Genomic DNA, 71,042 nt, shown 5'->3' with positions numbered 1-71,042 from the left:
GACTTAGAAGTCTGACTTTAATGTAAAAATTCAGACTTTTTTCTCAGAATTTTGACTTAAAACTAGTACTCCATCCAAAATAAGCAGCCCCAGCTTTTGTGGCACCAGAATAAAATTCACACTTTAAAGATCTTAATCTGCATCATCCTGGCTCATCATGCCCTCACAAACACTTTGTTTGAAACCTTTCATGATTTTTTTTGTGTGTTTTTTTTTTATCTTTATCTTTAGGGAGTGCACATGACTCATCCAGTTCCAAGTTCCCTCAAAGTTAATGATAAATAATTAGACGGTGATATAATGAGTAATTATTAGGTCTGTGCAGCGACGGGACCAAAGTTCACTTCTACGTTTCAGGAGCGGAGGCAGCTGAGTCACACATGTCACACACACACACTGTGCTGTTCACAATGAGCTGTACAGCAAATATTGACCCAGCGATCCCTCCCTTATTTTGAAGATCAGAGCCCACGCCTTATTTAATAACATCCCTCCGTCCCTCTGTGTCTGTCTCTCAGAGAGACAAAGGAAAAGAGAGAAAGGGGAAAAGACAAGATGAAAACCAGGGTTACAGCCAGACATCATAGAATAAAAGTAAATGAATGTTGAATTTATGGGATTGTGTGCATTTACTCGCATGTATATCTTTGTGAGGACCAAATAAATGTTTGAATTTTTTTTTGGGGGGTTACGTTGTTAAGGGTTAGATCAGGACTGGATCACGTCTATTGTGTGTCCTTACTACGGCCGCTGTACAAGACTGTGTGTGTGTGCGCGTGTGTGTGTGATCTTATATTTGCTGTCTCTCAAGGACTCAGCATAAACACTGAGCTCGTCAGGACCGGTCGTCCTCATAGAGACCAAAACCTGCACCCTAATGAGGCAGAACCTCATTTCTCTCACAAACTATTGAAGTAAAGTTTAGGTTACGGTTAAGTGTTTGCTGGTTAAGGTCATATAAGGTTATATGTATCAGCTGTCAAATTGAATGGAGGTCAATGAGAGTTCTTATGAGAAGAATGGCTGTGTGAACCCCAATCTGTGTCCTCATGGAGACCAAAACCTGGTCCAAGTGAGGCAGAACCTTCATTTCTCTCAGGCACTGGTTAAAGTTTAAGGCTAAGAGTTGGTTTGTGGTTCGGCGTGAACTGGTTAAACCTGTGTGTGTGTGTGTGTGTGTGTTTGTGTGTGTGTAAGACCTACATGTCCACACAGTGTGTGTCTCTAGCAGCAGCAGCAGCAGCTCTACTTTCACTGTCATGACAACAAATCATACACACAGCAGCAGGTTCACTTGGACATCAGTTGTCACGGCGATAATCACAAACGTGCACAGATATTATTGGAGAAAAGTGTGGGTTACATTTAATTAAGTGGTTACGGTTTTGTTTGTATGGTTATGTTACTGAAAAACTGAACCGAAGAACTGAAAACTATATGCTCATGCTCCACTGCACCAAAGTCCATTCAGAAAATCAGCGTTTTTAGCTTGTGTGGGCCCAGGAGCTGCTGGTCGACTGCTGCCACATTCAGTGAGTTTGTGTCCTTTAAATAAATCTGGAGTCAGGATTTCAAGTCACACAATAACACAGGTGGACTTAGTTATGGAGGCAGCAGTGGATCAGCAACTCCTGAGTGCTATGAGGTACAACTCGTGATTTTCTCTATGGACTTTGGTGCATGGAATGAGCAGATTATAAAGTGATGCAAGCTTCAGGTTCCAGCAGCTAGAAACTCTGCCTACCAGCAAATTTGATTGAACTCTCCCTTTAACAGTAGAAATTACGCAGATGACGCTAATTATATAATTTAAACTTTCACTGTTTATCCTGGTGTGGAGGGTGGAGCGCTCACAGTGTCACCGTGTGTTTGTTTTTGATGACGGAAAAAAAAATTGGGCCCAGTGTCAATCCAGCTGCTGCTCGCTGCTATAACTGCACGCTATATAATACTTTTATATATGCACAAGAGAACCAATCCTACACACTATATACAGCAGGCGATTTGTGCGAAAAAAGTTCATAAACATAACAATATATAAAATGTGTTTATGTATTGTAATCAATTCAGTCTAAAAATAAAGAATAAAAAAACAATCAAGGAACAGAAATAAAAACACAGTATTATGAATTATGATATTAGAAAAGGATATATATATATATATATATAAGATATAAAATATTTTGTCCACAAAACCAATAATATTCACTTTTAACGCCATAGTGGAGCAGAGAGAGAGACTTTTATTTTGAAATTATGTGAACTATCCTCACCCCTATTATAAGTTGGGTTTTCCCCTCTAAGTTAGATTTTTTAATCACTTTGTTCTGCTTCTTAATGGCAGTGGTACAATAGTTGTTTGTGATAAATGACAGTTTATTCCATATTCACAATATAATGCATACATTTACCAGTGTATCTTGACTGGGAATTAAATCAATACAAAGAAAGTTACTTTTTTAGTTTAAAACAACAACAACTAAGGTTCACTCAAAGTCAAAAGAAGGACACTTTAAACTTAACGCTTGAGTTCAGTTGAAAACCTGTTGTTCTTTTGACTTTGAGCTTCTGTATTAGAGGAAAACATTACAGGAATGAACAGAATTCCTACTGAAAACAGAAAGTTGGCAGCAGCTCTGCGACAGAGGGGAAAACTTTCACTTTTATTTACATGGTTTCAGATCGCTAACGCTATGCTACACTGAAACTGTTCAGTGTTATGTGCAGATAAGACGCTCCCTGTGCACTCAGTGTGTCCGCCTGGTCCAGAGACGTCCACACCAGAGACAAAAGACTCACTCACAGCATTTGGATTTACGTGTTTTTCATTTAGTATAATCGCTTTCACTTTAGATGTGTGCGGGATAATGTGTGTTTCTAATATGTATATTTGTTTTAAGTATGGTCATTTTTTTGGCCAATTTGACAGATTTGTTCAACTAAAATGCAAACACATTGTTTTAACCGTCTACTTTTTTGAGATGTAAAATGTAGATTTAAAGGTTTTTTATAAGGAGATTTCACTTTTACAAGTGTCAGCACTTGTAAAATCTTGTATACTAGTTTTGTGAAATGTCATTTTTATGTCCTCCAGAATATAAACCTTTCTCAAGCTTTGTAAAAGTGCTTGCAGAAGACTTTTGGCACTTGGCAGCCACCGTAGATCTGATATGTAAATGCTCTAAACTGACAGCAGCTGCTGCTTCACTTACTCTATTTACTTATTTCACTTCCTGATGAAGTGACGGAGCCACAGTCCTTTTTTACCCTCTTTTGTTTTTGTTGGCTGTTGCTGCAAACGTCACATGAGGATGATCAGCTGTTTTTAAACATGTTGATGCTGACAGATATTAATATTATTATAAAAACACGTGTGATTATCAGCACAGCGTTATTTATTCTTATAATAACCTGTGGATAAGAATCAATACTTTTTTCCCCAGCGATTCTGCTGACTGCATCTTTAAAACATTAGTGAGTGAGTGAGATTACCTGTGTTCCCAGTGAGTGTGTGGGTGTTTCAGTGAAGGTGTGTCCCTCTTTTGTTATCACAATACAAGAAAAGCTTTTCTTTTTCTTTTTTTTTTAACCCTCTGGGGGTTCATTCAGACGTGCTTTGACCAAAACATGTCGAGCCTGCAGGCTGTGCACAAAACTCCGTTAACTTTCACTCAAAACATCAACAGTGAGCGGTTTGAACGCGCAGCTGTGACACAAACGTTAAAGGTGTAGTAGGCAACCGTTCTAAATGTAAAAAACGCCTGTTAAACTGTCATCACACAAGTTCACAAACGGTCTCTCTTGGTGTTTGAATCATGTTACATTCCCGCGCTGCACACAGGAAGTCGTTTATATACTGTCAAATAAAGAGTTGGAGGCAACGGCAACATTGAGAGAGTAAAGTGAGATGACTGCAAACAGGTTGGAGTTTAAATGAAAACGTGAGGAAGAAAAGTTGCAGAGGTGAACTCTCAGCAGTTTGAGATAAACCTTTCTTGTCCCCGCCTTCCCGTGCTCTGCTGCTGTATACACACACAACGCTCCCTCATGACCCTTTACAAATCAGTGTTCACTCCTGGGTCAAAAAAATTCACAGTTTTTTTGGCTTTGGCTTTAATTTCTTCTTCGTCGTCTTCATTTTTGTCATTCTTGCGTAATTTCTGCTGTAACGCTGTTAGCATAGCCTTTAGCCATGAATGTTTGTTTTTTTTAGCAAACTTTACTTTTACAACTCCGTTTGTACACTGTTTTAAATGTAAAACTTGCTTAATCTTAAACAATATTAACTTTATTTGCATGCTTTTAACTAAAGACACTGAATATAAACAGATATAATCACTCCGTACGTTTACATGCAGTTTAATCGTTAAGAATTTGCAAATGCATGCATGCAGGAGTAATCGGACTATGAATCGCATTATCAAGGTATGTTAGTCCGACTAAAACAGGCAATGTGACTCAGCTGCAAGTGTATACATGCAGGAGTAATCGGACTATGATTCACATTATCTAGGTATGTTAGTCCGACTAAGACTAGCTTGATTTAGTTGATTTTAAAAATCAGATAAACTCAAACCGATTCATTGATTATCAAATACTTGCCAATTAATTTAGTAATTGATTAATAATCGATAATCATTGCAGCCCTGACTGGAATTGCTAACGCTGGCTGGCCCGAAATACATTTGTGTTTTTGCAAGTTTTCAACTTGAACTCGGCGAACTTGGCGATGGCGTCGCGCCCAGCTCTGACTTCCGATGTAAATGGAACCAGTGTGAGACACAACAACGCAAAAAAAAAACCCGCAGCAAACTAATAATGTTTAATTTCTGTCAAAACAGAAGCAGAATAACAACAAATGATAAAAAGAAAATCACTAAAAACTCAACTAAACTGTATGATGTTAAAGCTGAAGGTTACTGGATGAGTGACCTGTGAGTCACTTCTGTAAAAAGGTCAAAGACTTGTTTCCCTGGTTGTTTGTTTTGTTTTTTTTATGCTTGGTAGCGACAGCCTTTCCTCCAAGTTTACGTACTTGTCATTCCACGTCAACAAAAGCAGCAGCAGCAGCAGCAGCAGCAGCTGCTGAGTCTGCAGAACCTGGCAGATTCTGAGACTGGTAGCAACAGTCAAGTCAAACATCCTGGAGCCTCACAACTAATCCCAGACTCAAACTTTTACATTGCGAGTGGGCAGAGGAAAACAAGCTCAGAACACTTTGGTGTTAATCTTCTGAGAACAGAGACGTTATTATTCCCAATTCAGATATTTATTTAAAAAAGAAAAAAAAACAGCCTAAGAGCAAAGTTTTTACAACCTCAGAACAAAGCGGCACAATAAGTGCAGGAAGACAGGAGGTGATTTTTTTTTACAAATGAAAAGCTTTAGGGAGTGAAATTAACTCTTAAGCAAGTGAAAACAAGCAGAGGGCTCATTAATCTCAGTCCAAGGTCACAGGAAAACGCTTCAGAGTCTTACCTTTTCACTGTGAGTGCAGCCAGGTAGAGCAGGTACATGCAGTTGTTCCAACAAGACTCACTTACAGCTGTGTGTGTGTGTGTGTGTGTGTGCGCGCGCTACGGAAAATGAAGGTGGATGGGAAAACCCTCTCTTCCACGACGATGACAGGCGAGACCAGCCAACCTCTCTTTGTTTGACATTCTTCACGGTCACACCCATTCCAGCCTCAATTACCTGGAAAAGGTTCATATTTTTTTTACCCTCCAGGAAGTAAATGGTTTGTCACAACACAAAACTACTTCTCTCTCTCTCTCCCTCTCCCTCTCTCTCTCCCTCTCTCCTCCCCTCAGGAGATCAAATAACCTTGTTTGTACTGTGTTCTTGATAAAGCACAAAGGAAAGCTCTCCCACAAAACAAACCATCCACACACACACACACACAGTTTTTCCAACTGAAAAACACTGTTGACTCGACAAATATACTAGCTTATAACACGTTGAAGCTGGTTACAGTGTTGCGATACAGTTACAAGCTGCATTATATGTATGTGTATTTACCCACTGACCTACCTACATACCTACCTACCTACCCATCTACCCATCCACCTACCTACCCATCTACCTACCTGCTACACAGTTACAAAAAACATCATATGAACATATATTTGATAAAAACGTCAAATACCCACCCATCTACCTACCTACTTGCCTACCTACCCATCTACCCACAGACCTACCAAACTACCCATCCACCTACCTACCTATAAATATCAAACATAATTTAATAAAAACATTTTAATCCCTCACACTACAGGATAATTTGGCCAGATAATCTGTTCAAATGAGCGAAAAATCAGAAGACACTAGGGATGTGATTTACAGGGAACCTCACGATACGATACATGGTCCACGATACCATAGGATCCTGTCATAATCAATATATCGCAAGTCAACAGCGATACATCGCGATATTGGTGTAACTGAAGAAAACGTTAACGTGAAAAGTTAAAAGTGCAGCAACGTAGCTTTTCTCCACCATTATCTATTGATGGGATCGGCAGTTCATTTGAGTGTACTGAATCCCTAGAATCTGTACATTAAAATGATTCGTTCAAAAGATTTGTTCACCGAATCGTTCAGTGCTTAGCAGGAGCCCAGTGCCCTGCTAGTGCAGTACGTTCGCGGGTCAGTGAGTGAACGAGATTCACGTCCTTAGCCACAGTTCTCCAGTTCTCTGTGTCAGTTCATTCGCAAACACAGTGAGTGACAGAGCGAACGAATCACATCCTCCAGGAGTGAGTGAGAGCGGCAAACAGATCTTCTTACTAGTCCTTACCCCGCTCGGCCGGGTTGGCTGGCGTCGTTTGCCAAAGATTCACGAGTGAGTGACGGCGTCGGCGAACGACTTCACGAGTGATTCACAGAACGCGGCAGTTCCACTCCCGGCCGCCACGATCGCTGCTGAGCTCAACTGAACTAAGAAAGGAACGAATCAGTTCATGAAGTGATCCCAGTCAGTTCGTTCACTCAAAAGATCAGTTCTTTCGAACGGATCGTTCGTGACCGACACAACACAACCATTATCCCGCTGTAAACTCTCTGTACCCTCTTCTTCAGCCAGGTCACTTCCACCCCAAGTTTCCCTCAGTCATTTGAGCAGCGCCACCACGTGGACGCATGAAGTAGTGACGCCTGGGTGAGTGAAACTAGCAATTAGCAGATTTCTATATGTATATAAATCATTTTTCATCACAAAACAAGCACATTATCTAGTTTGTGCCTGACAAAGGCTTCAGTGAGCGGTGGCAGCAGCTCTTTCACCGACTTAATTGCACTTCAGCTAAAGCTTAAGCTCTTACATCACCTTGTGTCATTTGAAACTTGATTGTGATTTCCAGAAAGTGAAGGTGCTGCTCCAACACTACCGTCACATTACTTCTTGTAAAATGACTCTCTTGGTTGTACAGGTTTCTGTTCTCACACAGTGTGTCTTACACACAAGCATGATTCAGGTCTTACATCCACAAGGAAACACAACTTTCCCAATACCATCTTTTTCTTTCTTAAAAAAAGTTTCCATCAACACGGCCAGGGCATGAAGTTAGTCAGTATTTTGTCATTTTCTCTTAATTTCCCAGACATCACGTCGTCATTTGCTCTCTCTTGTTTTAACGTTACTCGCTCGTAGGCCTAGTCTACGTACATTAAGCAATGCAGGGCATGTAAACAAACAAGGGAGCCCTTGCCTACTGTACCTAAATATCAACTTCACTTGTTTCTGGCACAACAACATTCGAGCACTCTCAATTTTGACTGTAGTCGTCAAGTAGTTAAAAAGAAAACAATAAGGCGGAGGTGGACTTACAGGAACACACGATTACAGAGAGAGTTCAGGGTTGTATTTGAACGTCGCTCCTGTTCTTGTACCCTGAGGGCAGCAGACTGAAAACATGACAGCTATTTGTCCTGCTGCTACAGGGGCAGGTTTCTGTTCTCGCACACAGAGTCTTATTTAGGACAATTTTCAAAAACTTTCAAGGGCCTGGAGTGTTTTTCAAATTCACAAACTTTAATGATCCATGTCCATTTAGGACACTTTTCAAAAACTTTCAAGGGCCTGGAAACTTTTTTTCCCCAAATGCACAAACTTTAATGACCCATGTCTATTTATGACAATTTTCAAGAACTTTCCAGGGCCTGGAATTTTTTTTTTTCAAATTCACAAATTTTCAACAATCCATGTCTATTTAGGGCTGTTTTCAAAAAACTCTCAAGGGCTTTAAAAAATGTTCAAGGGCCTCAAAACAAACTTTCAAATTCACAAACTTTCAATGACCCATGTCCATTAAGGACAATTTTCAAAAACGTTCAACCTTGAAACCTTTTTTTTTCTTCAAATTCACAAACTTTCAATGGTCCACGTCTATTTAGGGAGGTTTTCAAAAAACTTTCAAGGGCCTTAAAAAAAAACATTTTAAATTCAAAAACTTTCATTGACCCATGTATATTTAGGACAATTTAAAAAATCTTTCAAGGCCCTGGATTTTTTTTTTTTTTTTTTTTTCAAATTTTCAAACTTTCAATGACCCAAGTCTATTTAGGGACGATTTTCAAGGGCTTGCAATAATTTTTAGGAATGGATTCAAGGAGTAATGTAGTCGTCAAGTAAGTAAATAGAAAACAATAAGGCGGAGCGCCACCTACAGGAACAGGATTACAGAGAGAGGTCAGGCTCCTGTACTTGTGTACTTGTACCCTGAGGGCAGCAGACTGAAAACAGCACAGCTATTTTTCCTGCTGCGACTGAGGCAGTGAGTCATTGCTGCAGAGTCATTCACTCCTCTGAACCAGGAGTCGACGAGCCAAATATTTTTCTAAATAATTACATCCCGGAACAAATCATTATCTTTTCTTCGAAGTTAAACCACTGTTGTAACATTTTCTACTTAAAGGGACACCGTGTAGTATTTATGGGTTTATATAACCCAAAATCCACTTTTTTATACACATTATGTGCTCCTGCATTGTCTAGTCGCTGTATAATAGTTTTTGTTTCATTTTCGTAGTGTTTCAAAAAGTCATGTAATATAACATGGTCGTGGGCCGCGGTTGCATAGCCACTGTTAGCAGCGAGACGCCATGTTTCTACCGGAGCCTGTAAGGACAAACGCGAGAGAAGAAATCAAGCGTCGCTTTACTTGTAGCGGAAGTATCACCCATTCACACACTGCAACATGGGGTTAATTGTCTTTGCTCAAGGACAGAAATAGATGAGTAGGAATTGAACCCACAACCTTCCAATTGAAAGACAACTCACGCACTCACTCACACTCACTCACACTCACTCACACTCACTCATTCACAAACACTCACTCACTCACAGACGCACTCACTCATTCACATACTCGCTCACACTCACTCACTCACTCACACCCTTCAACATAGGATGAAGTGCCTTGCTCAAGGACACACAGTATAGACGAGCAGAGCCAGGAATTGAACCCACAACCTTACAATTGAAAGACAACTCACTCACTCACACTCACTCATTCACATACTCGCTCACAAACACTCACTCACTCACTCACACCCTTCAGCATAGGATGAAGTGCCTTGCTCAAGGACACACACAATATAGACGAGCAGAGCCAGGAATTGAACAGACAACTGTTGATACTTAGGCTCAATAAATGTCCTAAACGTTAAGGCTTTTACTTAAGTTATATCATAAAGAAAGTGATTGACAGTGTTGCGATGAATCAACACAGGCCTTTGATGACGCTGCTGCTGCTGATGATGATGATGATGATGATGAACACACACACACACACACACACAGATAAATCCTGGAAATGTTTGTTTTGTTTCACCACCTGCAGAGAGATCTGAGGATGATGATGATGATGCTAAATCTGTCTTCTCCATCTGTCTCCATCATCTATCGTTCTGCTCCATTTGCTTTCCCTGCTCTTTCTTTTTTTTCTTCCCTTCTGTGTCGATTTGTTCTTTGTTTTTTTTCCCGCATGTCTGTCGTCCACCTGTTTCCTGCCAATCTGAGTTCATCTCTAAAGTCTGTCTGTGACTTTCTTTAGATTCGGTCCGGTGTGTAAAAATGAGGTGAAATGGTTTTCACTTGGCAGAAATTTAAGATAAAATAATGCATACTGTACATACGTATACGTGTATACACGTATATTGAGTTTTTCTAAGGACAGAGGGTGTGAGGACAGAGGGTCTGAGGACAGAGGGTCTGAGGACAGAGGGTCTGAGGACAGAGGGTCCTTGGACCTCATAGTTTGACTGAACTATGGGGGAAAAAGAAAACAGTTCTTCAAACTTCTAAATTCTCTCTCTCACACACACCCAGTGCAACACTTCTTTTATTCTGCACCTGCACCACTGTTACTGAGGCTGTGACGCCCCCTGCAGGCTGCACTAAACACTTCATCATCATCAAATCATCCAACTGACTCAAACTGAAGAGAAGAAAGTTTCAGTAAAACAAATGTAAACTAAAAAACACAGGTGAAGAAGTGCTGAAAATCCTAAATGACTGCAGATTAAAGTGTGCTGAATAATTTACTTCAGATTACAGTGAAGTTTAAAGGACCAGTGTGTGACATTTAGGAGGCTTTATTATTATAATAATTTATGAATCCATAAATATGACTTTCATTACTATCATTAGTCAATTACTAAATTAACCGTCAACTATTTTGATAAACGATTCAAAGCTTTTTTTTATGATTAAAACAAGATTTCTGATCGTTTTAGCTTCTTAAATGTGAATATTTTCTTTTTTTTCTTTGCTCCACATAACAAAGAAATCATTAAAACTGAATCAGAAGAACATTGTTTGTCAAACATTCCAGGTTTGACAAACACTGATCAACGTTTTTTTACATTTTATGGATCAAACGATCAATGGAGAAAAGAATAGACAGATTATTAATGGTTAGTTGCCGCTCTACTCTTCAGTGTCACATTTGTGAAGGTTGTTTTATTGCCATGAATCTGTTGCTGCGCTCATTAATCACTGCTGCATGAGCTCAGATTACCGGCCACATTGTTCCAGTGCGATTCCTCACAGGTCACATTTCAGGTTTCACGTCCATAACGACAAGTGTTTTGTTGCATCTGAACACGCGTGACATCGCGTTTTTTGCATTTGTGAGACCACTTTGTATCCAAGGGAGACAGATATACGTCAGATTCAGTAACAAACTTATCATGTATTTCTTTATTATCTTTTATTGACATGTGACACAGGTGCATGCTGGGAACAGCTCTGAACCTGTGCTAAGAGTTTTAAGAGCGACGACGGGTTGTAAGGGAAGAGTTTCTTTGTCTGCAGCCTCGTCACCACGGCGCCGACCTCTGACAGACAAACCATGGCTCTGGTTAACGTCTCACAGGAAGAGTTCTGTCCCGACACAGCAGCGTCCGTCAGTAATGCACCAGGGTTTTCAGTTTCCTCACACACACATGCTGCTGGTTCAGCCTCAGGGACCTCCATGTTCTCCGAGTCAGACTCATCAGAGCTTTCGTACGTTACGAGGCGAAGCCCAGTGCCCACACCGCCACCTGTGGGCTGGACGCGGGAGCTGCAGTCGGCTTCGTGTCTGGTGACTTTGTCACACGCTGCGGCGAAACCCTGCCAGTCGGCCGTGACCAACTTGAGGTAGCGTACGAAATATTCCAGAAAGCAGGTTTCCGTGGAGATGAGGAAGTCGAGGAGGAGGCTGTGGTCGAAGGAGACGCTCTGGAGCAGAGACAGGAAGTGGCAGTGAGGGTTGCAGCCCGACGCACAGGCCGCGTCTAGCGCCGCCAAATTATCCGACCCAGACGTGAGTCTGCAGGGAGAGACCACGGTGAAAACCTGGCCAGTGGATTTCACTCCAGCTCTGAGAAAGCCATATTTCACTTCTGCCGTGTTTCCTTTGATAATTAAATCATGTTTTCAGAATTCTCAGCTTCTAAAATGTGAATATTTTCTATTTTTTCTTTGCTCCACATCATTTAAAATCATTAAAAGTCAATAATTTGGGTTTTATGGCCCAAAAAATACATTAGAAAACATCATTATTTGAAGGTTTGATCAACATTTTTGGACCAAACAACGAGTCGATTGATCATGAAACAATCAACACATTCATTTATTATGAAAATAATCATTAGCTGTGGCCCTAATCTCACCGACACCACGCTACGCTTTAATAATGTGTTTCTAATGATTTGTTTTGTGCAGTCACAGACAGTTGAATAATGTCTTTTAATGTTTTTTTGAATGCTCTCGGTCCTTTTTGGAACAACACACGTTTCATTAATTCATTCAGTCACTCAATATTCCCAGATCTAATTTTAGTCCAAACAGATTTCACATTTAGAGGATTGATTTCGAGGCTGGATCTGGCAGCCACAGGGGAAAACAAAGACAAATGGGAAAACAACAGATTTGATCCACTTAACAAAAGGCTCACTTCATAAAATCTACACCAGATTGAGTCTACAATATTATAAGAATAAGTTTGCCACTTTTTCTTCACTGTTTAACAATGTTTTCTGATTGGAAACTGAAGTGTGTAAACTCCCACACCAAAGTCCATGGAGAAAATCAGTGTTTTAGCTCATAAGGACATGAGAGCTGCTGGACATCGGGTGCCTTGTTTGGTAAAATTGTGTCACTGAAGTAAATTTGAACAAAATATTTCAAACACAGAATTGAAAAAAAGAATACATTTGAACTTCCTGATAGAGGCATCAGTGGATCAACAACCGCTGAGTGCTGTGCAAAAATCACTGATTTTCTCAATGGAGTTTGGTGTGGGAGCGTGAGTGGTTTACAAAATGACACAAACTTCCTATCTCCAGCTGGAAAAGGCCATCTAAGAGTAAGATAAAGGGGTGAGCATATTCTTAAGATATTATAGACATGAGTGGATGTAGATTTTATGAGGTGAGCCTCTTGCTTAGTGGCTAAAATTAATCCGACTATGTATCTATAACTCATACAACCACACTTCAAAATATCCAAACTAACCCATTAATGTATATTAATTTCATTATTTTTCATTAAGAGAGTATTTATCTACCTTTTAGAGGTTAGGACAGTATTACAGGGCTATTTAAATAAACAAATGTTTGATTAAAAATTACTTCAGTGTGTTTTTTTCCCCTTATTTTCATTCAGTCATCAAAAATGGCTGACACAAGTGTGTTTTTTTTTGTTTTACCTGTGATGGAGGAATATGCAGAGCGATGCTTTGGCTGCCTCCATCATGTCGTCGTCCTGCTCTCCAAACAGCAGAGTGACCCAGCAGCACAGGTGAGTGACGTCCCTCAGCGGGACACTGCAGCGCCTCAGGAAAGTCCACAGTCTCTGCAGATACTCGTACACATCTGTGGCTCCGTCTGCTGCTGCTGCTGCTGAGAGAACACAGATAATATATTATGTGACAGGACTGCCCCCTGCTGTGGAAATAATGGAGTACAGGACATCCAGAATGTCTAACCCTGCTATTTAAAGACTTATCAAACAAAAAGAGGACTACATTCTACACTTAATGCACCAGATTAGGAGAGTTTACGCATCTGTACACTGTAAGAATATATTGTTCCCGTAAGACTCTCCTTCATATACGATTAAAAACTGGCTCTGTAACTGAAATAGCACAAAATTATTAAGACAACAAACGAAAACAACAATATAACAAGAACCGGAAAAAAAGAAAGATGTGCAAGAATCATTTATTTTTGTTTTTATTTTGTGAATTTCTCTATGAATTTAAATGATCACAATATGCGGCAGGAATTTCTAATGCAAATTCTGTTGGTAATTGCTACATTAACCATTATTTATTTATTGTTTGTGTTGTATTCACAGGGCAATATCGTCATGGTTGTGTGACAAGAGGTTCAAGAATGTACACGAGTAAAAAGTTGAGAATAAATGTAGAATATATATACAGTATATATCACAGAATACTAATAAATGTAATAGAGCAATGTTAGCCTAACTTTTTATATCACAACTCACTTTTTAATAAGAAGACATACCCTCATGACTCAGGATTCACCATATCATGACATGACAAAATAGGTGTATGGATAAAGTTTCTGCCTATTTTTACTGCAATTTCTGTAACACACAGGCACGTTTGATAAACTGAGGCGTGAACAGCAACAGATGTTAAACATTTATTATATAAAGGCTTTGTGCATCATGACTTATACTTAAACCTTGCTAAAGTGAATTATGTGTTGTTGTTCTTTAATTTAACTTTTTGTTAACTTTAAGTTCACACTCGTGACTACAATATCTTTAAAAAATAGGTTGACATTTTTTTCTTTCCATTTCACAGCCTTTTTTTAGACTGGCATCTTAAAGTTTGTGAACCCGCTCACTCTCCTACACCAAAACCCATAGAGAAAACCATAATTTTTAGCTCGCAGGCACACAGGAGTTGTTAATCCACTGCTGCCACCTTCACATTTAAAAAAAATGTCATCTTGTGTTTCTGTTTGAAATTCTTTGTTCAGATTTACCTCGATGACACACACTTACCAGATGAGGCAGCAGTAGACCAGCAGCTCCTGTGTCTCTGCGAGCTAAAAATTATGGTTTTCTCTATGGACTTTGGTGTGGGAGAGAAAGTGGTTTTCAAACTTCAGTTTCTTGTCTACCAGGGAGATAAAGACTTTAGCCAATGTAGATTTTAATCAGGTGAGCCTTTTTCAAGTGACTAAAATCATTTTTTTTCTTGTGTTCCCACTGTTGCGAATGATTTATTTAAAGATCCTCACCTGCTCCTGCTCCTGCTCCAGCTGTTTGTACGTGAAGCTCCATGGACTTGAGGAGCAGCAGACTGACGGCTCTCAGCATCACACAGTCTGGTTTCTGACCTTCATCCGCTCGGATTCGTCTGGTTCCACCAAAGAACGACTCGGACTCCACTTGAACGCTCTGCAGCCACTCGCCGGCGACCGCCGTCAGCACGGCCTGAGCGAGCGTGTTCACTTCAGAGCCGAGGCGATCCTGCGTCTTCGCTTCCCCCGACGTCCAGTCTTCTCCCGCCTTCCGAAGAACGGCCCTCTTCAGGAGCAGCATCGCTCGCTTCTTCACGTAGTACTCCGGGGAGCAGGCGACAGCCATCAGGAGAGCTGGCGCGCGAGCGTAAACCGACCTCTGACTCTTCAGACCGACGTCGCACGTCAACCCTGAAGCGGTCAGAGCCTCCAGCAGGTCCAGCAGGAGACAGAACGTGGTCCCACCGCGTCTTCTGCTGCTGGCGAGGACCGTGCAACGCTGCTTCTCCTCAGAGAGGAACTCTGAACACAGAGCACTCAGGCTGGAGTCGAACGATGACAGAAGTGTCCCGATGGCCTCTGACGACACAAACACACGAGTACATGATGATTAGACAAATAAGACAGGAGTGGATCAACAACTCCTGTGTGCTGCGATGTTCAAATCACTGATTTTTACCTTGATGAGCTGATTTGAGAAGTTTCTTCAAGACTTCAGTGAGCGACCACAGACAGACGTCCAACTCGGCACCAGGAGCTGAACAGTGGAACACCTCCACACACGTCTGCTGCCACACCACACTGACTGCACCCTGAAAAAAAAAACAACGTTTATATAAATTATCACACATAACGTCTTTATGCGAGGTCATTATCGAAGCTCCGAGGAGGATAACCTTCGTTTTGTCTTAAGAGCAGATGAGGGTTTAGCTCTGTGAAATCACCACACAATAACAATTGTGTTTTTTTTTCAAAAACAGACAATAATGTAGGATTTAATTACTCACAGATTTGAGGAGGTGATAGACCACATACGTCGATGCACACTTGGCAGCCAGATGAGACACGATCTGGTCCTCGCTGTGGAAGTGACGGACCTGTGGACGAGTGGGATTTTCAAAATTAGAGTCAACACCAGCTGACACAGGGTGACAACAATTCACACACACACAGTCACAGCAAACGGCAGTAGTTAAAGTACCGTATGTTGTTTTAGTTGCTTCCACTTTACTGAAATAATTGTCAATTATATTGTTCCATAGCAAAATATCATCACGAATATTGTTTTTTAAGATAATTTCCCCCACATGAACAGACTGGGGGCCAATCATAAGTTCGAGACCCCTGCAATAGATTCAGCAAACTTTAAAATGGCCTCCACAGTCATGACATTTGGAAGGTTCTGGAACAGGAGTAAGATGTACCTAATAAAGTGGCTGCTGAGTGTAAAATCAATGATGTCTGAGGAGACAGTGAGACTCACCAGCTGCGTCATGAGGTTCATGTGCTGGAAGAGCATGGACACGGTGTCCACACAGAACTGTGTGACGTCAGCAGGCTGGTCCCGGTCCCGGTCCCGGTCCTGGTCCTGGTCCTGGTCCTGGTTGAGCAGAGACACCATGTTCTCCACCAGAGTCACACAAATGCAGCTCAGCTCTCCTCTGCTACTCTCCTGCTGCTCCTCCTCCTCCTCAGCAGCAGGAGAACAGCTCAGTCCACACACGCAGGAAAATATCACAGCAGCCACATCTGCGGAGCTTTGACGGGGACACGAACCCGCGTGGAGACACTTGAACACGTCCGTGAGAAGACTGAAGGAGTCAGCCATGCTGCTCACTTTACTCCGCAGCTCCACTTCTTGTATGTTTTGGAGATGTATCTTCTTTTTTGACGTTCTATGGAGGTTGACGCAAACTGTTGTTTGGCGCATTACCGCCACCACCTGGTATGGAGTGGATCAAAAATGTTTGAATACTGCTTAAAAACATGGAGGACGAGACCTCACATATCAATCAATAAATAAATAAATATATAAATACATACAGAAACAAATAAATAAATGCTTTACATTTATTTCTACATTTCTGTATTTAAATTTAAAAGTTTATTTATGCATTTATTTATTTATTCCTGTATTTATTTATTTATTGATATGTGAGGTCTTGTCCTCCATGAAAAAGCACAAAACTATATATAAAAAAATACAATAATATTCCAAGCTACCCTCTCAATCATTTCAGTTGTTTTAATAAAATGATATAATATTCTATAACATCTACTTAAGTTATTTTATAAAATGCCTTTGAGATCAAACTTTATTTTAACATCTTTCAACTTTCAGATCATAATTTGTCTCTTTATTGTTTTTGATATTGGAATAAAATTGAAACATGGAACTTCTATATCTTCTTTGAGTTTTTATGGCAGTTAATAAAGTGTGGAAATGTTTGGTATGTTAAACTTCCACAAACAACAACAACAATAATAACAATAAATCACTTATAACCCCTATATAATATAATATAAATTAGATATTAGAATATAATCTAATATATTAGATAGGGTTATAATAATATATAAGATAGGGTTATAAGCGTTTGATTATTATTATTATATTTATTATGCTCTCAATCATTTGAGCTTCTTCTTTCTACAGTACATGGACTGGGGGCCGTGAGTTCTATCCAAACACATCCTGATCCACACTCCTCTCCAGTTGGTGGCGACAACGCGTGATTTCCTTGTTTTCCAACCGCCGATGAAACGGAGTAGAAGAAGAAGAGAGTGTCTGCTCAGCTGTGTGTTTATGTGTGTGGTAAAAACAAGTGCGGATTTAAGTGACTTCTTTCCCTTCATTTCACTCCAAAAACCACACAGTCGCGATGCCTGCGGTCTCTAAAGGAGACGGGATGCGGGGCCTGGCCGTGTTCATCTCTGACATCAGGAACTGTGAGTTTGTTAGTTTAGCACTTACTTCGCTTTGAGCTTCGGTAGTGGGCCAGTTAACACGAAGTTAGCTTCCGGTTCGCGAAACTGGACTCAACTGTGACGTCAAAAACCACTCTGATCAGACAAATCTCGATTTATGTATTTACTACAGCCAGACTAAAGATCGTTTAAAACACGTTTTCAAACATTTACCTAAGTTGTTCAAGCTGGACATTTCTCTACTTTTAACTTACTGTAAATTAACAGGTAAATATTATGTAGAGTTTATGGACAGTATCTGGTCCAATATGGTCTAACTTGTTTGTACTTGGATGGACCTGGTCTTACATGGTTTAGCTGTGACATTGTAGTTACACGTCTCTTCATTTATAAAAACACGTTTTCAGTTAGTGTTGATGCTTCATCTCAACGTCTTGATGTCAGATTCCCCTTTAACTAGTCCCTTAATTCTCGAACCAGAAGCCAACTTCAGCTGGTTAGCTCGCTGCTCGGCACTGTTTGACTACGCTGAACCTTGACTTATGTTTAAAACATAAAACTATTTCGACAAACAACGTTTGTTCTTTCTGGTGTCACTTAAGAAGAGAAACGCGCTTTTTCATTATTCAATACGGAGCCGCTCAGTTCGTTTTCATACGCTGCTCTGTTAGTTAGCCGCTAGCTCCCAGAAGCTAACGTCATGTTGAAGGGCGTGGCACGCGTCGCTCAAAGTGGTCATAAAGGAGACAAACCGTGTTTTTTTAATGATTTATATTAGTCTGTGTGTAAACACGTGATCTCAGCGGTGAAGTCGTCACCTATAACAAATGCGCCCACGTCTCATTAACACTATTTACAACTTATCTGTCAAACGCTTGCGAGGAAAAGTTAAGCTAACGTCAAAAAGGACGCGCACAGGTGACGTCATGGCGTAATTTACTACTCTGGTTAAAGGGAGAGTTCAGGTTTTTTTTGTATGAGTTACGTTATCAACTAGGGCTGCAGCAATTATTCACGTTATCGAGTATTAATTGTTAATCAGTTCAATGATGTGTTGTAGAGTTTCACATGTTAGATAAACTTGTACAAGCTTTCATAAAATGTCCATAAATATGGACATTTGTATGTATTTTGGTCAAGATAAATATCACCCTGTGCCTACTATGCTGCAGAAATAGATATTTGCAGCATCTCCAACACTGTGTTGAATTAATGCTGTGAAAGGAAAGGAAGAAGCGTGCCCCTCACTCAGCACCACAAATGTGCAATAAACTGTTCGGTGATTGTGGAAAATGTGTTTACATATCATACTGCTTCACATTGAGGACTAAAAACACATAAGCGTTTGCCGTTTTGAGTTTGTATTACATGCATGAACATGCAAAATGTCCCATATCTGTTTGCAGGTAAAAGTAAAGAGGCAGAGATTAAGAGGATAAACAAGGAACTGGCCAACATCCGCTCCAAGTTTAAAGGTAGGTAAACAAACAAACATGACAAGTCAGGGCGGAGGACCAGGATGAGATATGAGATATGGATGCTTGCTCTGCTCTCTGTGAAAATTCAGCTACCAATCACACATTTTAGCCACTGAATTAATTCATTAAGTGACACATTTTTGTGGATTACATGCAGTTTCCAGTTTCCATGAATAACATTTCACAACACTGGAAACTGGCTTTGAGACAGCGAATGTGACTCCTTGTCTGACTGTTTGTGTAATTTTTGCGTGTGTGGACAGGAGACAAGGCTCTCGATGGCTACAGCAAGAAAAAGTACGTCTGCAAGCTGCTCTTCATCTTTCTTCTGGGCCATGATATCGACTTTGGACACATGGAGGCCGTCAACCTCCTCAGCTCCAACAAATACACGGAGAAACAGATTGTAAGTGTCTCCTGCTCACTTTATATGCATGGGACAATAGGAAGATTTGATATCACAGTTATTCTGACCAAAAATAATGTACATTTTTGTGCTTTAAAGAAATTGTGCTTCAAAAAAAGTAAACATTTTCAATTCTCTTCGGTAATAGTTTTGGTTTTTAAAGGATACAGATTATAATCACCAAACCTCTCTTCGTCAGGGTTACCTGTTCATCTCGGTGCTAGTGAACTCTAACAGCGACCTGATCCGTCTCATCAACAATGGCATCAAGAACGACCTGAACAGCCGCAATCCGACCTTCATGAACCTGGCTCTGCACTGCATCGCCAACGTGGGCAGCAGAGAGATGGCCGAGGCCTTCGCTTCCGACATCCCCAGAATCCTGGTGGCAGGGTTTGTACATAAACATTAACAGAAATATTACACATTACTCATTGTCTTCATCTTAATCTTGGACATTAGTTGCTCTTTCTTGAGTTTGTCTGCTGTATGGATTTAGTTCAACTACATCAGTTTCTGACTTGGCTTGTATAATCTACATAGGCTTGAGTCTACACTATCTGGACTCTTACCTCTCTCTCAGAAAACACTGTCAAACCAAGAGATGGAGCAGTGAACATATTTTGAAGACATCGTAGATTAATGCTGACAGTGATAAGATAAAGATCGGTTTTCCATCTGTCCGTGATAGTGTCCTTGTCTCCAGATAAACAAACCCTGAACTTCACCTTTTTCAGGGTTATAATGAGAAAATATCTTGCGTTTTCTTCTTCCAGGGACACGATGGACAGCGTGAAGCAGAGCGCAGCACTGTGTCTGCTACGACTCAACAGGACGTCACCTGACCTGGTCCCCATGGGTGAGTGGACGGCACGAGTTGTCCACCTGCTCAACGACCAGCACCTGGTGAGATCTGGTGACCTGTTCCACACAGTCGGCAGTAACAACATTATACTAGATGTTATTATACACATACACACGTTTACACCTGGACAAAAGTGGTTGAGGGATTTAGCATGCATAATAATATGCATAATTTCATGTTGATATAAATGACAGGAAAGATGTTAAATGGTCGATCATAGTGACTTAAATTTAATTTAAAGAGAGAGCTGTGTCAAGTTGTTTTTCTACTGCTTCATTTGAACTTTTTCTGTCATTCATGTCACACTGAAGTTACTGTTCCTGCTCATTGTCAGATTTGTAGGGCTGCAGAAATCAATCTAATAATCAAGTTCTCTTAAAGTGCTCTCATTTTTCAGCTTCTTAAATATTAGTATTTTGTGGTTTCTTCGCTCCATAGAACAGAGAAATCGTTATAACAGAATAATTTTTGGTTTGTGGACCAAACAACTAAGCGATCAATCAAGAAAATAATCAACAAATGAATCGATGATGATTAGTTGCAGCCTTAGAAGCCACAACAAGCGATATACAGCCATCCCTAATGAAAATGCCTTTTTACTGACAGGGTTTTTCTCCATTGTTTCCAGGGCGTGGTAACAGCAGCCACCAGCCTCATCACCACTCTGGCCCAGAAAAGTCCTGATGACTTCAAAACGTCTGTCGCGCTGTCCGTGGCTCGACTCAGCAGGGTGGGTCTCTCTAGCCTGTCTGTCTGTAATATCTCATGTCGTCCTTCTCTAACACTGTGGACCGAGTGTTAAGTTGTCTTCTTGTGTGTTTGTGTCCAGATCGTGACGTCGGCGTCCATCGATCTACAGGACTACACATACTATTTTGTTGCGGCGCCGTGGCTGTCTGTGAAGCTGCTGCGCCTCCTCCAGTGCTACCCTCCACCTGGTATGGAACTGAACAGCACCTGAGAAAACACAGACCAAACACAGGCTTCTGAAGGCTATTATGTCTCACAGATTAATCTTTACAACATGTGCAGAGAAGCTGTTACTTTTTGAGTTTGTAGAGGCAAGGGTGTCACTTAAGTCCACAGACTGCTCATAGTGAGGCCTGTTGTCGTTTGCAGAGGACGCAGCGCTGCGGAGTCGCCTCACAGAGTGTCTGGAGACCATCCTCAACAAAGCCCAGGAGCCACCCAAGTCGAAGAAGGTCCAGCACTCCAATGCAAAGAACGCCGTCCTGTTTGAAGCCATCTCCCTCATCATCCACCATGACAGGTTGATGATCACATTTGTCATTACACGGACACCCTCATTCAGACCTGGTTAAGGCCACATGGCTGCCATCAGGGAGAAGAGCTTTTAAAATCTCACCAGATGCATTACTGTTCAAAAGTTTGGGGTCACCTATACAATTTATTTGTGTTTTCCATTAAATGTTACACTTTTATTCATCAAGAGTTGCAAAAATGAATAGAAAATATAGTCAAGACATTGACAAGATTAGAAATAATGATTTTTATTCAAAATAATAATTTTACCCTTTCGTCAAGGAACCAGCAAAACTGTTTTCAGCTGTGCTAACATCATTGCACAAGGGTTTTCAAGGGTTTTCTAATCATCCAATAGACTTCTAACATGATTAGCAAACACAATGTACCATTAGAAAACTCTTTTCACCTATGTACATATTCCATTAAAAAACTAGACGTTTGCAGCTAGAATAGTCGTTTAACACATTAACAATCTATAGAGTGTATTTCTGATTAATTTAATGTTATATTCATGGGAAAAGTGCTTTTCCTTCTAAAATAAGGACATTTCTGAGTGACCCCAAACAGTACAGTAGTACATGACAGCTTAAGTCTCTGGTATTTTAAGATTATGATTGTACAGCTTTTTCTCAGTGTTAAGACAGCCATTTGCCACAACACATTTAAGTTTGTGTCACTGTTAAGTGCTCATTCTCCCACACCAAAGTCCATAGAAAAAAAATCAGCATTTTAAGCTCGTCGGGAAACATGAGCTGCTTGTCTACTGCTGCTGCCTCATTATGCAAGTTTGTGCCGCTGAGGTAAATCCAAAATTAACACCAAACACTGAAGTAACAAAATAACACATTTGAACTTCCTGTTGGAGGCAGCAATGGACCAACAACTCCTGTGTGCTGTGATGAAAATCACTGATTTTCAAAATGGACTTTGATGTGGGAGAGTGAGCGGTCTACGAAGCGTAAAAAACTTTTTTTCTGGAGAAAAATGCAGTCTAACACTAAGGTAATCCCGTGAGCATAATCTTAAAATAACTTTTTACCTTGCGTCCGTGTAAGCAGCTACATTTTCAGTGAGAACGAGCCCCAAAAACGCGTTGCATACCAGTGGCAGTACGTCACTCGGCTACACTTAACTGAGCTATCCCTTTAATTCCACGTCTGAACAGGCGTTGTTGTCACAGGGGAGGTAGATGTTTTCGGTTCAACAGATGAAACCTGTCATTAAAAACACCCAGAGCAGAGCCTGGATCAGCAAAGATTAAGTTGTGTTTTATGTTGCAATATCACATCATAACACAGGGGGGGAAAACAAAGTGATTAACCTTCCTGTGTTGTGCTACCCTTGGGTATTTTTCATGAATTGTAATGGGGTGATTTATCTCTGATTGTGTTGCCCTGTCTCTCAGTGAGCCCACCCTGTTGGTACGAGCCTGTAACCAGCTGGGCCAGTTTCTGCAGCACAGGGAGACCAACCTTCGCTACTTGGCTTTGGAGAGCATGTGCATGCTGGCCAGCTCCGAGTTCTCTCATGAGGCCGTGAAGACACACATGGAAACTGTGATCAATGCCTTAAAGGTGAGTCCTTGGTCTGTTGGTGGCGACTGTGCTGCAAATCCCCCCTTTGTGCTGAGAAACAGATGCTTGTGCTCAATTAAAACATGGCTGCCAGCAGTGACACACGCAAAAAACACTTAAAAGAATAAAATGCTGACCTGATTCAGTCTACAATATTTGAAAAATATGTTAAATGCTCACCATTGAATCAAGTTTGTGTTGTTTTGAAATGCTCACTCTCACACACCAAAGCACATAGAGAAAATCAACGATTTTACATCACAGCACACAGGAGTTTTCGATCCACTGCTGCCTCGTTCAAATCAGGACGTCTTCTTTTGTGACTTCAGTGTTTTAAAATCTTTGTTCAGATTTACCTCTGTGATACAAACTGACCACACGAGGCAGCAGTAGACCAGCAGCTCCTGTGTTCTCATTAGCTTCAATGCTGTCTTTTCTCAATGGACTTTGGTGTGGTTACAAAATGCAACTCAGGCAGCAATGACATACCTTTAAAAAAAAAAAAAAATGACTTATCCCTTTTTAAACTGTGTTCTCTGAACAGACGGAGCGGGATGTGAGCGTACGCCAGCGGGCGGTCGATCTTCTCTACGCGATGTGTGACCGCAGCAACTCTAAGCAGATTGTGGCAGAGATGCTGAGCTACTTGGAAAATGCTGACTACTCGATCAGAGAAGAGATTGTAGGTTTTAAAAAATCTCAGGGTTCATCTTCTACTTCTGACTGAGTGTCACTTCCTCTCACGCACAACTGGTCACCCCCCCCCCCCCCCCTCCCTCCCTCCCTCCCTCCCTCCCTCCCTCCCTCCCTCAGGTGCTGAAGGTAGCGATCCTGGCGGAGAAGTACGCCGTGGACTACACCTGGTACGTGGACACCATCCTCAACCTCATCCGTATCGCGGGCGACTATGTCAGCGAGGAGGTTTGGTATCGAGTCATCCAGATCGTCATAAACCGAGACGATGTCCAGGGCTACGCCGCCAAGACCGTCTTTGAGGTGAGTTACCACGGTGTGGACTGCTCTGTGGTTTGGTTAAAACAGAGGATCACAACATTAAAGCACAAGTAGATGTGCACACATCCTAAGTAGTTCATTTCGTTTCCTTTCTTAGTAGGATAACCATCTATATCCAAGTATATACCTTAAGAATATGTTTACTAATCTTGTTTTTAGATGGTCTTTTCTAACAGGAAACTGAAGTTTGTGTTGCATTTTTTCAAACCCCACTCATCTTCACCAATGTCCATAGAGAAAATCAGTGATTTTACAACACGGCATACATTTTTGATCTACTGCTGGCTCCCATTATTAAGTTCACATGTATAGTTTTGTGTTTGAAATCATTAATTCATGTTAACTTCAGTGACAAACACCAACCAAATGAGGCAGCAGTAAACAATCCAACTCCTGTGTTCCCATGAGCTAAAAATCACAGATTTTCTCTAAGGATTTTGGTGTGAGAAAGTACTTGGTTGACAAAGTGACACAAAGTATTAAGTTAAGAAGCTAAAATCTCCTGTTCTGTCAGTACCTCATACAACAACACTTCAGAAAAACCCTTAATTATCCCCTTACCTGCTAATTATCCCCCTGCTGTTGTGCTTTGTGAACTCTTGCAGGCGCTACAGGCTCCTGCCTGCCATGAGAACCTGGTTAAGGTGGGCGGTTACATTCTGGGAGAGTTTGGTAACCTCATCGCTGGTGACTCACGATCCAGGTAAAAAAAAAAAAAGCTCAGGTTGACGATGTTTCTCATCTGATTTAAGTCGTTTGTAGCCACAGGGCTGAGCGACTAAACTACTCTAAGATGAGTTACAAGTGAGAACCACATTATGTTTTCTTCTTCAGCCCTCTGGTCCAGTTCAACCTTCTTCACTCCAAGTTCCATCTCTGCTCTGTGCCGACGCGGGCCCTGCTGCTGTCCGCCTACATCAAGTTCATTAACCTGTTTCCAGAGGTGAAGATCACGATACAGGACGTGCTGCGGTCGGACAGCCAACTCCGCAACGCAGACGTGGAGCTTCAGCAGAGAGCCGTCGAGTACCTGAGGCTCAGCTGCATCGCCAGCACTGACATACTGGTTTGTGGGAAAAGTTATTTCTTGTCTTGGTTGGTGTGGCCGAGCTTTGGTGCGGTTATAATAACACTGTGATTCTCTGTGACGCTTCGTTCAGGCCACAGTCTTAGAGGAAATGCCTCCGTTCCCAGAGAGGGAGTCGTCGATCCTGGCCAAGCTAAAGAAGAAGAAGGGCCGAGGAAATCTGCCCGTCATTGACGACACCCGGCGGAACGTCAACGGCAACGTTGACCACGCCGAGAAAACAACCGAAGCGCCGCCAGACCAGGTAACTGCTCGGAATTCATCCACACTTGATGCTGCTTCTCCACAATAAAACTCTATAACCTGGTGCTGAGGACACCTGGACACGGAGATAAATTGTGAAGAGCTGTGAGAGGAGGAATTGTGTCCTTCTTATCCCACCACTAGAGGGCAGTCTCTTCTCTTCAAACATGACAGGACATCAGCTGTTTAATGTTACTAAACAAAACTACAGATACTTGGTGTGAAGTCTTACTGCTGCTTTCTTTCGTTTCATATTCTTCCCTTATTTTCTGCATTTTCTTGATCTTCATCTGCACCTGTTCTGTCTCTGCCCCTACCTGTCTTCACTCCTCCTCCTCCCTCTCTTCTTCCTGTCCCTTTTTCCTTCCTCCACCAGTCTTCTCCTTCACTGTCGGCAGAGTTCTTCCCTATCAACAGACCCCGCCCCGTCTCTAGTCCCATCCTGCTCTCTGCTGGCACCACGGTATATAAAGAAATCTAGAAAACAACACACCATTACATTAATAAATTAGTTAAGGGGTTTTTAAAATACCAATTTTCACAGACTGACAAAGTCATCTTTTCACATTCAAATATCGCACAGTACTCAGTATTTTTTTTAAATGTTTTTTTCGAAATGAGAATGATGAGAAAAAAACACCATTCCCTGATATTGCAAACCATAGCACAATCGCAATTCCTGTCAAAATGTTGAAGACTTAAGCCGACATATATTTCATAAAAAATCATCCTGAACCATCCGTTTAAATATGCTGCCGTTTCTCCTCTCAGGTTTCTACTCCCTCCTTCACCGATCTGCTGAATCTAAACTCAAACCCTGCACCTGGAGCCAACCTGCTGGTCGACGTCTTCTCTGACAACGCGGCTCTTTCGTCCATAGACGTGTGCGAGGAGAACTTCTCCAGGTGAGACCACAACCGCAGACACATACAGTAAAATAATCCACGCTGCAACTAATTTTTGTTTTCAATATCGATTAATCTGTCGATCACTTTCTGGATGAATCATGTTGTTGTTTGGTCTATAAAATGGCAGAAAAGGTTGAAAACATCATGTCTTTGTGTCTAAAAATCCCAGGTTTGTTTGTAAGAACAACGGCGTCATCTTTGAGAACCAGCTTTTACAGATTGGCCTGAAGTCTGAGTACAGGGAGAACCTGGGTGAGCAACTCATTAATCTGCACACTATTTATGTGACCATAAATGAACTTATTATTCATTTAATTAAAAGTGTGATTAACGACATTATTGCAGTGATCGTGAAATCAGGTTGTTGGATGAGTAATCTGAGATGGGAGGAGTCTGGGAGGATCCCTTTTATTCTATTAGTTAACTGTATAAAATGTATATGTCATTGTCATGTTATTCCACAATTGTTGTCATACATGAGTGGTAACAGGAAGTTGTCACACTTCACAAATGCCGAACAAACCATGTTTCGTGTGAAAAAACATTTTAATAATGTGATAAAACTAAACAATGTTATTAAACTCGGCTGGTTGAACTGAACTGAATTGTTGCTCTGCAGGACGCATGTACGTTTTCTACGGAAACAAGACGTCGACACAGTTCCTGAGCTTCTCCTCATCAGTGACGAATGACGACACTCTCGAGACTCATATCCTTTCTGCTGCTGCATGACGCACTTTAAGGGATAGTTCAGTGTGGTTGTTTGAGGTACCGACAGATGGGCACTGCTGCGGCTTTTTTAAACACAAATCTAATGTTTGTGAACGGCTTAGTCTCCCACTGATCCACTGCTTCCTCCATCAGTCAGTTCATATGTGTTGTTTTTACGACTTTTAAATTCTTTGTTCGGCATTTGAAATACTTCATTGAGATTAACCTCAGTGACACAAACTGACCACACGAGGCAGCAGTAGACCAGCAGCACCTGAATCCCTGTGAGCTAAAAACACTGATTTTCTCAATGGACTTTGGTGTGTGTTTAAAAGTTAACTTGCCAGGTGGCCAGCAGGGGGCGTGCACATATTGGACAGCAACAACTATGTAACTACATTTCAAAAAATCGTGAAATTTAACGTGACTAAACCAGCAAGCACTCCTTCACCATCTCCGCCGGACAATAACTAAACTGATAACTGTTCAGTTCTGACACCATCAGCTTAGTCTCCTTGACTCGTTTTCTCCACAGCTGAATATGCACGTGAAGACAGTCGATCCAGTGATAGAAGGCGGGGCTCAGCTGCAGCAGATCCTCAACATTGAATGCGTGTCAGATTTCACAGAGGCACCGGTACTCAAAGTCCAGTTCAGGTCAGTTTCATCTCATCTCTCAGGGTTTTTTTCCCCTAGTGTTTTCTGGATATTTCAGGGTTCCTACGCAGCCTGGAGAAGTATGGACTTTAATTTGAGTAATTTCCAGGTCTGGATAAGTATGGAAAAACAGAAAATAAGTATGGAAAAATGTTTGTGTCGTTTCCAGACTATTATCTCACTCTCTAAGATTAAATATATTAATATATACAAATCAAAACAAGTTAACTAACACAACACAGCATACCTGTAGAGGATATGAAACGAATCAAGCTGGCTGTAGAATGAGTTACTATGGTTACTGTTACTGACTGTGATTCTCATTTATTTATTGTTTTCCATACGTGTCGTCGAGCCGGTCACCTATTGTTGGCCGCCACAGTATCATGGGTCCTTGCAAGTTTTCCGAGGGCTGGAGTTTAAAACCATTTATTTACGTAATAAGCATCTAACAATTGATATTCAGATTTTTAATATTGACTGAAAAATCCTCTGAGAAGTCTGGAAATTTGAGTCTGTAAAAGTATGGCATTTTGAAATGGAAAATGTGTAGGAACTCTGATATTTTGAGTTCAATGCGTGTGAATCTGTGTGTGAACAGGTACGGCGGAATGCTGCAGAACCTCGCAGTCAAACTCCCCGTGATGCTCAACAAGTTCTTTCAACCCACAGAGATGACATCGCAAGACTTCTTCCAACGCTGGAAACAGCTGGGAGCGTAAGTCTCATTTTAACGTCAACAATACTTGGCTGTTTGTGTTCATCTCTGTCAGAAAAGGCAGAAACAACTGAAATTCAGAGTCGATATTGTTGCTTTACATGGGTTTATGGTTCCCAAACTCTGGGTCAGGAACTCACAAATAGGTTGTGTGGGATTTTTTGTGTTTGTTTTACTGAATAAAATGAGGTTGTGATTAATTTATTAAACATCTCTTGGAAATTATTTGCTTATCAATTCAAAATGAAATTTGGTGAAATATAGGCTGCACAATTAATCGCATAATAATCAAAGGTGTGAAACGATTAAGAACAACATCCAAATTGAAAGACTGCAGTTACTTAAAGGCGCCATCTGTAACAATGTGGCTAAAAACGGTTACTACACTCAAAATCAAAACACTGCGGCGAGTTGTATCCGCCTCCCACTCCACCCCTCCCTTCCAGAGTCAAGGTTGCCAGAGCGGTTGACATGTAACTCTGTCAGCGAGGAGCGAGCGTTTTATCATAAATGAGTGGCTCTAAGACACAATGCTGTTCTCCCAATAAAGATCAAGATGTATAATAATTTATGGTAACATTAGCTGTTGACTAGGGATGGATATATCAAACATTGCGGTGCAAAAAATATTTTTTTTTTTCAATGCAAATATTTTTGTTGGTAAATTCAGTTTGTTATATGAACATTATTCCTGATCCTCTGTGACATATTAGGAGGATTTTATGGCCAGTTGCTTTAGATTTATTACATAATTCACCCTTAAGATGAGAATAAGACGAGACAAACAGTTCTGAAAATAAATATTTTATTGTAACATTATACTACTACAAAATAACTGCTTTGAAACAGCGCCATTTTAGTACTCCAAAAATATTTTGAATGACAAATAAATAAAGCTCATTCTTTACTTATTTTGTCTATATTTTTTTAATCCCCTAACAAAGTAACAAAAACAACCTGTAAGAGTACCATTAAAGTATCAGTGAGCAGCATGGATAATAGTAGTAGTACCGTTAAAAAACAACAACAAAAAACAAACCCAAAACCTTAAAGATAGTTACCCATCCCTATGAATATTTTTTTACTTTTTCTTTTTTACTCAACTATTTATGCTTTTTTCCCCTGCTATTTTTTTCCATTGTAAATGTAATGGAACGAGTCCCAAAAACACATTTTCTAGTTTCTGTGGGAAACTCTGGGAGAGAGAGTGAAGGGGAGGGGGAGGTATTGGGTGGAATGAAGGAGGGTGATGAGGGGAAGAGTGGTGGAAATCTACAAATTTGAACTGTGATTTTGGAGCTTTGGGCTGTGGAGGGTAGCAGCATTGCACTTCTTGGTGTGCAGCCTGCCAGAATGAATTGGAAGAAGAGGAAGAAGCTCAGTTGACGGGATCCATGTACAGAACCGGGTCTATACCAGAGTTGGCTAAATAGCTAATTTGCATCTTTGGTCCCTGGGAGAAGAAGATGAATGGGTTGAGTGGAATACAGGGTAAATTCAGAGCTTTGAGGGAGTCTGCCTCCCTCCAATTCCCCTTATTTGTTGCAGGAATTGTTTCCACGCTTTCTTCTTTTTCCGTTTGCTCTGCATCTCGTTGACCACGTTCTCCAGATTGGTCATCCTCTCCATCACTTCCTGTGTTGCTGCCTCGGCCTGTGCAGCAGACAGTCTGGAGGTTTCCTTTTCGTCGTCGTCGTCGTCCGCATTTTTGCTGTCTCCTTCCCCGCGAAGGGAGCACTCCAGCTCTTGGACCTTCTGCTGCAGTTGGCTCATCTCGTCGTCTTTCTCCACGATCAGACCCAACAGTTCTGTCCTCAGACTCTCCAGCTCTTTGATCATGAGTCGATTCTTACGTTTCTCCACATTGTGCTTCATCTCCATCTCAACCATGAGCCGATTAAACTCAAACTTAGGCATCTGAACCAAGACATCTTGAGGGCTTTCAGTCTCTGCCGCAGCCACGGCCATCTCTGCAGACTGCTCCTCACGGTAGTAGGTGGAGAGCGTCCACTTCTCCATGTCCATGTTTTCAGAGCAGGTGTTCATGAAGACGTTGTGTTCCTCAAAGGAGTCTTGTACACTGAGATATTTGGAAGTGGTTTTCTTCTTTCTCGTGTACTCACTCACTGTTCTCTTCAACTGAAAGGTTTAAAGGTGTGTAAAGCATCAAAACCTTTGAAGGCACCGATGACAACACGGGTCACAGATGTTGTCATACCATCAAAGCCACAGAAGGTGATGGTGTGAATTTTACTGAGAGAATTTGGCTGATGTTGTAGTGCAGGAGATCTCCAGAAGATGGCAGTAATGCAACATCATGCAAACTGGCGTTTACTTACAATATTTTACATTTACAGTCTTAATAATAATAACATTAATAATAACCACAGCACTTTTAGTAGTTTAAAGATGTTTTGAGACAAACAACCAGGTCTTTGGTGATCCGGTAAACTGTTCCCCCGTTTGCTTGTCGCCGTAAGAACGAAAAAGAAAATGGTAATTTACAAACTAACCCTCATTAGTTTGTGGAAACAGGAAGTGAAGGTTCTGTTGTGGATGTCTTCTATATAATCAACCTGTCCTCTCTTTGTGTTTCATCAGACCAGAGCAAGAGGTTCAGAAAATCTTCAAAGCCAAACTGCCAATGGACACAGAGGTTACCAAGGCTAAGGTAAAAAAACAATCAAGAAAACTCAATCACCAACTCTCTTTCAGTAGTTCAGGTTTTGTTCAAGTTTGGGAGAACGAGTAGATTACAAACTTCAGTTTTCTGATGGAAAAGGATTGACTAACCTAACGAGTTTTATTTACGTGTTAACATGTACAATTCATTTATTTAACAGCTCTTTAAAATGATTAATTTACCAATTCAAAATGATATTAGGTTTTACAGATATGGCTGTAAATTAGTCGCTGCATTGCACACAAATTAGCTCTAGTCTATATTTATAATGTGCTTTGGTCTACAATAGTTTGTCATCATTAATAAGTGGGTATCGCTTCTCCACACTGGCCGAGAACGCATCATTAAACCTCAGTGCTGGCAATGTGTCATTACAACGACACAAAAAACTACATGTTTTGGTGTAAAATAATGTAAATGATTGTAAGGTTTGTCTTCATTTCTCCTCCTGTGAATGATGCTGAAGATCATAGGATTTGGTGTCGCTCTGTTGGACCGGGTCGATCCTAATCCAGAGAATTTTGTTGGCGCTGGAGTCATTCACACTAAGAGCATTCAGGTTGGCTGCCTGCTGCGACTGGAGCCCAACGCACAAGCACAGGTAACGTCTCTCACACGCACACACACACACACAGATTGTGTGTATAACGGTGTGTAACCGTGTGTTTGTTGTGTGTGCAGATGTACCGCCTGACCCTCAGGACCAGCAGAGAATCGGTGTCTCAGCGACTGTGCGACCTTCTCTCTGAACAGTTTTAGACTTTACTCTCCTCAGACTGGAAGTGATGGATTGTACTGTGTACATTATTTTTATGATCGTTATTATTCTGCTTATTTTCCCTGCACAGCTTTACTAATATGTCTCTGGTTTAAGCCTGGATTTTTGCATGTGTGTGTGTGTGTGTGTGTTATCTGTAAGGATAGGTATGGAGAGCCAGTTCTTCATTGGTCAGTACCAAAGTATCTATTAGCATCTGGACAAATGGTGCTAAGATAGATTTTTGTTCTGTTTATTCTCTGGAAATAGAAAAATACTAACCGCAGTTTGCTCGCACTTTATATTTCCCAGCGTCGCCAACTACGTCAAAACTGGCAGCGCCTTGCTGTTACTTTTAATGTTGCGCTGCGTTGTTCACTCTCGGATGAAAGCTTTAAAGTTTAGACTCGCGTTGTTACAAAAAAAACAACAACGCTGTGCACAGTTTGCTCGCATTGTCCACTTCCCCTTTGTCCCCAAATTACAACAAAACTGCCAGCGTCATGCGTTTACTTCCCATGTTGCACTGCACTGATATTCACTCTCCAGTCATCACAAGACTGGAGTGGCTTTGCTAAGTTTAGCACAAATGTACTGACAGTTTGGTAGGATTGTCCACTTCTCAACCTTCCCCTAATCATGACAGAAACTGCCAGCGTCATGCGTTTACTCCTCATGTTGCACTGCACCATTATTCACTCTTCTGTCACCACAAATGCTTTAAAGTTTGTATTCGCTTTGCTAAATTTAGCACAAATACACGGTGACCTGTATGATATGTATTAAGGATTCCACTGAATGTGTTTTAGTAGTCCGTGGAAGCTTCCGTTGTCGCAAACAAAGACGCGATGGAATCACGGAGTAAAACACTAACAACCCAACAAAACACTAATGCTGCTTTTCCATTATACAATTCTAGCACTACTCGTCTTGACTCAAAACTGCTGCGTCGCTACTTTTAGCATCACTTTTAACAAACTAAATAATCCTGAGCACCAAATTTCTGGGTAAGCAGTACTTTACTTTGGTCTGAAATAATTAAAGCCGCTATCGCACAGAGAAATTCTGTCACCGATGTAAAAACTGCACAGAGTGGATACAAGTCTGACAAATATTAGTGTGAGAATAATAGAAACATGCAAAGGCATTTTATCTAGACATTATTTTAGACTTTAGAGTTACGTCTGACTTGGACTGCGACTTTAAAGATGATCTCAGCGAGTTCTGTTCCTCTAAGACTTTGATTGCATGCTTGTCTGCAGACATCGTTTCTGTTTGCAAGAACATAATTGTTTTTCGAGAGCCTGAATGTCTGTCAGTGAGAGTGACAGGAAGAAAGAATCAAAACTACTTGTGCTGCTGTGACATAAAAAAAAGAAACATTTGAAAGAAATGATTTGAAGTGTTAAAAGGGATACATCAGGTTTTTTTTGAAGTGTGTTTATGTTGAGGTACTGACGTAAAGTTGGCGCCATGGTCTTTGTTTTCACGATGTTGACTTCACATTTGTGCCTTTAAACCTTTTGTGACTGTCGAGAACAAAACAAGTACTTCAAGTAGCCAAACTGGTCATATTGCTATATTTCAATAACGTATGGTGTATTTTCTCTCTTTTATATAAAAATCTATTTTTAATCACAACAACTTGTTGATGTTTTGACTGAGTCTAAGGGTGAAAAAGTGGTTATCTGGACCTCAAAAGCTTTACTGTGAAACTGCTGCCATGTTCTAACAAACATGTGCATAACCTGTTTTCACTGTCATTTAGAGTAGATTCAGAAGGTTTCACATTTAAAAAGGGATCATTCGTTTGTGTGGTTGTATCAGGGAACACTTTCTCCAAGCGAGCGCCCCCCTGAAGCTACAGTTTAGTTACGTCATAATAACATTCACAGCTCATTGCCACTTCAAATGCAAGATCTAAGATGTTTCAGAATAAAAGATGATGGAAGCCTTGTTATGCTGGAGCCTCGCTGGATTACAGCATGTGCAGAACAAGATTATCTCGCTGTTTTTAATCACCACAAAGCTTCCGGTCACTCATGAACACTTGAATTTCCAGCTCTCCAGCTGAATTTAAGTTGACTTTTTGCTAACTCGGCTGTATTTTGGTAAAGATTTAGCTACATTTTAGCAACTTTTGCCTAGTGGCTGTCCAGTACTGCTGTTAGCATTAACCAAACTTTGGCTAACTTAAAATGCTCTTTTAGCTAACATGTAGTTAGTTTTAGCTAAATTTTGGCTAACTTGTTGTCCATCAATGTTGTTAACATTACACTTGATGAACATATTTGGTTAGGTAGCTAGTATGGTTGTCATCATTTAGGTCACAGAATACGGGAGACTTGAAACAAAACTATGCATTTCAATGTGATTTTGGACCACAGCACAAATCAGTTCTCTCCGACACACATTTCCAGGCAAAATGAGATCTACTATGAAAAATGTTAACTGTACTTTGGAGCAGCTGGTGTCCCAGGATCCTCTTGGTTCTCACTCTTGTTGTCCACCAGAATAATACTCTGTTCACTAAACTCTAGCTAACTTGTGTGAGTGCACTGATTGCACACCTGTTTGCACCAGAGCCAAACAAATCTACGGAGACCTCTGACCTCCTGTGCTCTGCAACAATTGTGTATAGCGCCCTCACCTGAGCCACCCTGTGTACAACACATGCTCTTTTATTTTTTAGCTAACCTGAAATGGTCTTCCAGCTAACATTTAGCTACAATTTAGCTATCTTTTGGCTGAGTGTCTTTCCAGTAATGCTTTTAGCATTCCCTCCCTCCACTTTACACAGCCTCTTAAATATATTTGCTATGGCTCCCCATAGCTAACATTATTTTAGCTAACATTAAGCTACATTTTAGCTCACTTTTGGCTAAATGTCTCTACAGCAATGCTCTGAGCTTTCCCCACCCCCATTTCATTGTCTCATGAACATATTTAGCAATACGTTCAGTTCTCAGTCACAGACTCTAGTGGCTAAAGCTGGAAAATTCACATTTCTTTAAGCAAAGCTACAACAGAGAAGTTGATGTTTTTATTCACAAATCTTTATTTTAATGAATAAACATAATAATGAGTATATATTTTATGATTTCACGTCACTGTTGTTCGACAGCCTTTTCAACTTGAAGGTGAAGTTTGTAAATCGTTCACTCTCCCACACCAAACTCCATAGAGAAAATCTGTGATTTTAGCTGGCTGGCTGCTCAATTGCTGCCTCTGGTGGTCAGTTTATGTCACTGAGGTAATGACTGTGCAGTCGGTGCTGACTTACTACACTTAAGAGAAACATACACAATCCCTTAAATCTCACCACTTCCAGTGTTTCATCTCCAACTGGACAAATACATGGACTTTACAACAAAAACCTGAGCACCACACCTTTCGTTTTACCACAGATAAATTCAAATATTATTGAAGGGAAAAAATGATTTAAAATGTAAAAGTAAATAAACGACCAACTTTTGGTTTGTCTGCTTCCTCAATGTCTACACAGACTCTTTTATGTGGTGTTATTTATCTTAAAAAAAACATTTTAAAAAGTGATTTTTCAAACTTTTAAACTGGAAAATTAGTGAACTGGTCAAAAACACAACAACATCAGATATTTATTGTGATCTGAAATTCATCGGCAGCAGAATAAGGTCCATTTTCATTCATCTCGACAAACAATATTGCTGATGTATTGCTTTCCTGTTCTTTGTTATCCTTTTTTGGTCGCCAATTCCAATAGTTGAAGTCAGCATTTCCCAACTATCATTTTTCCTGTTAAGTTTCTTCTTAAACTTCTTCTTTTCTCTTCCCACAGTTCTTATCAAAGGGAAATGAGAGTTCCATTCATTTTCAATAGAACATGAGCCAAATGCTATGAAGTATGAATTTATTCAAAATCAGCTAAAAAGCTGTAGGAAGAGATGGCTTACAAAAACAGCTGAAATTGAAAAATGATGATTCAGCATTCCCAACTATAAGAGAGAAAAAAGGTAGCTGGAAATGACTGACTCAACATTCCCAACTAATGCTGAGTTCCATTTACATCGGAGGTCGGAACGAGTGAGTGACGTCACCTCTGACGTGACTGTGTTTTTGAAAAGTCTGGCCACGCGTCACCTCAGTCCTGATAGCGTACCTCCGCTCTCAGTTCCTTCGCGATGTAGCCGAGCAGCGCGGCGGTCACCTGCTGCTGGAGCGTGGCGTTGCCCATCACGAGGGCGATGAGCTGGGCGACGTCCGTCCAGTCCAGGTTTCCCAACACGCCCACGATATCGTTGTAGAGCTTCTGTTTCTGGTTGGACGGCAGCTCCATCAGGATCTCCGGCAGGGGTCGGAATTGACCGCTGGTCATCCAGCTGCCCAGGAGGCCACCCACTGTACCACCTGGTGGCCAGTCAATCAAAGTGAGGTTAAACTTCTGTTAGAAGAAGGAACCCTAACCGCAAAGTATATTTACAGGAAGTAGCTGCACATCAAACACACAAGACCAGGTAGCGACATCGACCTTGACCTTGGGGCCCATTGTGATGTCAGAGGTCACACCATCTTACCAACAGCGATCCCCACTGGTCCACCGAGCATGCCGCCTACGAAGGCTCCTCCTCCTGCCACCATCGCTCCTTTGGTGGAGTTTTTCACCGCGACCTTGATCTGCTCGTGCGCCGATATTTCGCAGCACAGACGCATGATGTCGTTCATTTGTGGAGCCATGACGGAAGACAGGGAGGTGGACAATCGGCTCTACTGCTACTGCTCCGTAGTCCCTACAAAATAAGAGAGTCCAGCTTGTAAACCACTCACTCTCCCACACCAAACTCCATAGAGAAAATCAGTGTTTTTAGCTCATGGGAGCTGCTGGTCTACTGCTGCCTCGTGTGGTCAGTTTGTGTCACTGAGGTTCATCTCAATGGAGTACTTCAAAAACTCCTGTGTGCTGTGATGTTAAAATCACTGATTTTCTCCATGGGATTTGGTGTGGGAGAGTGAGTAGTTTACAAACATACATTTTCAGTCCAGAAATGTCTGTAAAATTGCGACACAAAGAGGTAAAGCATATACTGTAAACATATTATAGACTTGGGATTAACTTTTAAGGCATAAAAGATAGATTAAAAATATCATGAAGATGATTCCTCTACACAAAAGTTCACTTCCTGTTGTACATTTGTCACGATCCACAGACTGAAAGAGAAAGTTGAACATTTTAAACACTGATCTGTTTTCATATTTATGCAAGACTGAAAATGCTTTCACTTTTAATTTAAGTTTAACACGGTCTCAACAGTGTAAAATGTTTGTTTTGAATGATTAATCAACCCATGAGACAACATGTCACCACTTTAACTGTATGTCCTTAGCTTTTTTTTTACCTTTATTTGACATTAACCTTTGGCACATTTGACGCATTTTGGATTTCACTGTCCTTTTCATTTATTATTTTATTAAATGACTAAATGTTTGTTAACTTTGTAGAGGCCGAATGTCACAGAACGCGGCTGCTGTCAATTCGTAAAATACAAAACGTCAAATTGTGCGGGTTTTATCCGTAATTTTTTGTGGTTCTGATTATAATCAGGCGGTTTCTTAACGGAGTTCCGTGTGTGATGTTTCGTGAGCTCATGTAATAAACCCAGTTAAACTGAAGGTATGACATATGACACTGAACATAAGTCTATGGTGTAACTTTAGACAAAAACAAGAGACAAAGACGATGTAAATGAAAGTCAACGCAGTTCAAAGTTGTTTCGATTCAGTTCGAAAACAGCAACAGTCACGTTTTCGTATGATACTGACGGAATTGCACGAAAAACGTGTGATTTCTTACCTTTAATCTGGTGAGAAGTAATAAAATAGGTACTTTCCCCTCTCCGCATGAATTCGGCTTTACTTTAATGTACTTTAAATTACTTTTCTAACCATTATATTTGACGGCACACCGTCGTGTTCATGTTTAACTTGCTACTACTACCTGTCTTGTTTTTGACAACTTACTGTTGTGACTTTACTGCCACATGCTGGACTGGAGTGTAAATGCATGTATAAATAAAGTTGTAGTTTATGTGTGTGTGTGTTGGATTATGTACATATTGTATGTTTGTTTTTATGTAGTATTTATTTATTATGTTAACCAAACAAAAATATACACACATCACACATAATAACACACATACAAAAACCCCACCAGTTTGATTATGTCTAAGAAAAGTCCAGAAAAAAATCCTTCCCCTAACTTTTTGTCTATTGTATATATATTAATGAATTAATATATGTAGCATTATTATTTATATGAACAATATATATGTACAAAAATACACAACCAGCAACCAAGTAGAAATGTAGATGTTTGAACGGTTAAATACAAACATAAGGCAAATGTATAATAAAAGATGTATATAATGTACACACAAAAATATGTCTGTGTATAATATATATGTATGAAAACATGAAAACGTGAGGTATTTCATGTTTTTGCAGTTTCCACAAAGAACATAATGTTTCTTCTCTGTCACGTTACACACTATTTGTCCGCTTGCGTCACATATAACGCCGCGTGTGATTGGCTGAGAACTGATGTGACGCAAGCATCGGGGGCGGGGATTCGTGGGCGGTGACGTATGAGGGGGAGGAGCCTCGCAGACAAACAACTTTGAGATCAAAACAATCTGAGCAGCGACAACAAGAGAAGCAGCAACGGTTTTTTTTAAAAACGAAGACATTTCTTGGATTTCTGCACAAAAACACCGAACACGAGCCGAACCGGAACCGAACACACACGAACCTTAGTCCAGCGGGTGAGTTTGATTCAGCCTCGTCGTCACAGCTGGTGTCTTTTTGTTCTCCTGTGTTTCTGAAACGTCTCTGCTGCGTCAAACACTGGCTTTAAAAATCCTGTTTTTCCCCAACTAAAATGTCTCCCATCGGCGATGTTTGTGACCAGAATACACGGTAAAGTGATTTTAGAGACATTTATAAGAGTTTAAATCCGATTTTTAACTGACTTACGTCGACCGTTTATTAAAAAAAAAAAAAAAAAAAAAATTGTGAATCGCGATTTTATTGTCCAGGAAATATTAATATACTTGTAATTATTAGTTTTATTAGCGTTACTTTGACCAAATGCAATCGATTATTCCCTGATTTTGTCTTCAAGCTGCAAAAACACTGGGCAAGACTACAACCGGGCGGGGCCACAGGCAGGGGGCGGGGCCTCGCGCTGTCAAAAATCACAAAACCATCAAAAGTCACGTATTTTTAATAACGTTCACTAAAAGTAGAAACTTATTTGTTGTTTTTATCCTTGCCGACAAGAACTCGATTGACTTCTCGTGAGATTCTGTGTGATTTGATTTCAACTTGTAGACACACCCCTCTGGTGAAAGCTACAGCTTTTTTTTTTTAACAATTATTACAATCATATCATAGCAGTTGTTTAACTGAGGATAGATTAGATCCTAGTAGATTAAAAAAAGAAACAAGAAAAAACAGCTAAATCTACAGTATATAGTTTATTTAACAGAGCATTCGTGACAAAATCAACGCTGTTGTTTGTTGATGAGCAGACAGGAAGGAATCCAGATGACATGTAGATCTATTATTATATTATTATATTATTATTATAGTCGTGAACAACAGCTGCGGAAAGATATTCAGTATTAAACCTGATACTGTCTACAGGTGTAAACATATGATTTCTCACTGTTAAAAATATCTTACAATAGTCACATTAATGTAACACTAAAGGTATATTTTAGGTTTTTTGAAGTGTGGTCCTGACACATAGAGCGCCACCTGTCACTTATAGTGGGAATTATTACAGAAAGTTGAAAATGATATTCAAGATTCAAGTCATTTCCTGCCAATGGCTCCCCCTTGTGGTTGTAGAAATACAAACACCCCCCAAAATCCCACCCCTGTCAGCTGTTGACACTTGACGCCTGCTGTGTATGGACAACAGTTTCCATGACACCAGCACAGAAACCTGAGCTGTGACATGACCGTCAGGGCGAGGACATTGTGACACAAGAGGCTGGAATTAGATTATGTAATCTGTGATCGTTTTACCCCATAATCCAGCATACTAACAGGGTTATTTTAGGATTGTTTAAAAAAAAAAAAAATTCAGTGTAGTTGCATGAGCCGCTTAATATAGGGTTCACCTAATAAAGTCAACAACATCTTCAGAATAAGTCCACTGCTTTATCTCACTGTTAAACTGTTAAACACACTAGAGCTGAAACGATTAATCAATGAATCGATTAATAATCGATTACTAAATTAATCTGCAACTATTTTGATAATCGATAATCGGTTTGAAGATTTTTTCATGATTAAAACAAGATTTCTGATCGTTTTAACTTCTTAAATGTGAATATTTTCTTGGTTTCTTTGCTCCACATAACAAAGAAATCATTAAAACTGAATAATTTTGGTTTGTGGACAAAATAAGACATTCAAGAACATCGTCATTTCCAGGTTTGACAAACACTGATCAATGTTTTTTAACATTTTATGGACCAAACGATTCATCGATTAATCGAGAAAAAATAGACAGATTAATTGATTACGAAAATAATCGTTAGTTGCAGCTCTAAAACACACCCTTACTCAACAAACCCCTTACTCTCTTATGCCAAAGTCCATAGAGAACATCAGCGTTTTTAGCTCACAGGGACACAGAGGCTGCTGCTCCACCGCTGCCTCGTGTGGTCAGTTTGTGTCACTGACGTCAATCTGAACGCAGGATTAGGAATGCCGAAGTCATAAATATGACAGCTTTAAACTCACTGATTTACTGACAGACTTACTGACCGAGATCAACAACTCCTATGTCCTTGTGAGTAAAATCGCTGATTTTCTCTATGGAGTTTGGTGTGAGAGAGCGAAGCAGTTTGTGAAGCGACATCTAGTATTTTTTTTATCTATTATTACAAACATCGCTGTATCTCTGATTGATTTGTTGATATAGGGGCACAAAGATGATCGGGAAGATACTCTCTCGACTGCTTGGGGGCGCTGGTGAGGACCTGGAGGAGGCAGCCGACACGATTGAGGAGCTGATGGAGTTTGAGGAGGGAGGATGGGTCGTCGTTAATCTCCCAGGTGAGACTCTCAAACCTTCTGTGCTCAGATTACACTGACGACGATGTTGATGACGATGATAATGATGATGCTGTGGTCACTAGCAGAGCACCACGTGCCACTGTCAGAGTCTGAGGTGGATCCTCTGGAGAACCTGCTCATCGAGCACCCGAGCATGTCCGTCTACCAGATCAGACGCAGGATGAGCGGTCAGGAGGAGGAGGAAGAGGAGGAGGAGGAGGAGGAGCAAGGGTCTGATGAAGAGGAAGAGGACACTGCCAGGTGATTTCCTTTACTCCACCACTCACTGCAGTAGGTGAAGGTTCAAACGGCTCGAATGGCGTGAACTCAGTCACTTCAGTGCGTTAAAGGGATAGTTAAAAAATACACAGAATCAAAACTAAACCTAAAAGACGTCGGTATTTTGAATTTGAATGTAATAACCAGTTTTGGCCACATATGGCACCTTTAAGATATTGACTTAAGCTGAGGTTAAGTGGCTAAAAGCCCTCAATAAATGAGGACCGTCCCAAACCAACCCACATATCTTAAGGTTTCCAGAAGGGCAGAGTCAAAACATGTGTGCGGTCCACCTGATACTGAACCTTCTCACACTGTGACATTTCTCCCGTGTCCGTGTCCAGGCCTGTCGCGGTGAGGCAGCACGTATCTTGGCGTCTGGCGGCGTGGGGGATCCCTCTGCCCTGCGACGTCCAGCTGCTCTCGGTCCAGAGGGCCCGGAGCCAGGCCGAGCGCAAGAAGCTGAGCCGCAGCGCCCTCCACAGGCAGAACCTCGCCAAGCTGCGGTTCTCTCCTGCGGAGAAGCGCTACGGCTTCTTCAAGCAGCCGTGCCAACGCCTGTACAACTACTGACGGGGAAGTAAGGAAACCTGCCTGTGTGTGTGTGTGTGTGTCAGGCGGCCTCCACCACAGTTTACTGAGCCTCTCATTTGACTGCGACATGTGTTTTTTATTTAAAGTGATCGTTCAGGTTGTTTTAAGTGTTTGTATGAGGCGCCGATACAGACGTGTGAGCGTGTGCAGGGAAAACTTAGTGACAACATGGCCGCCAGAAACATTTAAGGCACTTTCGGGAAAACCAATGTCACTTTAAGTCTATGATGTGTTAAGAATGTGTTCACTACTTTATTTCACTGTTGGGCTGATGTTTACAACAGGAAAATTAAGTTTGTAAACCCCTCACTCTCCCACACCAAACCCCATAGAGAAAATCTGCGTTTTTAGCCCACAGGCACACAGGAGCTGCTGGCCAAGTGCTGCCTCGTGTGGTCAGTTTGTGTCACTGAGGTTAATCTGATCAAAGGATTTTGAATGCCAAATCCACAAAATAACACATTTACACTTACTAAAGAAGGCAGCAGTGGAACGACAACCGCTGTGTCCCTGTGAAGTAAAAACGCTGATTTTCTCTATGGGCTTTGGTGCGGGAGAGCGAGTGCAGAAAACTTGATTTCCCTGTTGGAAAAAGTTGTTTAATAGTGATATAACATATTAAACACAATCTTATCGATATTGTAGACTTGAGCTGATGTTGATTTTATCGAGTGCCTTTTGTTTTTGTCTGTGTTTGAGTCACTTTTCTTCATACAACCACACGTCCAAGAGCCCTGAACTGTGCCTTTGATTAAGACAAACTGCACTGGAAGCCTCACACGTGAACAACAAACCTCATTCTCCTGATATCAACAGTAACATCAGAGGCTCCTGTGCATTATGATGTTGTTACTGATCCAAATAAGGAAAAAACATACTGCAGGTGAATTATGGCACATTTTGATTGTTATATTGTGTGTTTCTGTATGACGTGCCTCTGCTTTAGCCGATATCAGTGTCTCATTATTATTATTATTATTATTATTATTGTGTTATTATTAGCTCCTTTCATACCACATGCACATGCAGTGTTCGTATCATGTGAATTATTATTATTTACTCTGAATTGTTTGTACTATTCTGCAAGCACTTGATTTTTTTCTCCCCCCCCCAACCACCTCCAGTTTTATGCTAAATTGTTTTATTTTAGCCTCGTGTGTAAATACAGTTAAAATATGTTGTTTTTCTATTTTTGTGTATTTATAAAATGTACAAAAAAAAGTTTAAAATAAATATTGTTTTCTTAACACAGCGGCTGTGTGTGTGATTATTGTTGTGTTCTTGTATGTTAAATTGATGACAACATTGAAAAAGTGAAGTAATTTGTTGACATTTATGGCCATAAACTTTTACGACAGTCATTACAATAATATTGAAGACCTATTTAAGGGTTAGTTCTTTATATTTTATTTTACCTTTTTGGTTGTATGTTGTACTAACAGTGTCTGTGGTGTGAGCGCCCCCTGTTGTTCCCTTATGCCAAGAACCTACGACATCTTAAGAACGTGTTCACCTCTTTATCTCACTGTTAAACAGACTTTTCCAACAGGAAACAGACGTTTTTTAAAATCACTCACTCTCCCACACCAAACCCCATAGAGAAAATCAGCGTTTTTAGCTCACAGGGACACAGGAGCTGCTGCTCTACTGCTGCCTCGTGTGGTCACTTTGTGTCACTGAGGTTAATCTGATCAAAGGATTTTGAAAGCCGACTTTGAAAGTAGACTTAATCTGATGTAGATTTTATCAGGTGAGCCTTTTATTCAGTGGCTAAAATCAGTCTTTCCAAGTAAAAACAATGGAATCGTTCTTTCAGACACTTCCCTGTCATTCTTCACGAAGTTCACGCATCTTTCCCATGAACCTCTTCACCCTCTCCGGGTCGACTGCGTTGGCCCAGTGTCCGCCCTCCTTGAAATGAGAGCCGATGATCATTCCGTTTGCGTGGAGGTAGCGCTCCATGTTGTCGTAGGTCACTCCAGAGCCAATCAGCACGGGGATTCTCACAGACTGGGAAACGTCTGCAAAAGCAAAGAAACAGCAAAACGTGTTTTTATGACATTAAAATTAAAATTAAGAGAGACAATTAATCGAAACTTAAAGTTGTCCAATGTCCCTTTGAAAGAAAATTAGACCTGCACTGAAACGGTTAGTTGTTCTATGATATAATAAGAATGTTTTTTGCCACTTTTGGTCAACGTTAAACAGCCTTTTTCAACAAGAACTTGGAAGTCTGCGTCTCTCACTCTCCCACACCAAATCCCATTCAGAAAATCAACACTTTTGACACAATCACAGCACACATGAGTTGTTGATCCACTGCTGCCTCCATCACCGAGTTCCAGTGTGATATTGTATTATTTTGTGCCTTTCGGTTTTTGAAATCCTTTGTTCAGATAAATTCAGTGACACAAAGTGACCACACGAGGCAGCAGTAGACCAGCAGCTCCTGTGTCCCTGTGAGATAGAAATGCCTATTTTCTCTATGGACTTTGGTGTGGGAGCGTGAGTTTACTTTACTTCAGTTTCCTGCTGAAAAATGCTGTGGATTTTATTCTTTTGATACTTAAAGGTGCCATATGTTACTACATTCAAATTCAAAATACCGAGGTCTTTTAGGTGTCGTTTTCTGACGTAACTTGCAACCCGTGGTTGCTCGGCAGCTGAGACTCTACTGACTGCAATGATTGGTAGGTGGCGCCACATGCCAAAACATGATTTACAGTCTGCAAAAAAATGTGTTTAATGCAAATATTTTGTCTGTACTGTTGTTGGTGAGTTCAGTTTGTTATATGAATATATGAATATATGAATAATGCACCTTTAAGTACAGTAAATGTCATATACTTTAAGACTTTTACTTATAAAAACGTGACTTCACCTTCTACCAGAGTCATTTTCTGGTAACACACGTGTACTTTAAGTTACTTAAGACAGGAGTGTGTCTGTTATGTCTGTGCTGATCCTTGGACACAGTGGAGGTCGACGTCCACGCAGGCGTGTGATCTCTGACCAGCAGCTGCATGTACAGTGTGTGTTGTGTGTGTGTCAGTGAGTTCCTGGAGAGCTGCGAGTGTTTACTGCCTCGCATGTTGTGTCGGTCGTTTCTTAAAATAACAGCGGCGTGTGTTGCTCTGTCAGGGACACGCTCCAGATTAAATTCAGACTGTGACCCTGGTCTGACTCAAACCTCAGTGAAGGATTTGAATTAGGATGCAAAAAAAAACCAAAAAACACCCCATTTGTGTCCTCTAATCACTCTCCCACACCAAAGTCCATAGAGAAAATCAGTGTTTTTAGCTCACCGGGACACAGGAGCTGCTGGTCCACTGCTGCCTTAACATATTCTATGTTTATTCTGATGTATTTTATTTTATTTTACATTCCCAACCAGTGGAGTTGACACTTCATATTACACTTACAGTTCACATCAGTATGACAAACATTCCTTCACACCTGCAACAGCTATAATAAAGTAGATTATTTAAGATAGAGAACACACTAAAACATTAATTATTATATAAATAAATAAAGGGAGTAGAAAAGGATGGCACTTGGTCCAAGAGATAATTCAATTAAAATGTAAAAGTTGAAATACACATTGAGAGAAAAAAAGTAAAAGTAAGAAAGAAGATTAGAGGATAGAATATACACCAAAAATCAGTGCATGTAAGTGCACCCTCTGCTGGACAGAGTGGGCACTGAATTAAAATAGTACAAAATAAGGTTGTGCTGATGATTTAAAATAAATAAATAAATAATAATAATAAAAAACAAAATAAAAAAAACAATCACTAAATGTAATGAATAATAATAATAATAACTCCGTTGAATCAATGGTGGAAGCATCAGTTGAGACTTGTTTTCTCACCTGTGAGTTCACGAGTGTCGGCCTCCGCTCCAGTGGCTGCTCCTGTGATGATGAGTCCATCAGAGAGGAAGAACTCTGCGGCGCGAGACGTCTCCTCGATGCTGACGTCTGACGTCAGCGCGTGAGAGCTGACGATTGAAAACACACCAGTTAAAAAACTGTCCAAACAGCATCAGGTGTTTTTTTCCTGAGTGACAGTTCTCTCGTCTCTCTGTAACCACGGCGACCTCACCTGTGCTTCTTTTTGACGTCGGTGAAGATCTGCACGTGCTCAGCGCCGACCTGTCTGCGGTACCTCAGCAGATCTGCAGCACAGGCCTCGCTCAGCAGACCTTCATCAGCCACGTGAGAGAACACGAAACCCTCGGCTCGGATGAAATCCAGACCTGTGACCACAAACACACACAGCAGCTCATTCCACTGATTAACACACTTTAAAGGTGCCATATGTAAGAATGTGGCCAAAAACGGTTACTACATTCAAATTCAAAATACCGAGGTCTTTTAGGTTTGGTTTTTGACGTAACTGGCAACCCGTGGTTGCTCGGCAGCTGAGACTCTACTGACTGCAATGATTGGTAGATGGCGGTAGGTGGCGCCACATGCCAAAACATGATTTGCAGTCTGCAAAATATTTTTTTTAATGCAAATATTTTGTCTGTACTGTTGTTGTTGGTGAGTTCAGTTTGTTATATGAACATTATTCCTGAGTCTCTGTGACATATTAGGAGGATTTTATGGCCAGTTGATTTAGATTTATTACATAATGCACCTTTAAATGAAAAATAATGCTGCTTATACTTGTTTAAATTGTGAAAATCACTAATCACCTTCCCACACCAAACCCCATTGAAAAAAAAAAATCACAATTTTTAGCTCATGGGGACACAGGAGCTGCTGGTCCACTGCTGCCTCTTGTGGTCAGTTTGAGTCACTGAAGTCAATCTGAACAAAGTACTTTAAAAGTCACAAAATAAGTCATTTGAACTTAGTGATGGAGGCAGCAGTGGATCAACAACTCCCGTGTGCTGTGATGTTAAAATCACTGGTTTTCTCTATGGGCTTTGGTGTGTGAGAGTGAGTGCTACAGTTTAGGCACAGATGACGATCACATGACCTCATCCTGTACGACAGGACAGTAAAGTTGACACAGACCTGAGGCCAGAGCGACGGCCAGCGCCTGCCGGTTTGCAGAGGACAGGATCTGGACGCCGAGCGGCAGCAGAGGACAGACGCTCCTCACTGCTGTGGACACCGCGGTCATACAGGCACACACCTCAGGTCCCACAGAGAACGAGTACGGGAGGTCGTGCATGTTCTCCACGATCACGCCGTCCTGAAAGAAACACATGGTGAGGGGTCAAAAGGTCACGTGGGGGGGGGGGGCGGTCACTTCACTTCACACGTGCAAGGAGGAGGAGTTCACGCAAAAAACTCACGATCCCTGCGTCGCGGTAAACGGCCGCTTCTCTGCAGGCTTCTTCGACGATCTGAGACATTTGCATACGATGAAGAGGAGTTCCTGAAACAAAGGAGAAAACGTGTTAAAAAAACACCCAAGTCATTCTTAAATAATGAATCATTTTCCTTATTTATTTAAATCTGCAAATTGCCTTATTGGTATACGTATCATTAACAAAAGTACACTATACAATATGATGATCATACAGTCTATCTATACATGTATACAATATACAAGTCTAAATACATACATTTAGAAGTTTTATAAATAAACCCATACATTGTCACATTTATTTCACTATATATTGGTCATAAAATAAGTCTTTCTTTAAGTGCCTTTATCAGTAATATCTTATTTCAAACATTATTTTCAGTGAAAACAAGAGAAACCTTGCCTTTAACACCATTTAAATTGTTATATGCGTAGTGAAATTACCTGGTAAGGCTTTGACGTGAATCATTCCAATCACCACGGATTTCAAACGACCAAACAGCTGCAGAAACTTCATCTTCCCGCGTCTGTGAAGCAACGACCGGGGAACAGAGAGCAAAACTGTGTTTTTCAGTTTAAACTGAAGATCACGTGACTGATCAAAGGTCAGTCCTCTCTCTCTCTCTCTCTCTCTCTCAACTGTGTTAAAACACAAAATCCATTCAAATCTGGATTTATCGACTCAACAGTCACATTTTGTTTCAATAAATCCCTTTTTAAATTTGACAAATAATGAATCACTACAGCGAAGTTTATTTTCTTTATAAATGGATCGATTTAGAAGCTACTGATAGTAATCAATTAAAAATAAACAATATCTGCGCCTCTTCATCGTAAATAAGTATGAACCATGACGCGTGTCAGGGAGTCAAAAAAAAAATAATCACTCACTCTCCCACACCAAACTCCATAGGGAAAAATCAGCAATTTTAGCTCACAGGGACACAGGAGCTGCTGGTCCACTGCTGCCTCGTGTGGTCACTTGGTGTCACTGAGGTGAATCTGAAAACAGAATTTCAAACAGAATTCTCAAAATGATAGTTTTGAAGTTAGCGAATGGAGGCAGCAGTGGATCAACAACTCCTGTGAGCGGTGATGTTAAAATTGCAGATTTTCTCTATGGGGTTTGGTGCAGGAGAGTGTTTGGTTTACAGAACACAAACTTGAGTTTTCTTGTTAGAACAGGCTGTTTAACAGCAATGTTAAGATGTGAACTTATAAAATAAGGTAGATTTTTTCATGTAGCGGTGTTTTTAGCCCGTGTGCCAATTTATTTTGTGTTCATCAAAGGTTTATTGTGAACTAAATGTCTCTGTACAAGTTGTTCTCAGTTGGAAATGAGATTTCCCTTTATGACAATCTTTTATTTCTACTTCTGCATATAGTTCTCCATCTCCGTCACCGACTTTCACGACACCAATGGTCGTCTAACATTCCAGTCTGCTTTAATCTTTACTCAGAATTCCACTTAAATTATATATTTAAAAAAAAAAAAACAATCTTCAGAAACATTGTGAAAATATGTAGCAGCATTTTATTTTGAAAAAGTCTAACAGAAATCTAACATTTTGGTGGTGGGGAAAACAAACTGCAGGGAAACTGGGATTAAAAAAAAGAAAAGTTAAATACAATCATGAGCTTCTGAAGCCTGGCGTCGTCACTCGTCCATTCACGTAGCCAAGCTACTGGTCCCAAAGTCAAACACGGCCAAACATGTGTTGTTCAATAAAAAAAACAAAAAAAAACCATAAGAGCAGTGCCCCATTTCGTATTTATATATATTTATGTAAAAAAAATTAAAAACACTCATACACACACAGACATTCACACCGTGTCCCCTGTTCCAATATGCAAAGCCCACGTTATAGCAGCACATAGAGCCAAACATGGCCCTAAGAAGAGTTCCTGGGCAAATGAGGCCAATAAGAGAATTAAAAAAACAAACATTAACACACTCACACACACACTAATGTCAAAGAAAATTTGGCCTCGTCACAGAAAACAAACCTGAAGTCCATTAAAAGTAGGTTTGACTGGAAAAAGACATGGGATAATTCAGGTTCTGTGAGTGGTCAGAGATGTGAGCGCCCCCTGCTGACACGAGCCAGCACTGGACATGAAAGCTTACCGTCGACAAGAACTTAAATCGTCAAGATCTAATCTCACTCTTCGACCGGCTTAAGACTTAAACTGGTGACTGCCAAACCAAAGTCCATTGAGAAAATCAGTGATTTTAAGCTCACAGCGACACAGGAGCTGCTGGTCCTCTGCTGCCCCCTGTGGCGAGTTTGTGTCACTGAGGTAAATCTGAAGAAAGGATTTCAAACACCGAAGTCACTAAACAATGCGTGTAAACATCTTGACGGAAGCAGCCGCAGATCGACAGCTCCTGTGCACCGTAACGTTAAATCGACCATTTTCTCTACGGGGTTTGGTATGGGAGAGTGAGCCGTTCACAAAGAGACACTAATTTCCAATTTCCCGTTTAGACAAGGTGACAAACTTCAGAAAACAGATTTTATAAAGCAAACCCAATGTTTTCATGCGTGTCAGGCCGGTTTCTCATCACCGGGGGCGCTCACACCACTGATTCCGTCACCCGACAAACCCGAACTATCGATTTAATGCAAGCCATCGTATCCGAACGAGCTCATCGCTGACATTCCTGTCGTGTTGGGGGCGCTTTTCAAAAACCATAAGTTCACTGATTGTCGCTGCGTCAGTGTGTTTAAGCCCCGCCCCCCTCATTTAAAAACACATGGATCCAAGTGGTCGGCGTCGCTTTGTTCCTCCACCGTTTAAAACAAAAAAAGTCACAGCTCCCGTGTTCAAATCCAATCCAGGTCTCAGCGTTCGAATCCTCGCCGTCCATCAGGGGCCGTCTCGTCTCTCCGGAGACGGTTGCCGTGGAGATGCCGTCTGCATCCTGGGCACGACTTTGAGCAATGGGGCGCCCGGCAGCTCCTCGCTCTTCTCGATGCTCAGCGGCGGAGTCAGGACGCCTGAAGGCACCGTACAGCTGCTGTGACGCTCAAGCTCCGCCTCCTGGTACGAGGATGCTTTCTCCTGCACAAAACAAACACACAGGGATTAATTAATCAATCAATAAGACTGATTTGTTTTAATAACATTTACTTGCATTATTATCTGAACATAAGTTTTATATTAACTTTCCATTTTTAATCATTTTCTTTATTTACTACCATGTACTTTTCAAATGTTAAGAGTGATATTTTATATTATTCATTTATTTACACTGATTAAATATCATTTGATTGAATACAATTGAAAATATAGGAGTAGGGCATCAACGGTTAATCGTTTTTAAATAATTAAATCAAGTTTCCTCTGATTTTTCAGCTTCTTAAATGTGAATATTTTCTGTTTTCTTTTGCGCCGTTTGAAGAAAGAAAACATTAAAATTCCAGCTCTTATTTATGGGCTAAACTAACTATATATATATATATATATATATATATATATATATATATATATATATATATATATATATATATATATCACAAAACACGATATGTGAGTCAATAGAACTTCCCTGAACATGTCAATGGACACGCCTTTGACCCAACAGGAAGTCAGCCATTTTAAACAGGAAGTGCCCTGTAACTTTACCGTACATTGATCGAGATATATATATATATATATATAAAAACTTTTTATTCTCTGACACTTACCATCCATGACAGGTAGGGGGCGTGCACCTGGATGTTGTGCATGTCGTCTGCAGAGATTCCTGTGAACGTCTTCATCGGCAAACCGCCGATCTCCCTCAGCGCCATGGCGAACGGCACCATCCACCTGACGCACTCCTCTAACTCCGCCCTCTTCAAAGCTGCAGACACACACACACACACACACACACACACACACACACACACACACACACACAGAGACATGTCAGGACAGGAAGACAAAAACAAAACACTCATTATCTCAGTCCAGTTTGTTGTGTTTTTCTTTTACCTGACACACTTTCCACCAGCTCCAGAGAAGAGAAGTGAAACAGAGCTGAGGCGGCGAGGACGCCGTTGGAGAACTCCAGACATCTCACGTCCAACATACACAGGTCCAACAACTGAAAATGAAGACAAGTCCTGTCATTTATGGACACAAATGTCCCCGAGCTGGTCCACATGCAAACTGTCCCTTTAAGACTTTTCTTTATGGACTGTATATAAAAAAAAATTAAAGTAATAATAATAATAATAATAATAATAATAATAATACATTTTTTTTAAAGGCCCCTTTCTCTGCACTCAAGGACACTGCACAAATACAATATACATACAATGAAAAAATAAAGAGTCGCACGGTTTAAAAAAGTGAGGCCTGGAAAGTCAGATGGCCGTAGCAGTAACAGCCACCAGGGGGCGACTACGCTGCCTGCAAAAAGAAATTAATTTTGGGGCTGCAGCGATTCATCGATGAGCAAAACAGCCGACGTTTAATTTAGTCATTGGTTAATCGGGTTTGACTGTGCTCCATAAACTAAGAAATCATGTAAACTGATGAACATTATTTTGAGGATTTGGAACCACGAGTCAGATGAATTCCAATTCCAAATGTAATCACGTTAGTATGACATCTTCCTGAAGACTTGATGCTCTCAACCACGAGACGCTCCATTTGAATTCACGATGGAAATTGTGTTTACATTTTGAGGAAAGCGGATGATTGACGGCGTGTTCCTGGTTCCTAGGAGGACATTTCAACTGGAACGTTGCATTTCAAACTCGCAGAACGTCACCTTTGATCTCTTCTTTTAGCGTTAACTGCACTTCTTCATCCATTCATATACATTCTACACTCACCATTCATCTTCTCATTTCACCTTTTTCTATATTATTATATTCCCAAAAATTGAAATGCATGTTTATTCTCCATTAGCTTTAACTTTTCACTGTTTTTTGCAACTTTTGCAATATGCCCAGTACTCGTATCCACTGGACAAACAACAACATACCTCAGCGATCTGCGTGAACGTGGCCTGTGGGTATTTGGGGATGAGCAGGTCGTCCGTCTCCTTTAGATAAGCCACCTGCATGTAAACATTGAGCCAGGAGACAGGAGTCTGTGGACTGAGACTCCACTGCAGCTCCTGTGACGGAAAAGACACAAATATAAATACATAAATAAATCAGACAAATTATCACAAATCCACTCTCTAGTAAGTCGTGCTTTTCCTTTGTCTATTTTTTTTTTACACCTTTTTTTCAGTCCTAAAATGTTGATGTCATTACATCCACAGTCTTTACCTTCATTATGATGATTTCCATGCTGAGAATCTCATCTTCAGTGCAGGCTTCATCTGTGACGTAGGCAAACTGATGGACTTTGGGAGGATACATTTCCTGAAAGAAGCAGAAATACAGAAAGTCCATTCAGTTGAAACAACCAATCACAGCAAACTATGGTCTGTACGATAGACACGTGAATGTAAATACCATAAATATTTAAGTGAATATTATTTTAATTTGGTGACTGTATAATGGAAGAAGCTCAATTGGTCTACTCAGGCATTTTATGCAAATTTGAGTGGAGACTTCCTGGAAAAGTTCCTGAAAATGTGCCTTCATAAAACCCTTGTGGAGATCTTCAGTGCAGGACTTCAGAAGAGTCCAGTCTCCAGGTTTTGCTGTTTCTCACCTCCACTTTAGCAGCGATGAAGAGACACGCGATACCGATGAGCTGCAGCGTGGACTTGAAGACGTTCCTCTGCGTGGCCATGAAGCGGTCAAAGTAGTCCTGAGCCAGGTGATACGTCTCTCTGTGCAGTTTGTACACTTCACACACCTGAAACACAACATCGTTTAAATACACCGTTAAATCAAAGAGCAAGAATCTGTACCATAAAAACCCAGAACTATCCCTTTAAAAGCCACAAGGAGAAGAATAACCGAGTTAATTTAAATGCACACTGAGCTGAAACAGATCTGATGAGGTGTCACATCACTTCCTAATCTCGTCCTGATCACATTTATTCGTATCAATTTACACTTTGATATGAAGAGGAACCAGATTATCATCATCTGATAAACTCTTCCCCACTGACTGTGATTAAGGCCTAATCAGATTTAATCTCCTTCCTTCAGAGATGAGAGAAGCCCACGAGTTATCGCAGCTCATTATTCACCTTCAAGAGCAGCCGACGATAGCAGAGGACCATCACTAAGACGGTGTTTTAGTCATAAGTCTAAAAATACATCTACATTTCCTGTCAAAACTAACACTGGTACTGTGGCAGGGGACACTGCTGGAGCTGCAGTACTAGTACTGCTATTACTAGAACTGCTACTGCTGCAACTACTACCGGTACTACAGTTAGCACTGCTACCACTAGTACCAATACTGCTACTATATCTACTACTAGTAGTACTGCTACTAACAAACCAACACTTATTATTATTGAACCAAAACATGGGACAAACCTCCATGAGCCAGTCCAGGAGAATCGCCCTCATCTTTGGCTGCAGGTGTGGATGTTTGTCCATCACGTGGACGTCTCTGCTGTAGGTCTTGTCCTTGGCCAGCATGTTGCCCCACACCACGTCCTTACTGGCCCAGCTGTGATCACCAACACAAATGGGGTCAGTGATATTTTACCAAGCTCGTGCAGTTAAAATGCAAATGCAAATGCATTTTTGATAGATTTAATGTTGCTCAACAAAGTTGTTTCAGAGTTTTCAGGTGGTTAAGATAAGATCCCTGGAAGACTGCCATTTTGTTTACACACTTCTTTTGAGGCTTGTATTTTTTTTGGGCATTTAACCCTAAAGCAGAAATTAATAAAAACAAGTTTAGTGCAATAAAATCAATTTTTTCAGTCAAATCACCCAGCCCAACGAGCACCTACACCTTTTAAAACATGCATCTTTTTTTCTATCCACCATCAACCCTCTGTTTCCATCCCCACACACACACACGTTTGTGTAGTCGCCAATTTTGCATGTTGACACACGAGCTACAGAGGAGAAGCATTCGGCCCTCTGTACCAGGTATGTTTTGAAATGTCACCATACAAGATGCAAATTTCTTGGGGAGGGAAGAGAGAATTCTTAAAGAGACTTTACTTATTTTTGTTTTGAACAGTGGAAGGGCACCAAAGAAAATGGTGCTTTTAATCTCAATCCTATATAAAAATGCATCACAGTTCACACACACACACAGTTTTTCAAGGTCCTTAAAATGAGAACTTGAGAAACGCTGATCTAGCTCTGGACGAGCACATAAAAAGCGATGACACCATTGCTCACTTCCTGACTGGGCCTTTATCAGTCACAGCCCTGCTGCCTACTGTGTATGCAACGTTATGCCAACGACGACAGCTCTCGATACCTTCATTTTGGAGAGGAAATGGAAGTTTGTGTCACTTCTCAAAACTGCTCATTCTTCCACACCAAAGCCCATAGGGAAAATAATAGATTTCAACATCACAGCACCCAGGAGTGTTGTTGATCCACCGGTGCCTCCATAACAGATTAACACTCTTATTTTGTTGTGTGACTTCTGTGTTTGAAATATTCATTCAGATTTACCTCTGAGTGACCACACGGGGCAGCAGGAGAACAGCAGCTCCTGTGTCCCTGTGAGCTAATAATGTGGATTTTCTCTACGGACTTTGGTGTGGGAGAATAAGCGCTCAACAAACTTCAGTCTCCTGCTGGAAAAGAGCTGAGATAACTAAAGATATGTTTAGTGGCTAAAATCAGATTGTTCATGTGTTGATAGATCTTGAATGCCAGCCTCCTAAATTCAAACCGCACACATCAGAATACCTGAAGTGCCACAGTACTCACCACAGTGCAGGAAGTGGGGCACAGTGCACGGGCGTTGCAAATACGTTGCTGAAGTTGTAGAGAGGGAAGCCGCCGGCGTTGATCAGAGTCACAGGCTGGTCCTCCTCCTGGTCGGGCGTGGGGATCCACCTGTGTGGACTTCTGCAGCCAGCACCAGGACTCCAGACCTGCTGCACGGGAGACAAGGGGAAGAAAACGGGGTGAGAATGAGACCACAGTCCAGAGAGCTTTATAAAAATGTCTATTGACAATAGAAGGCTATTGAAGGTGCTTAATTGAAAAGAAGACATGCCAATTCCTAAAACATTAAGGACATATAAACGCATTAACCAAGGGTAAAGGGTTGCATTTGATACAGAATCATTAACGTGGGGGGGGTGAGGTTTATGTTTAACAACCAGGCGTGGACAGATAATCAAACCTAGATGAGAGAAAGAAAGAGAAATAAAAGGAGGAGGCAGCAATAAAAAGACCAAAGGAGAAGATGAAAACCAAACCTACCTCACAGTCGCGCTGCTTCTTCCTCGTCATCTCTGCTACCTCCTCATCCACATCCTGTAAACACTGATCACAGAAGAAACAACAGCGTCAAATCGGTTCACCTGAAGAGTTTTAGACAGTTATGGCTCTTTTCCACAAACACGGTCGCTAGCGCGGCGGGACTCGACTATGTTAATGTGAGTCAGAAGACTGCCGGCTACTGACTGGTCAGAGCATGTCGTCACTGGAAGAGTAAGGAGCGCGACGTGCGACACAAGAATCAAAGCCAACAATGTCCATCTGTAGATCTGTAGTCCATGAAAACAAGCGTTAATCTCCAACATTTAGCAAAGGAAATATCCGGCAACCACGTTCGGTGGTATTTCAGTTCAGTGACTATGTCAGACAGCGTCTGTGCTCCGGTCATCGCAGGTAGTACTGAACGATTCTGTTTTTAATCAACTGATTCTAATGATTCAGTTACATCAAAAACAACCACTTTACAAGTCACAAGTTTGTGCGTTTGCGTCACGTAGAAAACCACGTCGCGGCAGTTTCACGCAGCCATTAGTAGGACGACTCCGTCCGCGCTGAGAAGGCACTGACGTGTAGAGTCGAGCCGTGCCGGAACTGTAATAGTGAAAAAGCGGCCACTGTAGGCCGTTTTACTTACAATGGCAACATCTGCCTTCCTCTTCCTCGGTCGTACTGTGGTTTCCTGGGCCGCCTCGGGAGCAACGGGCTTCTGTTCTGTGTCTTCCCTGTAACACCACAACATAAAACACAGAGGAGTGGATCTCTGAGGATCTCAAGACGAAATGGGGACGGGCAACTTTTGCCTCCCCACGAGCTTAGAAACACTGATTTTTCTCTATGGGATTCAATAAGAGAGAGAGTACATGGTCTACAGGGTCATTAAATTGTTATCTTCCCCCTTAGAAAAGGCTGAATTCATCGTTAAGGTAAGCAAGATTTTAAGGTTAACTATGCATGAACCACTTGCTTTTCCACACCAAAGTCCATTCAGTAAACCACTTATTTTACATCGTGGCACACAGGAGTTGTTGAGTCACAGTTACCTCAGCGTTAAAGATAAGATAACCTTTATTCATCGTACAATGTGTAAAATTACAAGTTCAGATGTGTTATTTTTATGACTTTGGTACTTCAATCAGCAGTAGACGAGCAGCTCCTGTGACCCATGAACACTAAAAACGCTGAGTTTCTCTATGGGCTTTGGTGTGAAGGAAAGTGAGCGGTTAGAAAACGTTAGTTTACAGCAGGAAAATGCAGCCCAATGATGAGGGGGGAATTTCTCCTTGTGTCCCCGCTGTTGGCCATGTTCTTCACCTAGTACATACAATGGTTCTCGGCACAGGGGGGTGCTCACAGTCCACTCAGCTCTGACTAGTTATCTCGGTGGCAGCCATTTTAAATGACCAATTACTTTCTGTCAGAAGTAAATTAACTTGTATGCTTCCACTCGCAGCCCCATAAAACAGAGTCTCAAACTCGCGGCCCACAGGCCAAATGTGGCGCGCTCGGTTAATGTCCTGTGGCCCTACACTTAAAATTATAATGAAAACTGGCCCAAAAAAAAGTCAGTTTTTCAGACTTTTTGACATTCCTTTTGCATCAAAACCAACACTTTTACTTTGTCTTGCTTTTAAACATCATTGATTATAATAAGCTATAATTACAATTTCTAGTCACTAAATTCCCCCCCCAAGCGCTTGGACTTCTTTCACTTGACCGGCCCCCTCTTGACCAGGCTAGAAGTTCACTTTGAGTCCCTCTCCTGGTGTGAACGCTACACTTTACAAAATACCACGTGAAATGACAATAAAGAATCTTGAATGAAATCTCGACAATGGATCCGAATCAAGAGATCAATCAATAATCAAGAGCGTTGTGTCATTTATGAGTGAATATTCCTTTTTTATTGAATTGTGGCAAATACAATTCTGTTTGTCTGTCACCTCCTTCATTGGTGATTAGGCTACGTTGTTTATCGTAAAGCTATTGAAATTGCAAATATCCACATTTAAGGACACTACATTTGACGAAATATTGCAAATTTTACTCTTAAAATCTGAAAAATAAATATTTCTTTTTACAAATACTATTTTTTTTTTTTTTAAATGGTAAAAATGACATGCAATGTAAATTTAACGAGTCATTCCAATATGGGATATTATCATCAATATCACGACGATATCAAAAATAAAATTGCAATATGTACACACACATATATATATATATATTTTTAACCAATGTTTGTGGTTGTTGGTTTTGTACACTCTGTGGGACAAAGTGTCAACAAATTATTTATGGTTGACGTTCAGAACACAATGACGTCACTAAAATGAGCCGTCGCAGAGGGGAAGACTAGTGTCGTTTCCTAGGCCCTTATTCATCCTTCACATATTTCCTTGACCTCATGACGTTTTCCCATCAAGGCCAAAGAAAAGTGATATGGAAAGGACTTAAAACAGGACTTTTTTGGGGGGACAATTTGCTTACAAAATGAGACTTTTTAGACTTGACAAATAAAGTGAAATCACATTGTGAAACTTACCATTTTCCTCGCATTATACTCGGAGGGCTCGACGTCAAGACTCCAGAGCAAACCTGTGAAAGGGAGACGTTTGTTCTTAATAAAAACAGACTTTAAATGGAGTGTTAAAGTAATAAAACAAATGAATGTAGTCTCACTCCCCAACCCCCACTCCCAACAAAGCCCAGCTCAGCCTGCAGCTGCTGCTGCTGCTGGTGGCGCGGGGGGGAAAAGGACACGATACACGATGTGAAAAGTGGACAAAAAGTCCCACACACGGCGAAGTACACTCGGGGAAATTCAACAACCACCAACAGCAGACACTCAACTTCACGATTGTGTTGTATTTTCATTGAAACGCGTTACCATTAAACAGCTAATGCTAACTTTTGAACAGCTGCCCTCGGCTCGACTAGGCACATAATGGCCGAAACTAGCAGCACAGCTGTGAAACTCCACTCAGTTTCCTGCACAAAAACAGCGACAACGCAGAGCCACGGACGACATTTAACACACAAAACAAGCACAAAAACACGTATTAAAGTCGGTGAAATCACTGTTTTATAACTACAAACATGTCACGTCAGTGCTAGCCTGATAGGAGTGAACCAAACAAACTGCAGATAAAAGTCTCACCTCAAGACTGCGTGTCCTTGAAGTTCACTCGTATCCACAAGGAGAAGAAGAACGAAGAAGACGAAATAAAAGGTGGATGTTTGTGTAAATGTCTTTCCCGCCTGTTCGTCACAAACGGGGCCGCTCTTTGGCTCGTTTCTCTGTGAATGTGTGAGTGACTGAAGCTGGTTCCTCTGAGCTCTGGCGCCTTCACTTCACAGGAGGAGGAGGAGCAGCTGAGACCTTTAACCCCCTCCAACCACCGTTTTGTCCCGCTCCAAACTCCCGTCAAACGCGGCGCTAACGCACTCTTACGCGATGTGTGCGTGAATACGAATCGTCTCTATATCCACGTATATGTACAACCCGCGCGTGTGTGTGCTTGCATTGAGCCGCAGAGAGAGGGAAAAAACAAAGTTTGTGATTTCAAACCATCCACAGGCGGGAAGAGGAGGCGCGCAGTGACAGCTGGTCGGGGGGGGGGGGGCGGAGCTTCGCCAAAACGGAAGTAGACAGGCACCGCGTGGCTACTCTGTCAGATGTAAACAAAACCTCAGTTCCTCCCTGAGAGCTCGCGCCACTGCTACGGCTACGTATTAGCAAGGCGAAGACAACAAACATCCGATTTTAGCCACTTGTCAGACGATTAACCCAACAACATCTATGTTATATCAAGTCTGCGACACCTTAAGAATATCATCGCCGCGTTATATCGATGTTATGTAGCGTTTTCCCAACTGTAAAAGGAAGTTTGTGAATCGCGCACTCTTCTCCACGCCAAAGTCTGTAGAGAAAATCAGCGTTTTTAGCTCGCGGGGAAACAGGAGCAACTGGTCTACTGCGGCCTTGTTTGGTAAGATTACGACACGCAGGATAATCCGAATAATAAATAATCCGTTATACAATACCACACTTGAACTAACTAATGGGGACAGAAGTGGGTGAAATGCTCTGTGTACCGCGGTGTAAAACAAGCGATATTTTTTAAAGGACTTTGGCGTGGAGAGGGAACCATTTACTCAGTGACACAGGCTTCAGTTTCCTGTTGTAAAAGAATGACTACTGGCAAAAAAAATTAAGTAATAGGTCATATTTTTTTACATTTTAACCTAAAAATAACATACTTGATTGAAAAAATAATGTATAGAGATGTATAAATTGACTTTGTCTTGCCACTATTCAATGGAAAATAACTACAACTACAAAATAACCATAACATAATCAATGTTCCACAATGAAGGGTTTCAAAACAGATGGTTCTGAGAAGGGAAGGTGCATTACAAGGGGCTTTAAGGGCCTTGTTTCCATACCACGATTATTAATAAATAAATGCCACATTGTTCCTTGAATCATAAGTCAACATAGAAGCCGTATTTGTCCTACAAGCCCACAATGTAATAGAATAGAGGTAAATTGAGGAGTTTTTCTGGATAAAAAACATCAATATTCTCAAACAATTTCCAACAACAGACAGAATCAAGTCATTGAAAGGGAATATGCAAATGTGGCGAGAGCTGGAGTTGAAATAATATCAGACATTGAGCAGAGTGATTTTCCTCCATCACTGAGTCGCTCCACAGATGCACTCTGACTATATTCCACTAGATGTCAGTATGACACTGTCACAAGAAACGCAGTGATGACACGAGACGGAAACAAAAGGACAAAGTTGATGCTCACTTCACGTTTTACAGTAAAAATCAGTGTCACAGTGTTGCAGCTCATTTCTCCACTTTTCATCTTTGAGTCTGACGTTCTTTCATAAATCTTTGAACGTCCTCCAACCACAAGATGAACAATGAAGCCGTCACCGCCGAGAATAATGTCGGACTCTCACGCAAATGTCTGCGTCCTCAGGTACGACAAAAGGCAAACGTGATAACAAAACAAACTAAACAAAGACACAGCCATTCACACTCCTCACTGACTGCACGTCTAAAACTCCAGAAACCCTTGAAGAAACTTCTTCAAACACGGCTCAACTGTTCAGCTTCACTCAGAAATGAACTCGGCAGATTGTGTGAATCAAAAGGCACATGAACTCGTATTAGAGAGCAGATTTATGAAATGTCACAACATCTGGCACAGACCTTCACTTGTAGACTCAAGAGGATGACTTGATCAGAATGTGGGGGTCAAAGGTCAAACATCACTGGGACTAAATAAACCTTTTATGCGATTTCTTAAAGCTGAGGTCAGCAATGTCGTCATTTGGCTACGTACCTTGTGCCTATGTCATCCGAACTGACTGTCACTGACACACTGGCTCACCTCAAGAGAAACGAGGATAGAATGAAATCAACATCAGCTTAAAGCAGGGGTTCTCAAAGTGCTGCCTGCAGGCCAATGGCGGCCGGCATAAACATTTCTGGCGGCCCGCAATGAATTACAGTTGATAGTTTTAATCCAGGAGCTACTAAGCTTGTTAAATGTTTATTGGACATAACTGGATATAGACCAATAAGTGTAAACTGTAGAACTGGTCATTAAAATTATTACAAATGGTTTTTATTTCTCTTTTTGTTTCCCTTTGGTGGCCCTCAGTCCAATGTTGGGTTCCTAAATTGGCCCTCAGGTATCAAAACTTTGAGAACCCCTGGCTTAAAGGGATCGTATTTAAGATATAGAGTTCAAAATGGGCCGCAGATGTGAGGTTGCCTCGTAGTTTGAGGAACTAATCCCACACAAGGAGCTACACTGACAGCCCTTTTCATCTCAATCTCATTTGAGATGATAAATATGAGTCTGGAACGGGTGTCGTCATCTCCTCTGCACCAAAGTCCAAAGAGAAAACCAGTGTTTTTAACTCACAGGGACACAGGAGCTGCTGGTCTCCTGCTGCCCCGTATGGTCACTTTGTGTCACTGAGGTTAAGTTGAATGAAGGATTTCAAATACCACAAGTCACAAATCAACACATTTGAAATCAGTAATTCAGTAACTCTTTTGTACCTTGATGTAACCTTGGGTTTACAGAGTAGTAAAACATACATTTCCTGTTGGAAAACTGTCTAACACTGAGATTAAGCAGTGAGTACATTCTTAAGATACTTTACACTTTAGTGGGTGTAGGTTTTATGAGGTAACGCTTCTGATAAATGGCTAAAATCAGGTTTTTCTTGTGCTTGTTTTCAGCGGGCGCCACCTCTGTGTCGCAGGTGCTTGAAACCCCCCTGAACTGTCCCTTTAACCAGCAGCTCAGATCCAGCCTCTTGTGTCTCCAGTGGTTTCTGTCTCTACTCTGTGTGTGTGTGTGTGTGTGTGTGTTGACAGAGTTGTTGCTGTTGTTTGCTCTCACTGAGCGGCGCTGGAATGAGGCTACACCTCCCTCAGGAAATCGCCGCCATCCCCGTGTAAACAAGTTCCTCCAGTGTGTACGACTTTGATGTCACCAGGCGACGCAGTTCCTCTCTTTCTCTTACTCTTAAATATTTTATTGCGTGGCGCTGATTCGCCGCCGCAGAGCTGGAGACGTCGCCTGTGTTCAAACCCCGCCCCCCCCATAGGGAGCATCTCTTGTTATGGTCCACAAAGACACAGGCATGGCAGCAGCACATGTCCTCAAGAAGACAGGGAGGGACATGAATCTGGGCATGTCTCTGGCTCCCTCTTGTGGCCAAACACATTAAATACAGGACGAGCCACAAATGTTCTCAAAGAAGAAGAGGAAAACCTAATTTTTATAATCAAATAATCAAAAATGTATTTTATTCACATAAAGTATGTTTTACACTGTGCAAACCTATTTAACAGCAGGTGTTTTTAATGTGTCATAGCACAAGAAGCAGCTAAATGCATTATTTGTATTAAGTTATTTTCATATTTTACAAAATAAATGTAAAAATACAAAAATAATATAAAAAATATTATTATTTAATTATTAATTATTGAAAAATATAAGTTCTCTGACAATATGAAGGAGAATCCATCTCGGCGATTGAAAATTAGCATTTGCCTGTGAACATATGACAGTGAATTTCATGATTCATTTAATGATTTTATGTTTTATGTCTGTTTCTGACACTTATAGATTTAATTTTGCATCATAAATATGCATTTTTATCATGAACCACATTTGAACAAACACTTTTATGTTGAAAATCTGTAAATGTAAAAACTGTAAAAGCGTCACAAATGTTATTATTTTGATATCACAGTTATAAAGGATATATTATAAAGGATTACACAAACTAAACTACAATAAACCTCTCATAGTATTTTCTCAGAACAATCTGTTACTTTAGTAAATAAAGTGAAGTTAAGTCAAATCACAGTCACACACCAAAAAACTGTAACTTAATCCCACTATAGAGGATAAAATAACATTACAAGAGACGCTAAATCATGTTTTATAAGCGAGAAAACACTAATAACAATAACAATGTGAGTCTGTTTACAGGGATATTCCAGGTTTTCTGAAGTTGCTTGCTTGCGCTCGGTGAAAAGAAAAAAACTGCCATAATTGATAGTAAAATTGATTTTAGTCCCTTAAGAACAGGCTCACCTCGTAAAATCTATGTCATCTTAACTCTACAGTATCTTAACAACATGTCTGCTGCTTAATCTCACTGTGAGACAAATGTTTTAGGGCCAGACACTGAGGTTTGTAAAGTACTCACTCTGCCACACCAAAGTCCATAGAGAAAATCATCGTTTTTAGCTCACGGGGACACAGGAGCTGCTGCTCTACTGCTGCCTACATTGGTAAGTGTGTTTTATTTAGAACTTTAAAGGGACAATGTGTAGTATTTATGGGTTTATATAACCCAAAATCCACTTTTTTATACATATTATATGCTCCTGCATTGTCTAGTCGCTGTATAATAGTTTTTGTTTCATTTCGTAGTGTTTCAAAAAGTCATGTAAAATAACATGGTCGCGGGCCGCAGTTGCATAGCCACTGTTAGCAGCGAGACGCCATGTTTCTACCGGAGCCTGTAAGGACAAACGCGAGAGAACAAATCAAGCGTCTCTTTACTTGTAGCGGAAGTCCCGCCTCCTCTCTCTCCGCTTCGTCTGCTACGGCCGCGGTAGCTCGCCCTCTCCCTCGCCTCACAAACCTCATCTGCTGACACAGAGAAAGACGACGAGGACGACATTTGACCGGCTGAGGACACCGTAGCGCTCAGGGAAGGGAGGGGGTGAGCAGAGGAGCAGTTCTTTGTTGTAAATTTCAGCTCTTCCTCTAGATGGCACTATAAACTCCTTACTTCACCTTTAAAAGCCGAAGTCACAAAACAACCCTTGAATTCACAGACGGAGGCAGCAGTGGATGAATCACTCTTTTTTTGGCCGAAATGTACAATCGCTGATTTTCTCAATGGAGTTTGATGTGGTTTCCAGTGAAGGAAAAAAGCACTTAACACATTCTTAACATATCATAGACTTAAGCAGATGTAAATTTTATGAGGTGACTCTTTTGTTAAGTGGCTGTTTTCCCCTTGTCTTCCTGCTGCTAACCAGGTTGTTTCCCCTCGCGGCGACGTAAACATGTTTATGTTTTTGCCGTTTCACCTTCACCTCGTCACACACAGAGGAGGACGAGCAGTGAAAAGACAGATTTACAGCGGTGCCTTTAAATGGAACAGATAATCAGGCTTCACAGCTGCACACCACTGCTGCCGCTTCGGTTACATCTGAAATATTGAATTATATTTGTCCATGAAGACCTATCACAACAGAGTTAATTATTATTCGGTGTCTTAATGCTGCTTGGATTGATAGTTTAAATTCTTGTTTTTTGACCCATCATTTCATGGCAGTATTCAGCCACACGTCAATCACTTTCTTATGTCATTGTTAGGGTAACGCAACGGCGTCTTACAGACAATAATACGCGCATATCAACAGCTTACACATGGTGCTAGCTGGATATTAAAAACAAAATAAGTACACACACTTAATTTGAACTTAATTTACTTTGGTAATAGTGTTTTCTACACTGTATAATGCATCTAATTTATTCAATTCTTGCATATAATCTTTATTCTTTACATATATTTATTCATTCTTTGTATATTTATTTTTAATAGGCTGTGAATCGCAGTTAGAAGCTGTAACAAAAGCAATTTCTCCCTGGAGATTAATAGTAAAAAAGTATTTCTGATTATTATATTGGATTCATGTCGCAAATGTGTGGTTATTTCTTCCTCATCCACTTTACTTTAGACACATTTTCAAATGATACATGCAACTTTATTAACCATTTACCACCTGATATTAATAAAATATGCATTTTTCTTGCATAGGAATAAGTAAAAACAGAAGTTTAGTTAACTTTCTAAACAGCTCACTCTCCTGCACCAAAGTCCATTGAGAAAACCATAGATTTTAACATCACAGCACACAGGAGCTGTTGATCCACCACTGCCTCAGATGTGTTATTGTTATTTTGTATAATGTGTTATTTTGTGACTTTGGCATTTGAAGTTCTTCATTTAGCTTCACCTAAATGAGACAAACTGACCACACGAGGCAGCAGTAGACCAGCAGCTCCTGTGTCCCTGTGAGCTAAAATCACTGATTTTCTCTATGGACTTTGGTGTGGGAGAGTGGGTCGTTGACAAACTTAAATTTCCTGTCTCTTAGCACTGAAATAAAGTGCTGAACATATTCTTCAGATATTATAGACATAAAATTACGTGTAATGTTATTTACTGCTTAGAACACATAGCATTTTGCCTAGCATTTTATATCACTATATTAAAACACATACAGTACACAGAGGTTGTTCAACATAGAGCATCTTATATCCTCTTTTCAGCACAATCTTGGCAATCTGATGACATTTCTTTTTCATTTTCACCAAAAAGTACACAAAAAATTTTAAAATCGGGTTTGAATTAGGGAAATATGGAATATGTCACAGTTCAAAGTTCAATGGGTTCCTTTTTTATGAACAAAAATAAAATAAAAACAGTCTTTTTTTGTAACTTCTGCATATTTTACTACTTAAAATCATTACTAAAAATTCAATATAAAATTAATTAATCATAACTTTGACAATTAAGAAGATTAACAAAAAAAAAAAAAGCATTTTTAAAGCCTGAATGTGTGTCATATACACCCCCACCCCCAGGATGTCCATATAAGGAGTTTTGCATTATCCCCCTGGCAATTTACAAAGGGTGCAGAGCACTAAGGGTTAACCAGATAAAAACACTGCTTTTCTCATTGGACTTTGGTGTAGTAGAGTGAGTGGCTTTACAAATGTTTCCTGTTCCCTGAGTCAACAGAAAACAGAAAACTTGAAAACCTCCTTGGAAAAAGCGCTTCATTGTCATGTACTGTGTGATTTCGAGGTCTAATAAAACTGCTCTTATTATTACCCCCCCCCCCCCCCCTCAGTTAAAACCAACAAAATCTAATATTTGCCTTTCATTAATTTTGTTGTCCTTGTCTCAACAAACAAACACCTTATGAAATTGTATTTAGACGTTTGTTATTTGTTCTTGGGCTGGCGTCGTCGTCGTCGTCGCTGCCGCGCTGCCAGACGCGACTAAAGTATCCGTATCTTCCCTTATAATGTCGACTCAGAGGGACATATTTGGAGTAAATCTTAGAGCTGTACGCTACAATAGAGCATGTGTGGATTAGCCCCAGTTAATAATATGAGCACAAAGGCACTCTGTTCTTTTAAGTCTTTATGGGATTTCACTGTGCATGTGTGTGTGTGCGTGTGCGTCACATACACACGAGAGAGAGGCCGCTTCCTGTCGATACCACTCCACACATCCCCGGTTCCTTTTCCATTGTAATTCCTTTAATTAAAGTGATTTTATTCACAGGCACACAGCTGGCACCGGCTACTTTCCATTAGCCGTGTGAGTGGACGCCTCGTTCGGTGGGAGGAACCCGCGCTGCGGCCGCTTCCTATGGCGCCGCGCAAACACTATTTTCATCTCCCAGCTGAGTTTGTTGTGTGTTTTGAATTTATTAATCATTGATTTTAATGTGCCGCCTTTTGACGGCGGCAGCTACCCTCGCATTAATTAATTCCCGCCTCCCCCCGGCCCGAACAAAATGCCATTTAAGAAACAATGAGAGGTCGGCTGGTGTTTCCTCTGACCTATAAATGGAAGGCGTCAGGAAAAAAAAGCAAAATGTCAAAATTTGCTTTTATTTGTTCTTCTCTTGGCAGATTTTTTTTTATTGCCTCGTTTTTATTTGATAGCGCGAGATAGAAGCGAGGCGCCGGGTTATTTTAGGTATATTGAAACGATGTGTAAATACAGTTGTGTGTCACCTTTAATATTCCGCTCGTCTTTTTTTCTGGAGAGCTGGTGAAATGCAATAATGTCTCTTTTGTTGGGCATGTTTCCCTCAGTGCACCTGCTTTGCATACGGCATCTGCCAGGAACACTCTCAAAGGAACTGTGGGTCTTAAGTTGGGGATAAAGGTGCATTGCCACCAACAATAGCTAGTCTGTGTTTATCCTTTGAGGTCTTAAACAACTACGTGTACAAAGATTTGCCTGCTGTGAATTGGAGGAAATAGAAAACAAAAAAAAAGGTAGATTAGATCTTAAATTAAGCACATGGTGCTGGAATTTGAATGGAGTTGGGATTTGAATGTGTTTATGGAAGTATATTCTTCTTCTTCTTCTCTCTCTTTTTTTTTTTAAAAGGTTTAATTTATTGAGCAGACCTGAATTGTTCATCCATTCAAATGAGTGACTGGTCTCTGTGTTTGAAGAGATAAAAGCTCACTCTCATAATCCTTATTGACACTCCCGGGTGCATAAAGACAGCTCCTGCTCCTCAGTCCTCACCGTGCCCTGCCCCGTGGAACGAGCCTCATCCCTTTTCACACGGCGTTGTTTAAAGCTAAAGATTTCCTGATAGATCGCTCGCTCTCTCTGCGGATTGATTAGCACATGTGGAAAAAGAGAGGAAACTTCCCAAACTGGGATTTGTGTACAATCTGCATGTCTGTGCTTGTGTGTGTGTGTGCGCACAGTAGAGCTGCTGTTTCTGTGTGTGTGTGTGTGTGTGTGTGAGTGAGAGAGGAGGGAGAATGTAGAATGCTTATCACACGCTTCAAAAAGCATTGCTGCTATAATTAAAAAGAGCAAACAACCACAGTTGTAACCTGGTGGCATTTAGCAGAAGCCCCCGCACGGCGCTTCAGCACAGAACCACATACAGCTCTGACAGCTGCACATGATAATACACTCACTGCCCTCAGCTCACCTCTGTCGCACGTAAAGCCGCTTTATAACGTACGATATGAAGAAGAAGAAGAAGAAGAAAAAAAGTGCTTACGCTTCACAAAGCTGCGGGAAAGTGTGAGTGATCTTTACAAACCTTTAGAAAAAGAAAAATAGGCTGTGAAATGCACCCAAAACATTAAAAGTTCAGTATGTAAGAACTGTGCAGTGTTCCCGCCGAGGTTCTCCTGTGGTTCTCCTAATGTTAGTTTTGGTTGCACATTGGGTTCCCAGAACGTTCCCCTAATGTTACTTTCTCACAACCCTCATACAACCTCGATAGAACATCCTCTCTTGGTTTCCAGAACCTTCCCCCACAGTTACTTTGTCACAACCTCTATAGAACGTTCTCTCTTGGTTTCCAGAACGTTCTCCTTTGGTTACTTTGTCACAGCCTTCATACATACAAAGTGCAAATGAATTAACAGCTTCAAAGTTCATACCGTAAATGGTCTAAAATGTCTGAATCCGACTAATATCGGTATCAATCGTATTGAACGAGATCTTGTCATTTTCATTTCCCAGTCATCACGTTGTCGTCATTTGCTCCCTCTTGTTTTAACGTTACTCACTCGTTGTTCTGCACGGAATCTCACGTCAGCAGCAGAGACAGTGGACAGTGTCCACAACACCACGAGTCATTGCGACTCCGCGCTTATCCTGCGTAGGCCCCGTCTACGTACAGCCAAGCAATGCAGGGCATGAAACAGTAGGTGGCGTAGTAACAAACAAGGGAGACACACTATTTTCTTTCAAGCACTTTCAATGACCCACGTCGTTTTAGGGCAATTGTCAAAATTCACAAACTTTCAAGGATGTCAAGGACCCCTGGGAACCCTGGAATTAATACTCAAAATATATATTTTTTACTGAATAGAAAGTATGTATAAAGACGTGCTCGTGGTTTTCATATGTGTGTCTGAAACAGAACTGCAGTCATGTGGAACGTGGACTGACACTCCCTCTCCCCTCTGCCCTGTAGGGGGCGCCGAGCTGCTGCTGCTGCTCCCCGGTGCAGATGTGAGGCCTCTGGCTCTGGCGCGCTACAAAGTCAAAATAATCATTCTCATGCAAATGCTCTGTTTGACATGTTCAATTAGAGCGTCGTGAGGGAAACGATCTGCGCTTTGAAGAGACGAGGTTCCCACTGTTCCAGCACCTATGAAGCTCCCCTCACTCGCTCACACACTCGCTGTCCTCCCTGCTCCTGCCTCCTCTCTTCCTGTGCCTGGCCCTGTAAAAAGAGAGGGAGGCAGAGATCCATCGATCAGCGATGATCATTGGGCTCCCCGCCTCCCCGCCTCCTGCCTCGCATTGTTTTTATCTCATCTTCACAACCCCTTGTTGCCATGGCACTGAAGATGGCACTTCAACCCTTGTGCTTAATGATCTCTCGGATGATAGCCCTACTTGTCAGGAGCGTTCGTGCCCCGTGCTCTGTTGAAAATGCGACGACAGAGAGGAATGAGCGAGTGGACGGCGACGGCTGCTTATCTGAGCCTTTTATTCCGAGCTCAACTGGTAGGGAACACGGTGTTAGGGAGGGGAGGGGGAGAGAAGGGGGGGTTATTTACCAAATGAGCTGTCTTAAACAGCTGTTTCATTTTTCTCCCCCCCTCCCTCCCCCTCCCTCTCCCTCGCCACTCTCTCAGAGATGGACATTCACAACGAGCGACGGCAGCGGCGCCAATTTGCATTCATTTAGTGTCTCCTTTTGTTTTGCAGCATTACTTTAAAAAGCCATCCCTCTCCTTTCTGGCAGTCGAGCGCCGGTTGAGGGATTAGCGCTCGTATAAATAGCTGCCATTGATTTGACTGAGAGAACACTTTGTGTCATTATGAAGGCAAGGAAATCCCAATTTGGAAAAATTGGAACACACACACCAAAAAATCCGCCACACTGCATGAAATCAAGGGTGTCGCGTTACAATGCTTGATTTGAGTCATCACTGTGGCGGAGACAAAGGTGGAGAGAGAGAGAGAGGCCTGCAGCGGCTGATCCTGTGGGTTAAAGACGCGAGCAATCTGTTTGAATCTCTGATATTTAAATATGGATTCAGGCCGCTCGCTCAGTCAGAGACATTAGAGACCGCGCATTGATCGGGATTCCTGGAAAAAAAATAACACGGAGAGAGCGATATGGAGGCTCGCCATCGCTGCAGATGGAGCTGCTTCGATCACATCTGACCTACAATCCACCAGCGTTTGTTGCTTTTGTGTCGACGTGGTTTCCCCTCCACGCTCTTCTGCTCTCTGAAAATGATCACTTTAATGTGTTTTGTTCTTAATTATCAGGGTCTATGACATGCTTTGTGTTTGAGGGACGACTCAGTTACAACATTAAAATACAGAGGTGTAAACAAATCACAGGAGGCAGATTTATTCTTCCTCATATATACTTCACACACTGGTTTAGTGACATTAGCGAGCGTATCGCAGACGACAGTGTGTGCTGTCGGGGAAAATTCGGAAACGGTTTCCGGAAGCGCAGAAGTTGCACGTCAAAGCCGGCGTGTGGTTATTACGGTAATTTCACTCGCGCTGTTGCAGGAAGCTGGCGAATCAGCGTCAAAGAGTTAAAACGGTTAACATTTCAAATTTAACATGCAAAATCTGGCGTTTATGTACGACTTTTTGTTTTTCTTCATTTTAAAATAGTTAATGCTGTATTCTAACATGCAGTAAATTCTGGAAAAACTCACAAGACATTTTCTTGCCCTTTTATGGTTAAAATAAGCACTATATTATGTGTCCTCATGTAACCTCATGAAAACTCTTCAAAACGCCTGAATTATTACTTCAATTGAAACACGTTTGGCTTGTGTTTTGTCTCCTGAACACAGACAGACAGACAGACAGTGATGTAAAGCGACTTAATTCTCATGCTGAAAAACACACTTGCCTTTTTTAAATCATCTGCTTTTATCTCCTTTTCGCGGTGCGGTGGAGCTTTAAAGAATCAGTGTCTTCTCACACACACACACACAGACTCTGTGTAATGCAATAGG

General features: G+C 41.1%; 6 protein-coding genes across 8 annotated transcripts; 2 read left to right on the top strand and 4 right to left on the bottom strand.

Moving 5' to 3' along the window:
- Nucleotides 1-11,203: 11,203 nt before the first annotated feature.
- lins1 (lines homolog 1) lies at nt 11,204-16,594 on the bottom strand (the record flags this gene model as incomplete). Its single annotated transcript, XM_083901005.1, has 6 exons — nt 11,204-11,813; nt 13,194-13,386; nt 14,764-15,345; nt 15,446-15,578; nt 15,774-15,863; nt 16,250-16,594. 6 exons carry the CDS (start codon nt 16,592-16,594, stop codon nt 11,204-11,206), a joined length of 1,953 nt encoding a protein of 650 aa, XP_083757131.1.
- A 956-nt stretch (nt 16,595-17,550) lies between these two features.
- LOC310936374 (AP-2 complex subunit alpha-2-like) lies at nt 17,551-33,648 on the top strand. Of its 2 annotated transcripts, XM_083900425.1 has the most exons (23): nt 17,551-17,715; nt 19,101-19,169; nt 19,436-19,578; nt 19,778-19,971; nt 20,355-20,484; nt 21,072-21,173; nt 21,273-21,381; nt 21,563-21,713; nt 23,115-23,283; nt 23,828-23,965; nt 24,097-24,279; nt 24,903-25,000; nt 25,132-25,363; nt 25,458-25,628; nt 26,004-26,090; nt 26,399-26,532; nt 26,705-26,787; nt 27,155-27,245; nt 27,781-27,903; nt 28,505-28,621; nt 31,223-31,292; nt 31,771-31,905; nt 31,986-33,648. In XM_083900425.1, the coding sequence occupies exons 1-23, from the start codon at nt 17,649-17,651 to the stop codon at nt 32,061-32,063; spliced, it is 2,874 nt and encodes a 957-aa protein (XP_083756551.1). In that variant the 5' UTR covers nt 17,551-17,648; the 3' UTR covers nt 32,064-33,648. The 2 variants fall into 2 exon arrangements, with proteins under 2 accessions (XP_083756551.1, XP_083756552.1); XM_083900426.1 differs by lacking the exon at nt 26,004-26,090.
- A 1,515-nt stretch (nt 33,649-35,163) lies between these two features.
- Nucleotides 35,164-38,029, bottom strand: LOC310936940 (protein C19orf12 homolog). Its single transcript, XM_083901104.1, has 3 exons — nt 37,889-38,029; nt 36,615-36,827; nt 35,164-36,447 (listed from the first exon to the last, which is right to left on the bottom strand). Exons 2-3 carry the CDS (start codon nt 36,772-36,774, stop codon nt 36,182-36,184), a joined length of 426 nt encoding a protein of 141 aa, XP_083757230.1. The 5' UTR covers nt 36,775-36,827; nt 37,889-38,029; the 3' UTR covers nt 35,164-36,181.
- A 659-nt stretch (nt 38,030-38,688) lies between these two features.
- Nucleotides 38,689-43,287, top strand: LOC310936781 (tumor protein p53-inducible nuclear protein 2). 2 transcript variants are annotated; one of them, XM_083900927.1, is made up of 4 exons: nt 38,689-38,855; nt 41,030-41,163; nt 41,250-41,424; nt 41,787-43,287. In XM_083900927.1, the coding sequence occupies exons 2-4, from the start codon at nt 41,040-41,042 to the stop codon at nt 42,013-42,015; spliced, it is 528 nt and encodes a 175-aa protein (XP_083757053.1). In that variant the 5' UTR covers nt 38,689-38,855; nt 41,030-41,039; the 3' UTR covers nt 42,016-43,287. The 2 variants fall into 2 exon arrangements, with proteins under 2 accessions (XP_083757053.1, XP_083757052.1); XM_083900926.1 differs by having other exon boundaries at nt 41,247-41,424.
- A 576-nt stretch (nt 43,288-43,863) lies between these two features.
- Nucleotides 43,864-47,889, bottom strand: LOC310936849 (uncharacterized protein F13E9.13, mitochondrial; the record flags this gene model as incomplete). The annotated part of the gene is made up of 6 exons (XM_083901004.1): nt 47,805-47,889; nt 47,347-47,429; nt 47,063-47,243; nt 46,140-46,293; nt 45,908-46,035; nt 43,864-44,057 (listed from the first exon to the last, which is right to left on the bottom strand). Exons 1-6 carry the CDS (start codon nt 47,875-47,877, stop codon nt 43,864-43,866), a joined length of 813 nt encoding a protein of 270 aa, XP_083757130.1. The 5' UTR covers nt 47,878-47,889.
- Nucleotides 47,890-50,231: 2,342 nt separating this feature from the next.
- On the bottom strand, nt 50,232-58,246 carry ccne1 (cyclin E1; the record flags this gene model as incomplete). The annotated part of the gene is made up of 11 exons (XM_083901003.1): nt 50,232-50,426; nt 51,053-51,210; nt 51,342-51,453; nt 52,342-52,476; nt 52,634-52,729; nt 53,025-53,171; nt 53,807-53,942; nt 55,175-55,344; nt 55,676-55,738; nt 56,328-56,415; nt 58,233-58,246. The coding sequence occupies 11 exons, from the start codon at nt 58,244-58,246 to the stop codon at nt 50,232-50,234; spliced, it is 1,314 nt and encodes a 437-aa protein (XP_083757129.1).
- Nucleotides 58,247-71,042: the final 12,796 nt, after the last annotated feature.

The sequence above is a fragment of the Microchirus variegatus genome, assembly GCF_963457635.1.
Source record: "Microchirus variegatus genome assembly, chromosome: 14".
NCBI classification, from domain to species: Eukaryota; Metazoa; Chordata; class Actinopteri; order Pleuronectiformes; family Soleidae; genus Microchirus; species Microchirus variegatus.
This window is presented reverse-complemented; position numbering and strand designations above follow the sequence as displayed.

Bases quoted from the DNA above. Each gene is read 5' to 3' on its own strand.
- LOC310936374 (XM_083900425.1), top strand. From the start codon at position 17,649: ATGCCTGCGGTCTCTAAAGGAGACGGGATGCGGGGCCTGGCCGTGTTC. The intron at 24,280-24,902 runs GTGAGTTACCAC...GAACTCTTGCAG, and splicing joins CCGCCAAGACCGTCTTTGAG to GCGCTACAGGCTCCTGCCTG. The intron at 27,246-27,780 runs TATCCTTTCTGC...GTTTTCTCCACA, and splicing joins GACGACACTCTCGAGACTCA to GCTGAATATGCACGTGAAGA.
- LOC310936940 (XM_083901104.1), bottom strand. From the start codon at position 36,774: ATGGCTCCACAAATGAACGACATCATGCGTCTGTGCTGCGAAATATCG. The intron at 36,448-36,614 runs GTAAGATGGTGT...ACTGGCCACCAG, and splicing joins ACCAGTGGGGATCGCTGTTG to GTGGTACAGTGGGTGGCCTC.
- LOC310936781 (XM_083900926.1), top strand. From the start codon at position 41,040: ATGATCGGGAAGATACTCTCTCGACTGCTTGGGGGCGCTGGTGAGGAC. The intron at 41,164-41,246 runs GTGAGACTCTCA...TGTGGTCACTAG, and splicing joins GGTCGTCGTTAATCTCCCAG to CAGAGCACCACGTGCCACTG. The intron at 41,425-41,786 runs GTGATTTCCTTT...GTCCGTGTCCAG, and splicing joins GAGGAAGAGGACACTGCCAG to GCCTGTCGCGGTGAGGCAGC.